The sequence below is a fragment of the Staurois parvus genome, unplaced genomic scaffold (assembly GCF_062004578.1).
Source record: "Staurois parvus isolate SC_StPar_1 unplaced genomic scaffold, SC_StPar_1.0 ptg000361l, whole genome shotgun sequence".
NCBI lineage: Eukaryota > Metazoa > Chordata > Amphibia > Anura > Ranidae > Staurois > Staurois parvus.
The window spans coordinates 383349-454638 of NW_028318157.1; the positions used below are offsets into that span (position 1 = coordinate 383349).

The window sequence follows — 71290 nt, forward strand, 5'->3', positions numbered from 1 at the left end:
AATCATTAAACAGATAAGTCAATAAACTGTGGGCCACATCACACTTTAGTAATCTGTTAATGTACATTAATGCATGTGTGTTAAAGTGATTGTAAACCTCTTCCTTTGTGGCTGCCTTTGATATACTGTACTGTAGTTTCTTACCACCTTCTCTGGTCTTTGTACTAAATGGGAAAAATCCCTTATTATGCATTGCCTGTAGACCTGGGTGCTGGGGGGGCTGCTCTGAATCTTCCTCTGCAGTGGATGGATCCTATAAAAAGGTTTGGCCTCCTTATCTCTCCAAATGTACATGACTTTTGCCAGCTTAATTTGGAACCCGCTGTGCAGACTTTCACGTAAAGGCTGAGAGAATGGGATAATCGCTCCCTATCCATTATTGAACATATTAATCTGGTAAAAATGAAGATACTTCCGGTTCTTCTTTATACCTTACAACATTCCCCTGTTTGGATTCCCAAGCGATTTTTCCTTCAATTTAGTTGTCAATTCATTTATATGGTATTCCCACCCTCCCCTATTTAGCAAGAAAATTCTTTGCCGACCCTGGGGTGGTCTGGTATGTCCGGACCTCCACACATATTTTATGGCAGCCCTCCATAGGGTTCTTTCACACGGGCATTCCGTACATGACACCTAAGTATTTCTATGGACTAGCGGATGTAAACAGATCTGTTTACATCCGTTAATGTCCACATCCGTTTTTTTTAAATAAAAAAACCCCCTATTTTTCTTCCTTAAAAAAACCCGGAATGGATGAAAAATGGATGTAAATGGGCATACAGTCCATTTTTGCATCTGTCTATGCATTGGTAAAGGATGTAAAAAACTGATGTAATAACTGACAAGAAAATGACGAGAAACTGATGTAAACTGATCAATATTTTCTTTGGGAAAATGTGACTGAACTGATCAAAAAAATGGAAAGCCTGTGTGAAAGGACCCTTAATAACGCACACAATTGGGTTATCTCTGATGACTCCAATGCGTCTGTGATCCTGGAGGCAGCATATTGGGGATCTTTTGAATCCCTGTGCAATCGGCTATATCGGCCCCTCGTATCTCTTGTTTCATCCCTTGTCTATGAAGGCTGTGATTAAAGCTTGGCAAACCACTATGCCCCCTGTGACTTAGGCCTTTGCTATATGGTCTCCGCACACTCCTCTCTGGTTTAACCCACGGCTCTCGGAGTTCATGAAAATGCCAGACCCCACTGTATGGAGCTCAAGAGGCATTAAATATTTGAAAGATATTTGTGCAGGGAATTCTTGTTTCACTTTTGATAGGTTGAAACAAAGCTATGATCTTCAAAATTCTCTATTCTTCAGGTTCCTACAACTCAGCCATGACTACCATTCATAATTTGTTACTTCAACTGCTGCAGGATGTCTTGGAATCCCTGTTGCATGATGTAGATTTGCAAAAGGCCCCATCAGTAATACACTGCTCAAAAAAATCAAATTAACACTTTTTAATCAGAGTATAGCATCAAGTCAATTCAACTCCTGGGATATTGATCTGGTCAGTTAAGTAGCAGAGGGGATTGTTAATCAGTTTCAGCTGCTTTGGTGTTAATGAAATGAACAACAGGTGCACTGGGCGGGCAACAATGAGACGACCCCCGTTTTTTGCGGATCTTCTCGCTTATTTTATCGGTCATGCTGGAAAATTCACGAAAAACGGCCGTTTTTCGTGGACATTGGTCCCCAAATGATTGCTGTATGTCTCCTGGGTTTAGTCAATCACTTAGCATTTACCAGAGCATTTAGAACCCTTCCAAGTTTTCTATGCCAGGAAGGCAATTGTATTAGCTTGGAAATCAGAAAGGCCTTCTTCATTGGACTGTTGGTAGAAACTGGTTAGCTCAGTGATACCGTTGTACAAAATGACATATTTTTCTTGTGCATGTCCCAAGAAATTTCACAAGGTTTGGGATATATGGCTCAAGTCCCCCTCTACTACTGAAGCTAGACCAAATACTGATAACTGTTACCTTGACCGGGCGTGTTTGTTATTTCTGGGAGGATGATGGTGTGTGGGTGGCCCTCCTTGTTCCTTTGTGCACCTCCATCACTCCTTCCTCTCCTCTATTTTCTCCCATATGGAAATAGATTTTGCACTTTACCAGTACCTGCCTGGTTTCTGATGCCGGTCTATTGTGCCAATGCACTTACTTGACCAGTTCTACTCTGATTACTGCTTGAGCTGCTATACGTGCACATTTCTATATGTATTATTGTTCTCCATGATCGTGAGGCATACCTGAGCCACTAATGTTGGGATATTTTGTTAACTGTTTGAGCGAGGGAATGCCCAGAGAATGTTTTGTAACTTTTCATACAAACTTTAATACACACAGAAAAAGTGTTCATATTTCATGTCGGAGGTTTACAACCAAAGTACATCCCCCTATAGTGTCTCAGTTAAAAGTACTAAGTGTTATTTTCTGCCTGCTGCTTCCTTCCTCTGTTATCACCAAGAATCACTTCTGATAAGCTTCCATGACACCAAGAGAAAATGGGGACTGGGGAGGGACATCTAGCAGATTGACAGCCTCAGCTGTGCTCCTGTGTGGAGGGTGTGTGTCTTTTCTCTCCAATCAGCTCTCAGAACTCTCTTCACTAAACTCTGCACTGTAATTTCAGCTCTCTGCACCCTTTCTTTCTGAACTCTCAGACAAGCTTTGACATTCAGCACTGGGAACAGCTATAGAGAAGACTGCAGATGGACAGGTACAACTTTTATAGGAAGATTGGTTTAATCTCTCGGTTTCACCTGACACCAGTCACTTCACTGGGTATATGTAAGGGTTTACAACCACTGTAGCCTCCCTAGCGGTCTGATTATGTCCATATTTCTGTGCTCAAAGCGGTACTTTTTTTGCATGAAAATGTTTTTTTTATTGTAGGCCTGTATTTTTTAGGAAAAACTCACTGAAATCTGTCCGAACAAGAATTTAGTAAACATCCCGGGTATGTTAAAATTTGAAACACAAAATCATAAATTATAATTTAATAAATAATCATAAAAAAATAATAATACATTTAAAAAATAATATAATCAAACCAAAAACACTGAAATTTGAAATATAGCGCCAAGTTCGCACATCACTGAGCAAAGTCGCAGAATCATTTTCAGTGTCTGATGACAAATTTCCCCACGAATCATTATCACTCAATTCTGCAAGTGGTTCTGATTTACTATCGCTGTTCTCTATCTGGTCTAAAATCGCTTTTGACCTAAAGGGACGCTTTTTGGACGCCATGGACATTTGCCGGGGACAATGCAGGAGGGACATTGCGGGAGCGCAGGACAAGGTAAGTGAAGAGTTCCCGGAGCAGCGCTGCAAGGTATTCCCGAGTGCATCTCAGGGTTACCGCTTATGGTACTGAAACTTTACCCCGAATTACACTCAGGAATACCGCCAGGGAGGTTAAAGATTAATTTCAGATTTTTTTTTTTATACATAGTTGCATTGGGCCAACTTTGGCATAACTGGTCGACACCATACTGGACACTCCATCAGAGGAGGTCTGAAGGGGGAACTGAGAGACTAGCTCCTCATCAGGTCCACTTCACTTTTGATTGACAGCACACCACAGTAGAAAGCTTAATAGCCTCTAACCAGTCCAACAGCATCTTTTAAATCTGCCCACTGCAGTATGATGTCACTCAAAAATAAAGTGGACATGATGGACTAGTCTCTTAGTTCCCCATCAGGCTCCGCCCACCCAGTGACAAGTCATTTCCTAAATATGGGCAGTGACATATTTGTGTAATGACATCATCAGTATCCCACAGTCCCCTTTGTGCACATTTAGCTTTCTGCCGGGAAATCTGAGTGTGGCTGGGGATAGAACCCTGTGTGGGAAGCTGTCACATATATATCAGCACAGGCACGGCCCACTCTGAATACTGGCATACCTCTGTACATCAACTTAGAGCTGGTATTATTACAACCAGTTTTCTAATCTGTCTCCTACAACAGGTTCTTAAAGTGGCAGCAGTAAGAAGTGCCTGAATGTGCCGCACATGCCAGGTATGGACACTGCCACAAATGCTTGCCTGAATTAGATGCAGGTAGTTCTTAAGGGAACTACCCCCAGAAAATTGTTGTTGCATTCTATACATGAAGGTAAAAAACCTTCAGTATGCAGCTTCCCCCCTCAGCCCCCCCCCCCCCAATACTTTCCTGAGTCGGATCTAGATCCAGCGATGTGCATGAGAGCAATGGCTCTCCCGGGTTTCTCCCTCCTCATTTGCTGAGACACAGCAACGTGAGACATTGGCACCCACTGCTGTCAATCACAGCCGCTGAGGATGGAGTGGGACTGAGCCACACCATGGAGGCAGCTCAGAGTGAGCAAACAAGGGTGCCTCCAGAGTAGGCTGCTTGTCCTGGGGGCCCTTGTGTGTGCTTGCTCCCGGGCTGCCTGTGAGTGTCTCCTCACTAGGAGGGAGGTGCCAGAAGCATCAGCGGAGCACCCGAGGAGGATTAGGGCTGGTCTGTACAAAACCACTGCACAGAGCAGGTAAGTATGACATGAACAAGTAGATGCTACGCCCAGAAATAATCCCCATGGAGGTGGAATGTCAGTGCTCTGTCTCTGTGGGTCTTCCCAACACAGATGCAACTGAATGATGAAGATTGATATAGCCTGCATTCATCTTCCCAAATAAACTTGATTGAACAAGTAAAATGTGCATATAAAATGGCTTACGCATTTTGGTAATAAGCCTTAGTCATGGCCATGGCTATGACTAAGTCTTATTGCCGAAACGCGCAAGCCATTTTATATGCTTGTTTTACTCGTTCAATAAAGATTATTATTCAGGAAACGAGTACTGGCTATACCACTCTTTATCATTCAGGTAAGTATGACAGGTTTGTTATAAAAAAAACAAAACAAAAAAAAACAAACAAACAAAAAAAAAAACTGAACCTTTAGTATCACTTTCATTTGTTTACATATGCATATAAGATGTAAAAACACTAGGTTTACACGTGTCTGCATTTTCATGCTTATGTGCTTTTGATGGGTTTTTCATGCACTCCCACTGAAGTCTATAGGGCTGCAAATATCATACCAAGTGTCTGCACCTTCTTCCAAGTCCCATAGATGCTCCATGCATAGGTGTGAAAAGGCCCAGTAGATTATAATGGGATTCCTTTTGTTCTGGCATGGCCAAAGAATGATAAATCACACAGGTGTGAACAGGAGTGTAGCCTCCATAGCGGTCTGATTATGTCAGTATTTCTGTGCTCAAAGCGGTACATTTTTTTGCATGGAAATATGTAGTTTTTTTTTTTATTGTAGGCCTGTAATTTTTACGAATAACTCACTGAAATCTGTCCGAACAAGAGCGTAATAAACATTCCAGGTGTGATAAAATTTGAAACACAAAATCATAAATTATAATATAATAGAGATTCATAAAAAATATTATAATACATTTAATTCAATAATATAATCAAACCAAAAACACTGAAATTTGAAATATAGCCCCAAGTTCGCACATCACTGAGCAAAGTCACAAAATCGTTTTCAGTGTCTGATGACGAATTTCCCCACAAATCATTATCACTCAATTCTGCAAGTGGTTCTGATTTACGGTCGCTGTTCTCTAGCTGGTCTAAAACCACTTTTGACCTAAAGGGACGCCATGGACGTTTCTCAGTTTCAAGGCAGAAAGAACAGTAAAAATGCAGGCAGGGCACAGGACAAAGCACTCGGGACACAATGTATGTGAAATGGTTTGATACAGTAATGTTTTACTATGTGATTTTAGTGTATTTAGTGAATTTTTAACATTTTTAAATTTCACACCAGTTCCGTCCCCCGTACCGCCGGGGAGGTTAAGAGTTCCCTTCAGTCTAAAAAAACAATGTACAGGGTCTAGCAGAGCATATTAGAACCTCAAAGTTAAAACAGTGCGGTTTACTAAAACTGGAGGGTGCAAAATCTGGTGCCGCTGTTAATCTTTCTCATGTGTATGGCTGATTAAATTGTCAGGAAATGTGTGATTTTTCAGTACAAACCTTGTTTTCATGAAACAGCACTGGATTATACAATTTAGTCTGCAGGTCATTCTTTGTGAGATGCATCTTTCATTTCACTAAATGCTTGTGTGCAGAAAAAAAATATCCTGTCACTGTGTCACTGCAGAGCTAGTAGCAGAGACTAATAACTGTCCTATGTTAACATTTCACAGTCAGATTTCAGCTGCTGAGATGCCTTTGACTTTTAGAACCTTAAGAAAGTGATCCATAGAGGAAAAACTGCATAACCGATTTCTTAGATCACAGTATATATTTATATATATATATGGAAAAAAATACACTCTTTTTAAAGTCTATACATCCGTTTAATATTGGTCAAGCACAATTATATTTAACAGTTGCCCATAAGATAGAGGATCTCTCAGTGGTCCACATTCAGTGAATATTTTCCAAACCCTGTAAGAATAAGAGAAAGACAAATGTTAGCACTGAATCCTGAAAGTTTTAATTTCACTCAGTTCATTTTTACTCAGTCTAAAGCTGAACTCCAGGTATGATTTTGCACAAGTACATTGGTTCAGCTTGTCACAATGTAAGTATGCATACCTAATACACGAGGGACCTTTGGGGAAGCGGATGATCACTGTCATAGTCGGCGCTTCTACCCGCTACATGTCGGGTCCTGTGCACAGTGGCTTTCCCACTGTACAATGATCACAGAGAGTCGCTTGCTTGACACTATTTCACCATTCACTGAACATCTTTTATTGTTTTAAGAATAGAAGGAGTTTTCTGTTTGGATGAGGTGGAGTTTCTCCTCTCCAAGTCATCCAATCAGAGAATGCCTTGTACTCAATATAAAAATAAAATACAAGTTGTTATGTGAATGGCAGCAGTGCCAGCTACCCCAAAGATCCCTCAGGTATACTTACATTGGTCCAAGCTGGACACAGCTGCTGATCTCAATTTGACAGCCCCACAGTCTGCATTTGGGAAACGGATGGAAAATTGGGAGCAGCATCTCTGTTCATGTAGCGGAATGGGACTGCCTGCACAGGGATGCACGGAACACCTGCGCATCCTTGTGCGGCAAAACACAGCCCTCTTTGCTGTAGTATAAATACATTTAAAAAAATATATATATAATAATAATAACACACACACAGCCCACTTTATTAGGTACACCTGTTCAATTGCTTGGTAACACAAATTGCTAATCAGCCAATCACATGGCAGCAACTCAATGCATTTAGGCATCTAGATGTGGTGAATATGACTTGCTGAAGTTCAAACAGAGCATCAGAATGGGGAAGAAAGGGGATTTAAGTGACTTTGAGCATAGCATGGTTGTTGGTGCCAGACAGGCTTGTCTGAGTATTTCAAAAACTGCTGATCTACTGGGATTTTCACGTACAAACATCTCTAGGGTTTACAGAGAATGGTCTGAAAAAGGGAAAAAAATCCAGCGAGTGGCAGTTGTGTGGATGAAAATGCCTTGTTGAGGTCAGAGGAGAAAGGGTAGACTGGTTTGAGATGATAGAAAGGCAACAATAACACAAATAACCCCTTGTTACATCCAAGGTATGCAGAATACTATCTCTGAATGCACAACATGTCGAACCTTGAAACAGATGGGCTACAGCAGCAGAAGACCACACCAAGTGCCACTCCTGTCAGCTAAGAGCAGGAAACGGAGGCTACAATTTGCACAGGCTCACCAAAATTGGACAATAGATTGGAAAAACATTGCCTGGTCTTTTCTTTGTACTGCTTCCTTTGTGTGAAATTGCTGGTGTTCTTGTCAGTCCCTCTGCTTGCCTCTTAAAAACTGACCACACTAGACAGAAGAGCACAGCATGGTCAGTTTTCTGGATGTGCTGGAACCCAGCCAGCTCTCCGCCAATGATCAGACTTTTGCTGACATGCACCCTGTGCCCCCCCCCCCTTTCTCAATGGGAAGATCAGTGTCCTGCTGTTGTTACTTCCTATGAGCTCCCTTTGCAGCTGAGAGCAGAAGGTATGTGATCACAAACATAAAAAGGGGAAAAAAGTATTTATAATGTTTTCATATGTATACATTAATGTTTTGCCTTTCCTTTCTATTTTAAACTGAAAGGGTTGTTTTACAAATTAAGGGTTTCTATATACACATTTCTCAAAAAAATTAAAGGAACACTTTGAAAACACATCAGATCTTAATGGGGAAAATATCATGCTGGATATCTATACTGATATGGACTGGGTAATGTGTTAGGAATGTAAAGATGCCCCATTGTTTGATGGGAATGAAATGATCAACATACAGGGGACTGAATTCAAAGACACCCCGAAAATCAAAGTGAAAAAATGATGCAGCAGACTAGTCCATGAAAATGGTACTCAGTAGTTTGTATGGCCCCCACGTGCTTGTAAGCATGCCTGACAATGTCGTGGCATGCTCCTAATGAGACAACGGAAGGTGTCCTGGGGTAGTTCCTCCCAGATCTGGACCAGGGCATCACTGAGCTCCTGGACAGTCTGAGGTGCAACCTGGCGGCGTCAGATGGACCAAAACACGATATCTCAAAGGTGTTCTATTGGATTTAGGTTAGATGAGTGTGGGGGCCATTCAATGGTATGAATTCCTTCTGTCCTTCAGGAACTGCCGGCATACTCTCACCACATGAGGCCGGGCATTGTAATGCACCAGAAGGAAGCCAGGACCCACTGCACTAGCGTTGGGTCTGACAATGGGTCCAAGGATTTCATCCCGATACCTAATGGCAGTCAGGGTGCAATTGTCTAACCTGTAGAGGTCTGTTTGTCCCCCCACGGATTACGCCTCCCCAGATCATCACTGACCCACCACCAAAAAGGTCATACTGAACGATGTTACAGGCAGCATAATGTTCTCCACGGCTTCTCCAGACCATTTCATGTCTGTCACATGTGCTCAGGCTGAGCCCGCTCTCATCTGTGAAAATCACAGGGCACTAGTGGCGGACCTGCCAATTCTGGTGTTCAATGGCAAATGCCAGTCGAGCTCTATGGTGCCGGGCAATAAGCACAGGACCCAGTAGAGGACGTCGGACCCTCAGGCCACCCTGATGAAGTCTGTTTCTGATTTTTTGATCAGACATTCACACCAGTTACCTGCTGGAGGTCATTTTCTAGGGCTCCGGCAATGCTCATTCTGTTCCTCTGTGTACAAAGGAGCAGATACTGGTCCTGCTGATAGGTTAAGGACTTTCTACAGCCCTGTCCAGCTCTCCTACAGTAACTGCCTGTCTCCTGGAATCTCCTCCATGCTCTTGAGACTGTGCTGGGAGACACAGCAAACCTTCTGGCAATGGTACGTATTGATGTGCCATCCTGGAGGAGTTGGACTGCCTGTGCAACCTCTGTAGGGTCCAAGTATCTCCTCATGCTAACAGTAGTAACACTGACCCTAGCCCAGGGGTGGACAAACTTTTTGACTTGAGGGCCGCAATGGGTTCATATATTGGACCCGGGGGCCGGACCAAGAGTAGATGAATGATGTGTATGTGTCATCCATAGTAAGTATGGTAATATTCCCCCATAGTAAGCATAGTAATTAATCACCCATATAGTAATTCATCCCCCATAGTAATTCATCCCCCATAGTAATTCGTCCCCCATATAGTAATTCGTCCCCCATATAGTAATTCGTCCCCCATATAGCAATTCATCCCCCATAGTAATTCATCCCCCATATAGTAATTCATCCCCCATAGTAATTCATCCCCCATATAGTAATTCATCCCCATATAGTAATTCATCCCCCATATAGTAATTCATCCCCCATAGTAATTCATCCCCCCTATAATAATTCCTCCCCCATATAGTAATTCATCCCACATAGTAATTCATCCCCCCATAGTAATTCATCCCCCATATAGTAATTCATCCCCCATAGTAATTCATCCCCCATATAGTAATTCATCCCCCATAGTAATTCATCCCCCATATAGTAATTCATCCCCATATAGTAATTCATCCCCCATATAGTAATTCATCCCCCATAGTAATTCATCCCCCCTATAATAATTCCTCCCCCATATAGTAATTCATCCCCCATAGTAATTCATCCCCCCTATAATAATTCCTCCCCCATATAGTAATTCATCCCACATAGTAATTCATCCCCCATATAGTAATTCATCCCCCATAGTAATTCATCCCCCATATAGTAATTCATCCCCCATAGTAATTCATCCCCCATATAGTAATTCATCCCCCATATAGTAATTCATCCCCCATATAGTAATTCATCCCCCATATAGTAATTCATCCCCCATATAGTAATTCATCCCCCATATAGTAATTCATCCCCCATATAGTAATTCATCCCCCATAGTAATTCATCCCCCATATAGTAATTCATCCCCCATATAGTAATTCATCCCCCATATAGTAATTCATCCCCCATATAGTAATTCATTCCCCCTATAGTAATTCATCCCCCATAGTAATTCATTCCCCATGTCCCCCCTGTGTCAATTCACTTACCTTTGCTCCGCGCGTTCCTCTTGTTCCCGCGCCGTTCGGTCTCCTATGAGGATCTGTCCCCCTCGACGTATCTGCGCATGTGCCAGTTTCAGGCATTAGCAGCCGATCGGCGATCTCCGGCACATGCGCAGATACGTCGAGGGGGGACAGATCCTCATAGGAAACAGGGCGGACTGTGAGAGGAGCCTAGCGGGAGCCTAGCTCCACGGGCCGGATTAAAAGGTCCGCCGGGCCGTATACGGCCCGCGGGCCGTAGTTTGCCCATTGCTGCCCTAGCCAAATGCAAAACTAGTGAAACAGTCAGAAAAGAGTAGGGGAAAAAAAATGTCAGTGGCTTCCACCTGTAAAACCATTCCTGCTTGGGGGTCGTCTCATCTAGTGCATCTGGTAATTTCATTAACACCAAAGCAGCTAAAACGGATTAACATCCTCCTCTGCTACTTAATTTACCAGATCAATATCCCAGAAGTTTAATTGCCTTGATGCTATACTTGGATTAAAAAAAGTGTTCCTTTAATTTTTTGGAGCAGTGTACTTTAATTTGTTATATACAGCACTGTAGGTATGTTGTGCTGCATACAGCAAGGATTACTTACCTTTGATCGGTAATAGAGCTGTTCTCCAGAAACTCGTATGTCCCTCTGCATGAGGTACCAATGGTATGGAAACCGAACAACTCTCTTGTCCTGCACAAGAAAACAGAAAACCTCAATATAAATGTATTAATGTCATGCCCTGATTAAAGAAAACTCAAAGTATCATACTTGGAAAAAAAACCCACAATCAATACTGTATATAGCTGTGCTTTTACTGGCCACAAAATCAACAGCATTTGTTTAAAGGGGGTATACAGTACATAGTACACATCTGTAAGAGGCCCATACAATGTACATGCGCCTGAGAGTCCCAGACTGAAAATTACCCCTGAATGAACATTATGTCCCTCTTGCCCGTGTCCATGCACCCGAAAACTTGCAACATGGAACTTGTGACTTCTCATTTAGGTTTCACACATTAGAGGTGATTGTAGCCATATTAGTGCACTTGCGACAAATAATTGAGTACTGTCTGTGATATTTTTTATTTGCACTAACATACAATTTTCAGGACAAGTTCTGGGGGTATGTCCCCTTCTTCATGGTTCAAGCAGTACTACTGCACAAAGTTTTAGCAGAATGTGAAAAGAAAATCTCTGGGTGGGGAACAAAACAAACAAAAACAAGAAAAAAAAACAAAAAAAACACAAAAAAAAAAAAAAGGTACACAGCAATGGTTATAAAACTAGGATTAGACTAGGGATAAGACAGAGCAGAAGCAAAGACTGGGGGGGGGGGGGGGGGGGGGGAGGTTGGGACAACAGTCACAGATTGGGTCGTAAAACTGTTGGATAACGAGCGAGGAATCCCATGTCCAAATTAAGGCCATTATCTTTTGTATTAAATAGAAATATATCATTCTTAGTTCAAAAGTTTCCTTTCCTAAATAGTTTTGAAATTTCCTTTAAGAACTAAGATATTGAGTGGAGAGAGTCGATCAGATCTGTAGGATGGAAAAAATTATCTGTATGCAAGAAGATCGAATGGGACCATATTACCTGAGATGGAGTAAGTGGGAGTTCAAGTTAAAGTTGAATAGAAGTGAATAGAACATATAGTAAGAATATCTCTCTTATTTCTAATTAGAAGGGGTGAAAGTATTGTAGGGTAGGTGACGGGGAAGGGGAAAAGGAGAATAGAAATGAATAAAAGTTATTTGTTGGTTTTATGTGATTATAAGCGTAATATGTATTTGTGAAAAATGTATTAAATATCTAAATAAAAAAAAAAAAAAAAAGAACTAAGATATTGAGGTCTTCCATATTGTGGCCTGGTTGTGGGAAATGGTGTCCCACAGGTGTGCAGAAGTCATCTTCATTATGTTCCTTGATGGTATGTCTGTGCAAATTCATCCTTGTTCGCAACTTCTGTCCTGTTTCGCCAACGTAAGGCCCCATGTACACGGGACACTTCTGAACGATGAAAACGGACTGCTGGAAAACGTAGATTAAAAAAAGGCTGTTTAGCCATGTTTGCATAACGCATTTATGAGCATTTGCGTTTAGAAACGTTTTTTTTAAGATAACCTCAGGAGACCTTCCAAAATGCCCAGAATGCACTGAAAAACAGTACAAAATGAACAATTTCAGACATTTTGAGAGAAATAGCGCAGAAGCAGAGAGGGCAGTATTTGTTGAGATTAGCTCTTTTCTTTTTGTGGTGTTTGGATGTGTTCCAGCTCATTTCTGTGCAGAAATTATTGCAGCAGTGTCTAACATTTTTTTTTTCATGCAAAAACTCAAAGTTTGGTGTGCTAGGTCCAATTGAGCACCGGGAAAACGCTTTGCATGCATTTTTCATTCTGAAAAAAAGGCTCTGGACAGCAACTGGAAATGGAAGAGTTAAAAAAAATGTTTCAAACGCAAACGCCTATAAACGCGGTTAGCCACGTTTACAAGCATATTGCGTTTGAAACGCTGATAAAATCTACTGCTGAATGCAAGTTTTCTGCATTCAAAAAAAGACTGTAAACTCAACTGCCTGTAAATGACGATGTGTACATGGACACATAGGAAAACATTAGGGCGAGTTCAGGGGCTGCTGAAAAAAAAAATGCTGAACAGTTTCTAAACTTGAGTTTATCAGCTGCAGTGTACATGAGCCCTGAGATCCTTTGCTACATTTTCTGCACAGGATAAGGTACACATCATTACTGGAGGTGCAGCTGTATGATCCTGTGACACTGAAGATCCCTTTTGAATGTCTGACACTTTTTGATGGATTAATTTAGTTGCACAGTTTGCAGCGTTTTTAATTGCAGGGTGTGCTTCCATTATTTGTGACATCATAATCAGAAGGAGCTTTCCGGATTAGTTTATTTCTGAGGTTGGGGGGTTGTCTAAAAGCCAGTATTGGGGGTTGCTGGAATATTTCTTTCAGAGTTCCATCCTCTGTTATGATGGGTGGTAAATCTTTGATTATTTTTCTTATCCCTTCTAGTGCTGAGTTGTATGTGGTTACTAGAGGTACACGGTTGTTTGTTTTTTTTTCTCCTTGTACTGAAGTAGATTTTCTCTTCCGGTTCTCAAGGCTGTGTTTATGCTGGTGTTGATAGTTTTGTCCTTGTAACCTTTCTTATGGAAGGCGTCTGCTAGTGTCTCGAGATGTTTATCTCTGTCTCTTGGGTGATATCTGATGGCCTGACTGCGTATGATGGCCCATTTCATGTGTTGGGGGTGAAAGCTGGAAATGTGGCGGTAGTTGCATCTGTCAGTGGGTTCCCTGTATATTGAGGTGTAAAGCTTGTCATCCCTGATGTATACTGTGGTGTCTAGGAAGTTGATATGTGTTTAAGTATTCCATTTTTAGTTTGATTGATGGATGAAAAGTGCTGATCGATGAGTACAATTGTTTTAGATTTTCTTGACCTTCTGTCCATATGATGAAAATATCATCGATATAGCGATAGTATCTGTATGGTCTTTGTTCCATGCTGTTCAGGAATTTTTCCTCCAGGTCAGCCATAAATAAATTGGCATATTGGAGTTCCATTTTACTTCTCATAGCAGTACCCATACATTGAAGATAGATGTCATTATTGAAAGAGAAGTAGTTGTGCGTAAGTATGAATTCAAAGAACCGTGTAACATCCTCAAGGCTCATGTACGCGGGCGTTTGGAAAACACTTCTGAACGATGGAAACTGCTGGAAAATGTAGGTTAAAAAGCGTCAGTTTAGCATTTGCATACTGAGTTTAGAAGCGTTTTTAAAAGATAACCTCAGGAGACCTTCTCAAATGCCCAGAATGTGCTGAAAAACAGTAAAAAATTAACTATTTCAGACATTTTGAGAGGAATGACAGAGCAGAAGCAGAGAGGGCAGAATGTGTTGAGATTAACTGTCTTTTCTGGTTGTATTCACTATGAATCCCATATCATGGGATTCCTAACTCATTAACCAACAGTTTTACGACCCCCCTCTGTGACTGTTGTCCCAACCCCCCAGTCTTTGCTTCTGCTCTGTCTTATCTCTAGTCTAATCCTAGTTTTAGAACCAATGCTGAGTACCTTTGTGTGTTTTTTTTTCTGGGGTCCCCCCCCCCCCAGGGGAAGGGGGGGGGGTTTGTTCCCCCCAGAGATTTAACATTCTGCTAAAACTTTGCAAAGTACTCCTGATTGGACCCTGAAGAAGGGGACATTCCCCGAAAGCTTGTCCTGAAAATTGTATGTTAGTGCAAATAAAAAAAGTATCACGGGCAGTTCTCAAAGGTTTCACACATTAAACTTGCCTTCAAGTATAACTAAATGCAAAACTTTATTTTTAGTTCTGGATGGAGAGGAGATGGATTAGACCCCCTGTCAGGTTTTATTGTGGCCTTTGCCCCCATTAGGGAGATTCCCCCTATTTGTCCTGTTTACCATTATCATAAAAAGTGAAAGTAAATCCCACGTTTTGGGTTGTCCCCAGAAAAGTAATAGAGGGGAAATCTTCTATTGGGAACAATAGTTCTGGTGACCTGGGGGGGACCCTAAAATTTGCAGGGATTTTCTCTCACTTCCTGTTTGGCTACGGGACCGGAATGAAAGGGAAATCTCCCCAATGGGACACAGATGGCAAAAAATAAACCCTACAAGGGTTATAACTCTACTCTATCCAAAATGAAAACACAAATGCTTTGCCTATAGTTCTACTTTAAGAGTTCATTCACACAAGCAGCTGCTGAACAGTGCAGTCCAGCGGGATCACAACAGTGCAGATCTTAGTGTATCGCACTGTTCATCACACACTGTCCGCAACACAGTGGTGTGAACCAGGTGCACACAGGAGACAAGTCATTTTGTCTTGTCATGCGGGGGGGGGGGGGGGGGGCTGTACTGGAATAACCACCCAATTCAGTCCCACCACCTCTGGGGTGCATCTAACCTAACACTGATCTCCAGCCTTGCCTTCAGTCTTTCACAGTTGGACAGACTCCCATCCTGCACCAAAATTGCTTACTCTAATTTCATCGACATCCTACATCATTCCTACAGTATGCATTAGAACAAGGCTTGAAATTTCCACTCACCTGCTCGCCAACGGCGAGTGGAAATTATGGTGGGGGCGAGTGTGTCCCCCAGGGCCGTCTTGCTGAGCAGGCTCGGAGCTCAGGCCGGATCTGTCATTGGCACTGGGAGCTGTCAGACTGCTCAATAGCTGAGTGCAGTGAAAGCAAAGCAAGTAGTGTGTGCTGTGCTCTTTGCCTCCCCCTAGAGTGCAGTACCCGCTCTGTGAGTGAACAACGAAGTAATGCAACTTTTTATGGGTGTGTGTGTACGTGTACATGTGTGTGTCTGTGTATTCATGTACAATTGTACATGTGCCTGCGTGTATGTACATGTATGTGTGTGTGTGTATGTACGTACATGTGTCTGTGTATGTATGTACATGTGTCTGTGTGTGTGTATTTCTGTGTATGTACATGCATCTGTGTGTATGTGTGTCTGTACTTGCCTGTGTGTGTATACATGTGTCTGTATGTGTGTGTGTGTACATGTGTCTCTGTGCGTGTGTACATGTTTGTTTGTGTGTGTGTGTGTGTGTGTACATGTTTCTGTGCGTGTGTACAGGTGTCTCTGTTTGTGTGTGTTTGTTGGTGGCGAGTAACTCTAAGGCCTGGCTAGTAGCTCAGGACTTGAAATTGTAAGCCCTGCATTAGAAACTGCAGCATGTCAGATAGAGCCCGACTCATTTCCTGGCTTGAGAACATCCAGTGTCATCTAGTTCTTTTCTCCCCGGCCTTACTGCCCCTTCCCACCCCTTTCATTCATTGAATTTCAGTTCTTTCAATCAAAACCAAAGAAGCTCATCATCACACATAGGACTTATCTAGGACAGCCTGCTTAAAGTGGTAGTAAAGTGTAATTTCTATTTGTACCGATATGTAAGCGTATAATAAAGTTTACCTGTAGGTGAAATGAATATCTGCTAAACGTTCATGGCTTAGGAAATATTCTACAGAGCAGCAGCCAGCGACATTACTGGCGCATGAGCTCTGAAGGAACGGCACATAAGGAGGATCAATGTATGAACTGCCTAAAACAGCTAAACAATTCCTCTTACCGCTCCTCTTTAGAGGAGTACTGAGGCAAGGTGCTGTGATAGTTTGCAGGAAGCCATGTACAGAATCCTGGGGGGACCCTACCACCCCCACCAGCTATGATCTGCCTGCATTGCACAAAGAAGACCCAGATGATCAGGTGAGGAGGAGGACGGCGGGTAGAACGATCCGGGGAGGAGGGTGACAACGGGTAGAACGGTCCGGGGAGGAGGGTGACGGCGGGTAGAACGGTCCGGGAAGGAGGACGACATGTAGAACGGTCCGGGGAGGAGGAGGACGACGACATGTAGAACGGTCCGAGGAGGAGGAGGACGACGACATGTAGAACGGTCCGGGGAGGAGGAGGACGACGACATGTAGAGCGGTCCGAGGAGGAGGAGGACGACGACATGTAGAACGGTCCAGGGAGGAGGGTGACGGTGGGTAGAACGGTCCGGGGAGGAGGAGGAGGACATGTAGAACGGTCCGAGGAGGAGGACGACGGGTAGAATGGTCTGGGGGGGAGGAGGAGGAGGACGACGGGTAGAATGGTCTGGGGGGGAGGAGGAGGAGGACGACGGGTAGAATGGTCTGGGGGGGAGGAGGACGACGACGGGTAGAATGGTCTGGGGGGGAGGAGGACGACGACGGGTAGAATGGTCTGGGGGGAGGAGGACGACGACGGGTAGAATGGTCTGGGGGGGAGGAGGACGACGACGGGTAGAATGGTCTGGGGGGGAGGAGGAGGAGGACGACGGGTAGAACGGTCCGGGGAGGAGGACGACGGGTAGAACGGTCCGGGGAGGAGGACGACGGGTAGAACGGTCCGGGGAGGAGGACGACGGGTAGAACGGTCCGGGGAGGAGGACGACGGGTAGAATGGTCCGGGGAGGATGACAGGTAGAACGGTCCGGGGAGGAGGAGGACGACAGGTAGAACGGTCCGGGGAGGAGGAGGACGACATGTAGAACGGTCCGGGGAGGAGGAGGACGACATGTAGAACGGTCCGGGGAGGAGGAGGACGACATGTAGAACGGTCCGGGGAGGAGGAGGACGACATGTAGAACGGTCCGGGGAGGAGGAGGACGACATGTAGAACGGTCCGGGGAGGAGGAGGACGACATGTAGAACGGTCCGGGGAGGAGGAGGACGACAGGTAGAACGGTCCGGGGAGGAGGAGGACGACAGGTAGAACGGTCCGGGGAGGAGGACGACAGGTAGAACGGTCCGGGGAGGAGGACGACAGGTAGAACGGTCCGGGGAGGAGGACGACAGGTAGAACGGTCCGGGGAGGAGGACGACAGGTAGAACGGTCCGGGGAGGAGGACGACAGGTAGAACGGTCCGGGGAGGAGGACGACACGTAGAACGGTCCGGGGAGGAGGAGGACGACAGGTAGAACGGTCCGGGGAGGAGGAGGACGACATGTAGAACGGTCCGGGGAGGAGGAGGACGACATGTAGAACGGTCCGGGGAGGAGGAGGACGACATGTAGAACGGTCCGGGGAGGAGGAGGACGACATGTAGAACGGTCCGGGGAGGAGGAGGACGACATGTAGAACGGTCCGGGGAGGAGGAGGACGACATGTAGAACGGTCCGGGGAGGAGGAGGACGACAGGTAGAACGGTCCGGGGAGGAGGAGGACGACAGGTAGAACGGTCCGGGGAGGAGGACGACAGGTAGAACGGTCCGGGGAGGAGGACGACAGGTAGAACGGTCCGGGGAGGAGGACGACAGGTAGAACGGTCCGGGGAGGAGGACGACAGGTAGAACGGTCCGGGGAGGAGGACGACAGGTAGAACGGTCCGGGGAGGAGGACGACACGTAGAACGGTCCGGGGAGGAGGACGACACGTAGAACGGTCCGGGGAGGAGGACGACAGGTAGAACGGTCCGGGGAGGAGGACGACAGGTAGAACGGTCCGGGGAGGAGGACGACACGTAGAACGGTCCGGGGAGGAGGACGACATGTAGAACGGTCCGGGGAGGAGGATGACGGGTAGAACGGTCCGGGGAGGAGGACGACGGGTAGACCGGTCCGGGGAGGAGGATGACATGTAGAATGGTCCAGGGAGGAGGATGACAATCATACAGTAATGACAATATTTTCCAGACAAGAAGCACAGAGATATCCCCCGGCTCCCATAGACGGGCCTGCAGTGTCCCCGGCTCACCTTGCCCCCATTAGTAAGTCGATGAATATATAGGGTGGACAGTCCCGGGATCATCATGCAGCCGGTCATGATGGCAAGGCCTGGTAGGATTTCAAACCACATGATAGCACCGTGCACCGCTCTCTCCAAGACCCTCTCTATACACCAGCAGACGGGCCTCAGCTCAGGGTCACTCTCCCGGGCCAGCATGCACCGCGCGGCTAAGCATGTCGGACAAGGCGGCCATTTTTGAACTGGGCAAACCCTAAGATACAAATTACAAAGCGGAGAGACCCTGCGCTGCTGCTTAGCCGACGTTCCTACGTCTTTACCCACAACAATCATGGCGACCTATTATACCATACGGCTGAGCTTTCAGTTCGGTAGGACATTGCTAATCATTATCGCCTCATAAATCAGAATTATTTAATGTCACCGACGTTCTAAAGTTGTAATTTTTAACGGAATAGAATTTAGAATCTAATAACGAGACAGTTCTCGCGAGACGCATTCTACGGAGAATTTCGCAGCAGGCAACGTCAGGGCGGCCATGTTACGAAGGGAAAAGTTCTCGTGAGGAACAGTTGTGTGTATAAAGACGACGTATTCTACAGACACCCGACAATAGTAGTCCCTGACCTAGTGATCTCAGGGGACCTATATGTCCACAGGGAAGGAGTCGATTTATCGTTTGCCCGATGCTCAATAGATGCCACATCCAAGATGGAGGCCATTCATGACAGTCGTGGTCACGTGGCGATTGTGCCGACCAATCAGTGAGCCGGGCTGGAGATTGCTGGGGAGAAGTAGTCGGCTGGAGTCAGTTTAGTTTGGGCCATCGAGTATCTGTGTGTCCGCCTCCTCTCAGGAAGCCATGAAGGAAGACAAGGAGAACACAAAGCCCAAGGAGAGGAGAGGGGAGCTGGCCGGGGTGGAGGATGGGGACAGGCCGGAGAAGGCGAAGGAGAAGAAGGAAGTCATGAGCAAGGTGAGGAGGAGGCGGCTCAGGCCTTGCCATTCACATGGGGGGAATGACAGGACTCCTGACCTGGGCCGGTGATGTGATAGGAGGGGGTGTGGGCCGTATACAGGACCTCCAATACTCCATGAAGACCGGTCCCAGTCATTTCCACACACAGCCCGGCTTCCCTCATAACATGGATTGGGGACTTCCATGGATACAACTGCAACTCCTTTTCTGTGTTTACACCCTCTCCCTGAAATCTCCCCAGCTTCATTCTCATCTCATATGTAGTGATCCTGCCATAAAGACTGTTCTTCAGGCACTTTCTGTTCTGAAGTGACAACTGCCTCCCAGTTGAGCTTCTGCGTTGTCACCCTGTCACATGCGCCCCCTGGTTGGAAGTATCAGCTGTTCGCATGGCACACCATCATTGTCCACACTGTCAGATCCCCAAACAAGGCATAGTTCACCTTTTCAGTTGTCGGACTCTTCTCCGCAGCATGTGAGCAGCCCCATCCAGCTGGTATTTTACAGTTCAGGTGGGTGGTTTTTACTATCCTCCAGAAAAACATATTTCATGAGCAGGTGGACCTGTTATTCCTGGTGCCAGGTTTTTATTTTACTATATGTTTGGGTACTTATAGACCTCCTTGGTTTTAAAGGCTCAAGGCATTTTACCTTTGTCCATTCTATGCATGAAGGTAAAAAACCTTATGTGTGCAACCCCCCCCCCCCCCCAATACTTAACCTGAGCCCCAGCTCAATCCAGCGATGTGCACGAGAGCCTTGGCTGTCCCGGGTTTCTCTTTCCTCATTGGCTGAGACAGCAGTGGGTCCCATTGGCTCCTACTATTGTCAATCACAGCCAGCTAGGCAAGGAAGAGAGAGCAGGGGTGGGGCCAAGCCATGTATGTGTGTGTGAATGAACAGACAGAGCAGCAGCTTGGGAGTGAGCCTCCTTGGGTGCCCCCATAGCAAGCTGCTATGGCTGGTCCACCAGGTGAGAAGAGAATGTTACGGAAGAAGGGGGTCCCCCCCTCCCATCACCACTGCCTTTACCAGACTCTCCTGTTCAATTGGGGAGCTGGCACGGATGCGAAGTGCAATATCCGGCTCAGGGTACACAGTGAGAGGAATGGATGTTTTTCCTCATTGTGTGACATCAGAAAGAGGAAGCTGCAAGGATTCGGTCATTTCCGGCTTCGGTCCTGTGTTTGCTGGCTGCTTATTGGCCAGTGATGCAGCCAATTAGACCAGTTTGTGTGTGATCGGCTGCACTGGAGGCCAGAGGACAGGTCTCTGTATAGCCAGCTTAACTTGCTCACTTACCATGAAAATTTAAAGTGATTGGAAATTATCACCTTCTAAAACAACCCATTCAGTTTAAAATAGAAATGAAAGGCAGAACATTTGTGTATAGATTTATAAACTATATAAAAAATGTATTCCCCCCCCCCCCCCAACCCCTCTTTTTGTAGAAGTGATCATATTCCCTCTAACAGCTGGAAGAGAAGGAACAGTACGCTGAGCTTCCCAGTGAATGGCTGTGGGGGTGGGGTGTCAGGACAAGTCTGATCTGGAGGAGAGTGCACTGAGTTTTTAATAGGAAAGCAGAGGGACTGGTAGGGACACCAGGAATTTCACACAAATGAAGCAAAACAAAGAGAACAGGATACCTTTTCATAGTACATGGTACAGTAGGCACATATCAGGGATATGAAATGTTGGGTTTGCATATTCTTTAACTTTTTTGATGTGATAAAGTATCCCGGGCAGTACTCAACGTTGTCACTACTTCCCCAGTGTTACAGCAGCACAGAATCACCTCGAAGCAGCTTCCAAGCTAATAAAGAGTCAAAATTCGGTTAGAGAAGCCAAACTCATACAGTGCTCAACTTGCTTCTGAATTTGATTCCTTTTAATAGAATCCCCGAGGATTCAATTTTGTGTTTGCAGCGCGTTCATGCATAATAGTTCACGTGCTAACGTGCCTTGTGTTGGAGCAGGCCATTGAATTGAATGAACGCACTTAAAAGAGCCAAAAAGCTGGCATGATCCTTTTTTAATGTAATACACTATAGCGGGTGTCTGCAACCTGCGGCTCCAGAGCCGCATGCGGCTCTTTTTCACCTTGGCTGCGGCTCCGGAGCACACTGCCCACCAGGTGACAGGCAATAGGGCAGCAATGGGCAAACTACGGCCCGGCGGACCTTTTAATCCGGCCCGCGGAGCTAGGCTCCTCTCACAGTCCGCCCTGAAGACCGGTGTAGCATGAAAATCTGTCTCCTATGAGGATCTGTCCCCCTCTACGTATCTGCGCATGTGCCGGAGATCGCCGATCGGCTGCTAATGCCTGAAACTGGCACATGCGCAGATACGTCGAGGGGGACAGATCCTCATAGGAGACAGATTTCCATGCTACACCGGAATGGCGCGGGAACGCGCGGAGCAAAGGTAAGTGAATTGACACAGGGGGGACTTGGGGACTTAATATGGGGGATGAATTAATATCGGGGATGAATTACTATAGGGGGGATGAATTACTATATGGGGGATGAATTACTATATGGGGGATGAATTACTATATGGGGGATGTATTTTCAGTTTTAAAAATGTGGCTCTCAAAATAAATTTCAATCGTGGTTTTGGCGAGATTTGGCTCAGTTGAAAAAAAAGGTTGCCCGCCACTGACCTAAGGCTATGATTGTGATTATGACGATACACTGTGGCCCTGATTAACCCTTTGCTTACTGGGCCCTTAAACCCCCTTCATGACCAGAGCGCTTTTTGCAATATATGCAGTGTCGGATTTGTTTTAAATGTTGCAATGGTTTTGCGGCTCCCAGTCTTTTTTTCCCTCTCGGAAACGGGTCCAAGTGGCTCTTTATGTCTTAAAGGTTGCAGACCCCTGCACTATAGTGTGTTTTGGCAGATTGCAATGCAGATGTCACCTTGGTGTAAATTGATTAACACCACAACACAGTAATGCATGTTAGATGTGCTACCGTGCATTACTGTAAATGGGCACCTAAAGAAGTACTCCAGACTAGGCAAGAAAATCAACCATTAATACACCCCCGTGCACAAAACACTAAACCGTTAATAGCATTTTGAAAGTCCTTACCCTTTAGTAGTAATGTCTAATTAAATTTTCATGACCTCCTCTGTTCAAAAGATAACAGCATCTGCTCTGCCAAGGAGGAGGTGTAACAGTAGGGATTACACCATATCCTCTCCTCTCTTGCTGCAATAAAAGGAAACTACAGTTCCCATCAACCACAGGGAATTGTAGTCAATGTGGGTGGGTGTATTTGATCTGCCCACCACTGCAAGTGGGGCTGCATTAACCACTTACCCAGGTCTCACAGGTCTCTGCCCTGTCAGCTCCGCCGACGACCACTGAGTCCTGGCTGAGACCAGGTGATTGACATGTCCAGCAGCAAATAGCGGCACAGGTAGAGCAGCGCACGTGCGCCCCCTACCCAGGAGTGCAAATCACATATATATATATATATATATATATATATATATATATATATATATATATATATATATATATTAGTGTGTGTGACTTTGAGCAGACCTGCAGCAGTACTTCTGATGTAGGGCGGCGGGTAAGTGGTTAAATCACTGCTTCCTGGAAAAAGAACTACAGAAGGGATGTGCCAAGACCAGTGGCTGAAGGAATATGGGGCATATGAGCCATCAGTCTTATAAACAGGAAACCAAAGAAAATTAACGATTTGATTTGAAAATAATAGGCTATTTCAGAGCAACTACCAAGTGAACCAGAAGATGGATGGCATTCAGTGAAGGTGGGAAATCGTCAACAAGGACCTGTAAAGAAGTTTTTGCCCGGAGTTCTGCTTTAAGGAATACTGTCCTTTGTCCATTGTTTAATGTCCAAGCTGTTAGGACTTTGTTACCTTTTTTATTTGTAATAACCATTTAAACAATATATTCCCAGCACTTGGAGACCCACTCCCCTAACAGCTGCAAATTGTCCATGTCAGTAAACAAAGATCTTCAAGCTTTCTTCCATACAGTGGTTCATATAGAATTTTATTAAACACTGACCAGAAGGTTAGACCCCAAATATCAATGGGTCATATTAAGCTTGTGCAATAATTATTATTATACAGGATTTATAAAGCGCCAACAGTTTGCTCAGCGCTTTACAATATAATGGGAGACAATACAGCAACAATACAGTTCAATACAAGAGGGAAAGGAGGGCCCTGCTCCTTGGAGCTTACAATCTAAGAGGAAGGGGCTAGTGGTACAAAAGGTAATAACTGTGGGGGATGGACTGATAGGAGGAATAGAAGATTCCATTTTTAGCTGAGGGCAGGATAGGCTTCCCTGAAGAGAGAATTGACTGTCGCCTAAAAGTGAGCAGTGTAGGCGATAGTCTGATAAATTGGTGTAGAGAGTTCCAGAGGATGGGGGAAGCTCTGGAGAAGTCCTGGAGACGAGCATGGGAGGAGGAGACAAGGGAGCTAGAGAGCAGGAGGTTATGGGAGGAGCGGAGAGGACGGTTTGGGTGATATTTGGAGACAAGATAGGTGATGTAATTTGGGGCAGAGTTATAAATGGTTTATAATGAAAACACTAGGTGTTGCATTCCTCCCACAAAGACCAAAGTTTCCAGGATTGTTCCCCTCTCACTTCCACTAAAAAGTGCATAACACAAACAAAACAATTATTAAAAGTGTAGTATTATATAGCTAAACCAAACCAAAAACACTCTTGATGGTGCTCACATAAATATGCAGGTGGAGTCTCAAAATCACGTATGTGATGCTTATTCTTCCAATCAACCACTGTGTGTGCCCCCATGCAACAGATTGTCACCAGATAAAACAACTTATTTGGTTAGATACTGCAAGCCCATATAATCTTTCTCGGTCCTCAGATCCACATCCTTTAGACCTCCTATGTACCCCCCATAACCATTGCCTTATTAAATATCTCTAGTGGAATGTGCGGCTTGTTGAAATCCGAAGTCGTAAATGCCAGTGTCATGACTGAACAGAGACTGATCAGTGATTTCTCCAGTCCTTTTACATCTGTTTTGGAGGTTTATTCTCTGTTTCATCACCAGGAACTTTCTTTATTTTGCAGGTAGTAATTCGTCGCCTGCCACCAAGTCTTACCAAAGAGCAACTGGAAGAGCATCTACAACCTCTGCCAGACCACGATTATTTTGAGTTTTTTGCAAATGACTCCAGGTAACACATTGTATAAGGATTTGCATTTGTTAGCAAAGTTGTTGGGTAAACAAAAGTGTCTAAAAACTTCAAAAACTGATTTAATAGTTCAAATTATCAAACGGCTAATAAAACCTAATTATATCTGTGTGGAAGAACCACTTGCCCTCCAGAGGGTTTACACCCCCCCCCCTTCCTGACCAGGCCATTGTCCGCAATATGGCGCTGCGTTACTTTAACTGACAATTGCTCGCTCATGCTACGCTGCACTCAAATTAAATTTACGTCCTTTTTTCCCCACAAATAGAGCTTTCTTTCGGTGGTATTTGATCACCTGTGCGTTTTTTTTTTTTGTGCTATTAAAAAGAAAAAAAGACCACCAATTTTGAGAAAAAAACAATATTTTTCACTTTTTGCTATTGACCACTTCCCGCTCGGCCAATAGGAAAATGGCGGCCTAGCGGGACTCTCGTCGATCCGGGTGGGCGTCATATGACTTCCTTCCCTGATCGCACTTTTGCACGTGACCGCAGGGCCACGCTCTGGCGAGGTCTGGCACCGGCTGTGTACTTCGGACAGAGCCGATGACAGATCTGTGTAACGGCCCGTTGCCAGTACCATGTGAGCTGCTGTGACCAATCACAGCAGATCTAATTACAGTTGTAAACAATGGATGCCATCCATTGTATACAATTGTCACTAGCTGTGATTGGTCACTGTGATCACATGCGCACACTGGGCCAATCACAGCCCATCTGTGTCATGTGATTAGCCATGGCCAATCAGAGATAATCACAACAAAAAAAACCTGAATGAATTGATTTCATTCAGTTAAATGCTTGCTTATAGCAAATACATTCTTTGTTATAAGCAATCATGTTGTGTAGAACAAAAAAAATTACTGATCACTCCCCCAAAGTAGTACAATGTTACTAATCTGAAAAGAAAATCATAAAAAAGAGGAAAAAATTTAATAAAAATGAATAATAAAATAAAAAAAATTATACTTTTTTTTTTTTCGTACTGTCATCAGTCAGTGTTCCTGATCACCGCCACACCAGTTATATGGTTATATGATGACGTACTGTACTGGTGACAGTATGTAGAAAAAAAAAATTGTGAAAATAGTTTTTTTAATTTAATAGTTTTCCAAAAAATTACAACTGCAAAAAACTCGCCATGCCTCTTATGAAATACGTTGGACTGCCTACTTTGAAAAAGGTGTCATTTGGGGGATATCTATACTGTTCTAACATTTTTGGGCCTCAAGAATTTAGATTGGCTGTCAGTACTTCAGGATTGATCAATTTTCAGATCTATACCATGGTTTGTGAACTCTATAACTTTCCTAAATAATAAATACTGATTTGGGTTATTTTCACCAAAGAAATGTAGTAGAATACATCTTGGCCTAAATTTATGAAGAACAATTATTTCTTTGCAAATTTTTATAACAGAAACAAACTTTTTTTTTTTTTTTTCAAAATTTTCAGTCTTCTTTTTGTTAGGCAAAAAATAAAGACCCCAGTGGTGATTAAATACCGCCAAAAGAAAGCTCTAGTTGTGTGAACAAAATGGTAAAAATGTAGTTTGGGTACAGTGTTGCATGACCGCGCAATTGTCATTCAAAGTGTGAGAGCGCTGAAAACTGGCCTGGGCAGGAAGGGGGTAAAAGTGTTCAGTATTGAAGTGGTTAAACATGTCCAGTAAAAAAAATTTAAAAATAAATCTAATTTCTTCATAAATGTATGCCAAAATGTATTCTGCTACATCTTTGCTAAAAAAAAAAAAAATCCCAATACGTGTAAATTAATTGGTTTACTTAAGAGTTATAGCGTCTACAAATGGCAGTGTATATATACTGTAATTTATTTTTTTTTTATACTAGTAATGGCGGCGATCAGTGACTTATAGCGGGACTGTGGCGGGCATTCTGACACTCGGGGGGGGGGAACTGACTTAACTGTCACTGATATCCCCAGTAACATCAATACAGTGATCAGTGCTAATAAAAAGCACCGACACTGTACTAATGACACTGGGCAGGAAGGGGTTAATATCTGGGGCGATTAAAGGGTGAACTGTGTGCGGTTTCACTGTGTGCGTGCTTTACACTGTAAGCACACTGCTTTGTATGGCTCTGCCCCCCCCCCCCAAGCAGTCTTCTAGGACACGCGACAGGTCCCAGAAGACTGCAGGACCATTCACAATGCGCAGTGGGACCTGGCTGTGAAGGCACAAGCTGTCACAGCTGGGTGCCCACACTTAAGATGCCAGCTGGGGTGCGGACACTGGATCGAGGGACAGGTGAGTGACTTTTTTAAAACTTTTACATTTTTTTTACAGGAGACTGGAGCTCCACTTTATGTTCTCAAATACAAACCGAGAACAAATGTACAGTAAATATACTAACTTCCAAGTTTGTTATTAAAATGTATAGACACAGCCAGGCATCTATCACATTTAGGAGGCCAGCAGTTTCTGGCTATGTTTAATCACAAATGTACTTTAACCGCTTGCCTAACGGGCACTTATACCCCCTTCCTGCCCAGGCCAATTTTCAGCTTTCAGTGCTATCGCTTTTTGAATAACAATTGCGCAGTCATATACTGTACTCATATGAAATTTTTATCATTTTCTTGAGACATAGTTTTCTTTCTATGTAATCATCTCTGAGTTTTTTATTTTTTGCTAAACAAACTAAAAACAGCTGAAAATTTTGAAAAAAAACCTATTTTTTCTTTTCTGTTATAAAATTTTGTAAATAAGTTATTTTTCTCCTGCACTGATGGGTGGCACTGATGGGCCAGCACTGGTAGGTGACACTGATGGGCATTGACAGGCATCACTGGGCACTGATAGGCAGCACTGACTGGCACTGATAGGCGGCACTGAAAGGCAGCTCAGATGGGCACTGATATGTGGCATTGATGTGCACTGGTAGGCACTGATATGTGGCATTGATGGGCACTGGCAGGTGGCACTGATGGGGCTACACTGATCATCAGGGAACACTGACCATCAGTGCCCTCTGAGTAATGCAGATTACCGTCTCTCCTCTCCTCACGAGCTGTCAGCATGACAGCTCGTGAAGAGAAGAATGCCAATAACTGGCATTTCCTTATTTACATGCAATCAGCTGTGATTGGACACAGCTGATCACATGACAGAGCCGACGTGATCGGCTCTTTTCATTGATCGGTGATCTGCTATGTCCCAGGGACACAGCGCACCACCTATTGGTGCGCTGCATGCCCCTGGGGGCGCGCACGTGCGGTTAGAGTGGGAGGACATCATATGACGTCCTCCCAGAACGAGAGAACCGCCTTACGCCCGTCATTTCCTTATATAGCAGGCGGGAGGCGGTTAAACACAGAAGCTGGATGAGTGACCATTTTCGTTCATTGCATAACAAAAAGGTGAAGGCTGTCAACAGAGGACCAAACACCTTATTGCAGTTGGCTAGCATTCAGCTCTAGCCATTCAACTCTAGCAAATGTATTCACACTGGGACAAGAACAGAGACACCGATGGGTAAAAAATCCAACCCATCCTCACTCAGAATATTGTTGTGATTGTGTGTTGTTGTCAAATTTGGGTATTTTAAATGTCTCTTATAGATGAAAATATTTTATTTGTTTCCAGCTTATTTCCTCATATGTACTCAAGGGCATACATTAATTTTAAAAGTCAAGAGGACATCATGTTGTTTAGAGATCGTTTTGATGGCTACGTGTTCATTGATCACAGAGGTAAGATTATTTGATTTGTTTTTGCATTATATGCTTATAATTTTGTTCCTACACTGGGGTTGTGTAATGGATTTTGTTTTCTGTTACAGGTCAGGAATATCCAGCGATTGTGGAGTTTGCACCTTTTCAAAAAGTGGCTAAAAAGAAAAGCAAGAAAAAAGATTCCAAGACTGGGACTATAGAGGAAGGTATGAATATGCTTGGTTATAGTGGTTCAGTACAGCAACCCGTTTCTTATTGTTTTCTCTCTCAACAATCAATAAATGGTGCTAAAATATAATGTAAGTGTCCAAATTAATGTAAACAAATGATTTAGCTAAAGAGTTCAGTTTTTGTAAGTCCAAAATTCACATATTTCAAACAAACAGTGCATTGATACAACCTCACTAAAATCTCCAGCGGCTAGCATACTGGTGCTTAAACACAGGTTTCTGAAGCCTCATCGATACTTGTTCCATAATGAAAGCCGGCACCACGGTGCAGTTAAACAGGAGATGGGCTTTACTGTACAACATTGGGATAACAGCCAGCAAAGGTCAACACATTTCAGTCAGTTCCAATAAGCTGCGAAGAAGCTAGGGATTGTCATTCTTGCCTATGCAAAAGAGAAATATGGAGCAGCTTAGCAAAAAAGGTTATTTACAAAAAATAAGCTGTAAATATGTGTTAAAAAGGGAGGGGGGAGTAATTTACTGTAGTGGATGAAGATCTGCTTTATGTGCTTGCTAAATGAGTATAGAACCTAATGTGTAAATGTGAGGCAGTGCTTCCTCAATATATATGGAGGCTCTGCATTGCTTTATAGTGGTTGTGCTTTATTGCTCCTTTTCATCATTCTGGTCTATGGGTGGGCCAACTCATTGAAAACAATGCACTCTCTATGGTTAATAACATGAATAGTTTTTGAGAGAGGAAGTAATTTCACTGTATCATTGTGGGCTCTCTAGTCGTTAATCTACAAATCTCTGTAGTTAACGTAGAAGAAAAGCCTAACTATATCTGTTCTTAAAAATGTTCCCTCCCTCCTTCTCCTACCTATCCTGCCTAACATATATGAAAAAGATCTAAATATTTATCTGTTTTTAATCCACTTTGGTCATTTCATGTGATTCAGCAGCTGAAGCTCCCCTGTGTCAGTGACACAGCGGCTGCTGCAGGCAGGGGAGAGGAGGGAGCGGAGACAATGTCTGGACTATGGGAACTTATGGCTGACGTCACAGCTCCCGGAATTCATGGCTGTTGTTGAGCGCTCTCTCACACAATGCTGATAGATCACGTGATCAGACCAGAGCGAATTAAAAATAGGTAAGTATTCATACAGGTTAAGTAGGAGGTGGGGAAGGGACCATTTTTAAGAATAGATATATCTATGTTTTTCTTCAGCTTTAATGCAATGAAAAAACTGTGAAAGAACAAGCTTGTATAAATGGAAGTCACATTAAAAAAGTACTTTAAAGTGACCCTACTGCCAATTTAAAAATGCTAATAAAACTTCTTCCTGTAAAAATAACGTTCATACGTAACTCTCCAGCTCCCTGTGCTGTCGAACATTGTTCTACTTATGAGGAATCGTTCCCTGAAGTCTGTTGAAAAACAAACCCGTATCTCCTGTACCTGCTATTGTACTCTATGGATCCTCCCAACGACCTTCACATTTATTACGTTTAGACAAACACTTTAACCACTTCCTTACTGTGCTATAGCTGAAAGATTGCTACAGCGCAGCTCTGTTGTTACGGGAGGGTGACTATGGACATCCTTCTGGAACTGCGTCCCCCGGTGACATGCTCCCGACACACTCTGTGATTGCTGCGTCCTTCAGATGCAGCTGATCACATGTCACGGTAAAGGGCCAATCACAGCTGCTACTGTGATTGGACACACACTGATCACAATGTAAATACATTTGCCGGTTATCTGTAGTCACAGCGTGAGCAGAGGAGAGACAGGAACCGGCTACAATGACAGGGGCATGTACACAGATAAGCAGGGTACTGGTTATCAGTGCTGTCCATTAGTGCAGTTTATCAGCGCACATCAGTGAAGGAGAAAAATTACTTCTTTGCAAAATTATAACAGAGACAAAGAAAGGTTGTCGTTTTTTTTTATTTTCTTTTGTTTAGCAAAAAATAACAAAACCTAGTGGTGATTAAATACCGCCAAAATACTGTCTCAAAAAATTATAAAAATGTCCTATGGGTACAGTGGTTCATGACCATGCAATTGGCATTCAAAGTGTGACAGCAATGAAAGCTGAAAATTGGCCTGATCAGGAAAGGGGTGAAAGTGCCCAGTAGGCAATTGGTTAAATGTGACTATGTATGATCTCCTAGAGTGAAAGTTTTTCCTGAATATATTGGGGGAAATTTACTAAAACGGCAGAGTGCAAAGTCTGGTGCAGCTCTACATAGAAACCAATCAGCTTCCAGGTTTTTTTCAAAGCTTAATTGAACAAGCTGAAGTTAGAAGCTGATTGGTTCCAATGCACAGCTTCACCAGATTCTGTGTGCTCAAGTTTTAGTAAATCTTCCCCATAGAGTTTCTGTTGGAAGGCAGTTGCTGCCATGTTGATAAGTTCACACAATTCTAGTTTATTTATAAACTTAAAGTATTCATGCTAATGTGTAAAGAGAGAATCCTACATTTTCATGTGTTTTATTTTATTTACAAGATCCAGAATACAAAAAATTTTTAGATTCATACAATCTGGATGAAGAGAAGCTGACTTCTACCCCAGAAACTTTGCTGGAAGAAATAGAGGCAAAGAATAAAGAAATGATAGGTAAAATACATGTCTATGTCTAGTCATTTGTGTTTCAGATTACACCTCTATGCAAAGACTATTTAATAAATTATGATTTTACTACCAGTATGTTGTATCCAAGCAAAAATGGCAATAATCACATATGTAGATTTTCTGCTAATAAGCAGTGAAGTCTTGAAGATCACTTAGATTGGTCATAAGGGTCACAGTGTGATTCAGAGGCACTGGAAATGTGTTTAAAAGTGTTCGCAAAATAACATATTTGGTAAGAATTGTTTGAGATTAAGCCTACTGTAAGTGTCTTTCTCGGTTGTGGGGGACATTGGGCATCTAAAACTTCAGTAAAACTTGTGTGGAAGTCTACACTCAGAATTCTTGTTTTCTCATGTTCTTTTTTTGCTTGGCTTTAGCCCCTAAGTTATGTAGACATTTCCACACATTGAATGTGAACCCAGAATGTGTTGAGCTTTGGTGCAGTTTATTTTTTCTGCATTCACATGAATTCTTAAAGTATCCATGCAATAAAAGTGTGATCTGAAAGTGGTGACAAGACTTGCAACCAGAATGTGACAGATATGTTACCTCTCACTTGAATGCATGTCTGAGCTTTTAGTATAACAAAAGTAATTCATGTGAAACATTGGGCTCTTTTTCCTGTATGTGGAATAACATTTCACTAATAGATACCTGAATGAATTTGTTCTGATTTTAGCTGTGCTGTTAGACTGCTTTTCATATCCCCTCGATGATCATAAATGTCTTTATTTTATTAAGCCTCTAAAAAGCATTTAATCTTTACCTTCCAGCCAAGAAGACAACTCCCTTGCTGAGCTTTTTAAAAAATAGACAGGTATGTTTTTTTTTTTTCTGACCCCTTTTACATTGATACATTTTTGTTCATATTTGTACCTCTTTTAGAAAGTGGTTTCACTTGTGATTTGAGTGATGCCAATGGAATTAGTCACACTTAGCCCATAGTGGAGTCAGTTTTTCTTTCAACCAGAAACAAAAAAAAAAAAACCAAAAACTTGATTCCCCCGTCCATACACTTCACCTAGATGGGGAAATCCTTTGCGCTGAGCTGCGGGAAAACTATAGCCTGCAGCGCTGATCAAGCAGGGAAAATCCGACAGAACAATTGTAGAGAAGTCAGTCGCTAGATCAACTTTTGTATAACCTCTCTGCTCATACATAGATCAAAATTCATCTGGTCCCTGCTGAAGTGGCTGAATTTCGACCCATGTAAGGCAGGCTTTTAGACTTTTCTTTACATGAGTAAATGTGGAGGGGGCACATCTTTCGCTCCATCCTCTCCTCCTGGCTGGCCACCTGAATTCTAACAAGACAGACAGAGCTGTACACATAGGCACAAAGCTGTGTTTCAAGGCCACAGAATTTTTAACGCAGTCTGTAGAATTTGGCAAACAGCCCAGCCTGTCAATCTCGCCCATTGAGTTCAATTTACAACTTACAATGCCTGGGTAGTGCACCATTACAGGATTAAATGAAGTGGTGAAGAGGAGGTATGACACAAATCACTCTTCAGAAGGCACCTCAAGTTTAAAAAGAGCCCTTGGCCTGTACTGAACAAATGTCTGTATGCTGTTAAAGCAGACTTATAACAAACAATGACTTTAGGTTTGCAGGTTCTCCATGCTGCTGCTATTTAACAAGCATCTAGACCTCACAGATGCTTGCCTAAGTTCTGTAGAAGGGTCCTCCCAGAGTCTAGCAGACCATCTACTATATTCACTTCACCTCTCGTGAAGGCGAGGTGCCTATGGATAGCTACAGCAGACACTGCCAGTTGGTGCCATTTTGACCTCACAGTTGCCCAGTATTACAAAACCCAATTCCAATAACATTTTGCTCACATTGTTTCAGAGAATAAGAGATGAAAAGCGTGAAGAAAGGAGGAGGAGAGAGTTAGAGCGAAAAAGACAACGTGAAGAAGAAAGAAGGAAGTGGAAAGAGGATGAACGAAGGAAAAGAAAAGATGCAGAAAAACAAAAGAAATATGAAAAAACTCCAGATAAAGAATCGGAAAGATCAAAAGATGAACCTAAAATTAAGGTATTGCAAAGACTTTCAAGGGAAATTTGGATACATATTTAATCTTTGTTGCTGTTATTAGTTGTAAAGTATCTCTCAAATATCTTCTTATTATTGTTCGTATTCAGATTTATTTATTTAAATATTTTTTTTAAAGGGGAGACACCTCTGTGCAGTTCACCTTTATACAGTCTCACTACATTTTTGAATTGCAAGATAACTCTTAAAAGAAATATCAGTGTACTTAGTAAAAGGTATTTGCTTGTCTTGTATTAAAGTGCACCTCAAAGAAAGCATTGAATTCTAAGCTCTCAGTTCTATCCAGGAAACATTGGGCTTCTTGTTTGCCTGCTGTTACTTCTCTCATGATTTTGTGCTGAGCTAAGCTTTGCAAACCCCCATGTTGCAGTTGGTGTACAGAGTTGCAAGTTGGTGGTCAGAAGCAAGGTAGACTCGTTGTAGCAGCCTGATATTTAGGGTCCTACCAGCAGTCAAAAGGATCTAGCAAACAAGATTGCTAGATGAACAAAGATAATGCTAGAATAAAAATTAAAACAATTCTGCCTGCCATCCCCCCATTAATAAGTTTAGTTGCAGTGCTTTCTTGAATTAACTGTATACCTTTTTTAAGCTGTCATTTTGCTTGGAAATGAATGTAATTTCCAGGCCTCATGCACACTTTTTTTTTTTTTTTTTTAACACCCCCCCCCTTCCCTAGAAGCCTCCTCCTCCTAACAGCAATGTTTTTAACAAAATAAAAAAACGCCTGACATTTGTAAGAGCCCCTGCTACTAAAAGCTTCTGAAGTCGTAGTGTGCATGGATACATAGGAAACACGGAGGGACATTTGGTAGCAATAAAAAAAAAAAAAAAAAAAAAGCCCGGCACTCTTAAAAGCGTCAGGAAAGGCGCCCTGTGTGCACGAAGCCTTAAAATGTGTAATAGGAAAAAATTTTCATATTTGGATTTAGGCCTTGTTCACAAAGTCAGTAAAAACCAACAGCTGAGCCACATTTTTACTGACCACCGAAAACCTAATATGGTTGCTAAAGGTTACATATTTAAAGTGGTTGTAAACCCTTACATATACCCAGTGAAGTGATTGGCCTCAGGTGATGCACATAGATGAAACAATCGCCTACATAATTTGTACCTATCTATCTGCAGTCTTCCCTTCTCTACATCCATTCAAAGTCCATCATTTATAAAGCTTGACTGAGAGTTCAGAAAAAGGGACTGGAGAGCTGAAATTACACTCTGCAGAGTTCAGTGAGGAGAGCTCTGAGAGCTGATTGGAGGGAAGCGAAGCACCTCCCTTCACACAACTTACATAAAGAGAGCTGAGGCTGTCAGTCTGCTGAAGGTCACTCCCCATAACCATTTTCCTCTTGGTGTCAGGAAAACGTGTCAGAAAAGATTCATTCTGATAGCAGAACGAAGCAGCAGACAGAAATTAAACTTAGAGGCTCTTAATTGAGGCAAGTGCACATTATAGAGGGATGTGCTTTGTTGTTTGCATTTCATGTCTGAGATTTATAACCAAGAAACCTAAGAATGTCCTGGCTGTCCTACTGCTTGAAATTTTCATATGACTTGACCGTGTGTTTTGTTTTGTGTATGGTTCCTGTTCTTGACTTTAGTACTAGATTATTTTTGATATTAAGTAGATGTTTCTTGTTTTTAAAGCTGCTTAGGAAACCTGAAAAAGATGATGAGCAAGATACTGAGAAGAAATTTAAGGCCAAAAAAACAGAGAAAGAGACTGGGCGAGAAGATCGCAGCTCAGCAGGAAAAAGACTGGATGGTGACCATGGAGAGGAGAAGACTAAAAGGTATGGTGGTTTGTTTGTTTTTTTATTACAGGTAAAGACTGAAAATTCTCTCTGGATACGTTACAGCTTTACCTACTTCCTAATAAAAAAAAAAAAAGAAACACGTGCTTTATATATTCATAAATAGCTTGGTCAGATGTCAGAACATGTTATTTATACATTAGGAACTTATTAGTTGGTGTTCAGAGAGATCTCCTAAGTCCGTTTTGACAGCCTTTTCTGTGTATGGTAAGGTATTCACACGAGTCTGTCCACATATGTCATATTCCTGTCCTACCATTTCTAGATAACCGGAATGTTACTTAAATGCAGTCAATCTAAATTGTGTCTGACTTTTGGCTACACAACTACTAGGTATACAAAACCCTAAACCTTTAGTCCAGCCAGAAGATGGGACCTTGTTCTTAGAAATGTTACTCCTCTTCCGCTCTTTAGTCGAGTTGTTTTCTGTATTCCCAATCTGTGTGATTGTTCGACTCTTACAGTGGTGTCTAATATTTTCAAATGCACATACACAGCATAGATGTAGCAGGAAATGTAAGTTCGTCCGTTTCTCTACATATCCTTCCAGTGAGCTCCGGGGGAACCCCTGTGTTGTCCTGCCTGTGGCTTTCGGAGAAGCCTGATGTGCACTGGAAAATTGTGCAAAACAACAAAACTGAATCTCCAAATAAAATCTGTAGCATGTTTCAAAACGTTAAAAATTATTCTTTTGCAAAAACTAGGCCAAGTTTACCTTGACTGACTGAATGGCACTGCAAAATATGTGTTGTGAAGGCAAAATATAATTTCTCCAAAATAGATTTATGAGAAGCGATGAGAATCCTCTACAGTGCCTTGATTGTATTTTTCTTTTGAAAATTTAGATGTGAAGATGAATATGTAAAAGATTACAGAGAAAAGGATTACAGAGACAAAGATTATGAGCAGGAGCGTCGTGCAAGAAGGGAGAAGGAGAAGCACCAGTATGAAGAAGAGCGCAGAAAGCAAAGGGATCGTTATGAAAAAGATAGAAGTTTCCGGAGAAGAGAGGATGACTACAGGAAAGAGCGAGAAGCCGCCAGAGAGAGGGCAAGGAAGGAGGCTAGTGAAAGTCAGCAAGCAACTGACAAATCTGAGCGCCAGTCCCGAGAAGAGAAGAAAGAAGATGCTGCCAAGAGAGATCGGATAAGGAACAAGGTTAGAGAGAGAGTAAAACTTCCACTTTAAAAAAAAAAAAAAAAAAAAAAATTAAATTTTACACTTGCCTGCTCTGTATAATGATTTTGCACAGAGCAGCCCTGATCCTCTTCTCCTTGGTGCTCCTGGCTTCTCCTCCTTGACCAGTGACCCTAATAGCAAGCCACTTGCTATGGGGACACTGCTGCATGCTCTCTCCCGAGCCCTGCTATATATGTCCATAAGACACATAGAGCTGTGGCTTGGCCCCACCCCCTGCCCTCACCTCATTGACTCACCGGCTGTGGTTGACAGCAGTGGGAGCCATTGGTTCCTGCTTCTGTGTCATCCATTGAGAATAGAGATACCTGGGACAGCCTAAGGTCCTGTGCACATCTCTGGATCGAGAGGGGGCCCAGGTGAGTATTAGGGGGGCTGTGGGGGGAGAAACACACACAGGTTTTTTGTTTTTTTTTGTACCTTCATGCATAGAATGCATGAAAGTAAAAAAACTTTAGCCTTTTACAAGCAGTTTAAAGGATAAGTTCACCTTCAGGAACATGTTACATGTTTCACTTGTTTTTAGGGTGGAACGTGTAACATGTTCCCTCTCATGCAGCCACTAGGTAATCCGCTGCCTCTGTGTGACAGCAAGTAAATGCACTTTTTTTTGCCCGAAAAAAATTGTGTTGTTATGTTCTTATTAACCACTTACCCAAATGAAATTTACAATCCAATTTCCTTGCTGCTTAATATTCCACGGTCAACTGTTAGTGGTATTATAACAAAGTGGAAGCAACTGGGAGCAACAGCAATTCAGCCATGAAGTGGTAGGCTACGTAAAATGACAGAGCGGGGTCAGCGCATGCTGAAGCGCTCAGTGCGTAGAAGTCGCCAACTGTCTGCAGAGTCAATAGATAAAGTTAGTGATTGGAACACCTGAATCCAATGATTGTAAGGGGTGACCCAATACTTTGGCAAGTGTGTGTGTGTAAGTATAATTTCCATGTTCTAATGTATTTAACATTACAGGATCGCCCAGCAATGCAGCTGTACCAACCTGGAGCAAGGAGCAGGAGCCGACTAACACAGTGTGACAAGAGTCCAGGAAAATCCAGTGATCTGTCTGAGAAAAAACATGAGGGTGAGAGCAGTGATCAGTGCAAAGGCGAGTAAGGAGCTGAAAGATGTGGAGTGTCCTGCCCGTCATGACAACCAAAGAAATCAAACTCTGCAATCCAGAAGTGCCTTCACAGAGAAGGAGTCGGGAGCAGGCAGGAGAGGTGTCCAGAGGCAGAGGGGCCTCTTTGAGGGGGTTGCAAACAGAGTTTGGCTAAGAATCCACCATGGATTTTCATAGCAACAAGACTGCTGACAGAATGTTTAGTTCTTAGTGCTGTAGTGGTCATGGTAAGAGAGAGAGCATGGTGGAAATCTTCAGTTTACAATATCTTGTCTCGTGGCCTTAATGAAACATGAGTCCTCCATTCCTGTACTGGCAGAAGGTTATAACAGAAGAGTATTTTTGAATGTTATTTCAGCCCAGTATTATATAGGCTGTTTCCATAGAGCTTGCCCTGTATTTCAGTTTTGCAGTGTAGGTGTTGAAGATTTTTGCTTTGTATTCCTTTCTGGAGTCCAGAACAATCGCTGCTGTACAATGCTGTAAAGACTCAGAGCAAGGCTGTAATTTTTGGTTTTCCTAATTATTTTCTTACAGATCTTTATTATAACAGATATCTAAGTTGGCAGATTCTCAGACATATGACAGCTTATTTTATCACATATGGAGCATATAAAGAGTTGGTTATCTTCTTAAGGAAATGTAACCTAAATGTTTTCTTAACTTTTTTTCTATCGAAAATAAAAAATACTTTCACTCGAAACTGGAATGTGTGTGCTTTCTCTGATGTGAACTGAACAGACATTTTGCCTTTTCAAAATTGATTAAAAAAACAAAGCTCACAGTCTGTAAGGCGAGAACTATGTGGATGACCTTAATAGCACTATGAGATTCAGCCTTTTTTGACAGTTTACTGGTAGCACATTAATTTAAATGCTAATTCACACTATATGAAGTGACAGGCATTTTATTACATTGTAAACCACAAGGACACACACAATTATTTCCTGTGTCCTGTTCCCACTGCAATACAGCATATGGATGCCTTTTTTGCATGCTGTGATAAAATGTTGCATTTTATTGCAGCGCACCGTGCTGAATCGTGGAGCAACGCAGCGCATCACACTGCTGTACATTGCCATAAATGAGCGTTTGTATAAAACGAAAAAGGGAGCTGTGTGATGTGCTGAATTGTGCACCCCACTGCCCCCTACCTCTGCCAGGTATAGTAAAGCGTTCTGGCAGCTCTTGTAGTGTGAGTTCACTCTTAGTGCGTAGCACAATTAAAGTGGTTGTAAACCCTTACCTATACCCAGTGAAGTGACTTTCCTCAGGTGACAGAGGTGAAACAAATCCTACATGAGTTGTACCTGTTTATCAGAAGCCAATTGTCCTGTGTAGCCATGTAAAAATCCTTTTAATCTAAGTCGCAAAGCAGGGGGTGGGGCACTGCAGTTACAGTGTTCAAGAGCTCTGAGACCTGATTGGAGGGAAGAGACACCCTGCTGGAGATTCCTCCCCTGTCACCTTTTTATTTATTGGTGTCAGGAAAACCTGTCAGAAGTGACTCCTGCAGATAAGAGGCAATGACACTTAGGGGTAGATTTGCTAAAAATGAAGAGTGCAAAATCTGGTGCAGCTGTGCATGGTAGCCTAATGGCTTCTAATTTCGGCTTGTTCACGTAAGCTTTGCCAAACAAAAACATGGCAGCTGATTGGTTTCTATGCAGAGCTGCACCAGATTTTGCACTCTCCAGTTTTAGTAAATCGACCCTTACGTGTTCTGGAATGAGGCAAGTAAACATAATAGAAATAAGTGCTTTGCTCCAATTTTTATACCTGAGGTTTACAATCACTTTAAGTGAGCAAGTAATGTTTATCAAAAATGTGTCTTCATTAGGGAGGGAGATTCGCCTTCTCTAATTGTCCTGGTGACTACTGAAAATACATTTTTAGTTCTCGCCAGAAAAGGAAAAGAAGGAAAGTCTTCCACTGTGGACTCCTGTTCCAGTAGCAATGGTCTGTGAGGGGATTTCCTTCACTTTGGAAAGATTTACTTTTTAGGACAAGAAGTGAAAGGAAATCTCCCCAATGGGACACTGATGGTAAAAAAGATTTGGGTTTCCCTCCCTCCTCTATCCAGAATGAATAAACCTGGGTGTTTCTAATTCCTGTCATGCCTCCCTCTCCTTGAGTGTCGGACCTGCTTAGGGTTCTTTGGTTTAAACACAATTGCTAGAATGGCCATTGGTCTAAGGAAGTGGTCTCCAAACTGCGGCCCAGGGGCCAGATGTTTGCTTGTCTCTGTCCTGCCCTTGGGATACTATTGTTCCAACTGACACCATTGATGAGGCACCATTCTTCCCACTTTCACCATTAATGGGACATTCTTCTTCACACCGAGACCATCAATGGGGCACTATTCTTCCTGCTAAGACCAATGATGAGGCACCATTTCTTCTACTGACACCATTGATAGGGCATTGTATTTGCAATTGATACCAACCATGGTTCACTATTCCTCCTGCTAAAGCCAACAACGGGGCACTCTTCCTTCTGTTAAAACCAATGGTGGAACAGTTTTTACTCGCACTGATTTTGGGACATTTTCTACTTCCACTGGCCACAGTTCAGCCCCCCTAAAGCCTTAAGGACAGTCAATTGGCCCTTTGTTTAAAAAGTTTGGAGACCCCCTGGTCTAAGGGCTAGTTTACACAAGCTGGAGTTCAGTGCACTTTTTTTCTGCATCAAAAATACATACACAGTGTTTTCCAAGTATTCCAATGGCCCTGGTTCACACTAGTGCAGTCGGTTCCAATTGGTTTCCGGTGCAGAAAAAAAAAAAAGATGCTGCATTTTTTCTGCACAGAACGATACTGGAACATGGCAAACTGCATCAAAACTGCACTGGAATTGCATGTTGTGTGAACAGTAAGCAAAAACATATCCGGGATGCATCTGGAGTGCACTTTTGTAGTGTGAACTGGCCCTAAAAGCCCTTTCATATATGTAGGATTACTCAACTTTCTTTTTTTTTTTTTTTATTTTCCTTTCCCCCACATTAAAGGCTACAATCAAACTATTGTACGTGCATGTTTTGTTGCACTGCCTTTGATTTTTAATAGTATATCAATGTGCAAACACAAGTAAACCAACACTCCTGGGCTCAGTGTAGTGCAAGTGATAAACAACAAATGAGTTACCTATGAGCGCATTGGAAAAGAAGTATGTAGTGGTATGGTTTTTTTTTTTTTTTGTTTTTTTGGGGTTTTTTTCAGATGTGCTGTGGGCCCATTAAATATTTGAGGGAAACATAGGCAACTCAATACATGAGAATGGACCTTACAGTGTATGTTAGGGCAAAAAAAAGTAACCTATTCAGTATCTCTGCAATTGCTGCATATTTCCCCATGCTTTGTCTCTTTAAATAATCTGCAAGTATAGAAAAATGTGTTGATCCTGCCAGAAATCCATCAAGCTTGTGATGAAGTAAAATCAAAATACAGTATTCTTATCATCCCTGCCTAGCAACAAATACCAAATACTGCTTCCAGGTCATCAGAGAATATTGAAAAACAATGGATGACTGCACTTAAGTAAAATCAACTTCTTGATTGATGAAACTTCATACAACAGGAGTACAGCAGGAGGAGTGAGACTTTTAATCTCTTTACTGCTAAAAAGCTTTTAATCATATATTAAGCACTTTTTAGGATGAAATACGTTATGAGTGCATTCCCTGTGTCTGAACTTCTACCGAATACATGGTTGACTGTTACTGGTTGCACTGTTCATTGCATCAAATATTACTACAATCAGCACCAAGGCTGATGGCATGTGAGTGCTCATTGCTCCTAATGTTCAGCTGCCTCTTTGCTGCCTTGTAGCAGTGACACTCTACATAGAATCTTTAAGCACTACAAACGTATGCCTAGAATTCAGCTATGCAGAAGAGCTAGAAAATATAAGTAAAGTAAGTTATATAAGACCAAAGGTCATGGCATTAGACACGTAAAAAAAGATTTCTCCACATAGTGTAAAATCCTCAAATACGAAATGTATTATATGGTAAAATTGCAGTAAAATGATAATGGACATCAGCGTGTACAAACACTAAAATCGAGTCTTCAAGATGGCCTCCAGCTGGTCGCGCATGCATTGTAGCGTGTGAGCATGGCTCCACCTTACGTGTTTCATCACAAATGACTTCATCAGGGGCACTTCGTATTTGAGGATTTTACACTGTGTGGAGAAATCTTTTTTTACATGTCTAATACCATGAGCAGTGGTCTTGTATAACTTACTTGGAGTCATCATATACAGGTGAAACTCGAAAAATTAGAATATCGTGCAAAAGTTCATTTATTTCAGTAATGCAACTTCAAAGGTGAAACTTATATATGAGATAGACTCAATACATGCAAAGCAAGATAGTTCAAGCCGTGATTTGTCATAATTGTGATGATTATGGCTTACAGCTCATGAAAACCCCAAATCCACAATCTCAGAAAATTAGAATATTGTGAAAAGGTGCGATATTCTCGGCTCAAAGTGTCCCACTCTAATCAGTTAATTAAGCCATAACACCTGCAAAGGGTTCCTGAGCCTTTAAATGGTCTCTCAGTCTGGTTCAGTAGGAATCACAATCATGGGAAAGACTGCTGACCTGACAGTTGTGCAGAAAACCATCATTGACACCCTCCATAAGGAGGGAAAGCCTCAAAAGGTAATTGCAAAAGAAGTTGGATGTTCCCAAAGTGCTGTATCAAAGCTCATTAATAGAAAGTTATGTGGAAGGGAAAAGTGTGAAAGAAAAAGGTGCACAAGCAGCAGAGATGACCGCAGCCTGGAGAGGATTGTCAGAAAAAGGCCATTCAAAAGTGTTGGGGACTTTCACAAGGAGTGGACTGAGGCTGGAGTCAGTGCATCAAGAGCCACCACACACAGACGGATCCTGGACATGGGCTTCAAATGTCGTATTCCTCTTGTCAAGCCGCTCCTGAACAACAGACAACGTCAGAAGCATCTTACCTGGGCTAAAGAAAAACAGACCTGGTCTGTTGCTCAGTGGTCCAAACTCCTCTTTTCTGATGAGAGCAACCTTTGCATCTCATTTGGAAACCAACGACCCAGAGTATGGAGGAAGAATGGAGAGGCACACACTGCAAGATGGTTGAAGTCCAGTGTGAAGTTTCCACAGTCTGTGTTGATTTGGGGAGTCATGTCATCTGCTGGTGTTGGTCCACTGTGCTTCATTAAGTCCAGGGTCAGCGCAGCCATCTACCAGGAGATTTTGGAGCACTTCATGCTTCCTTCCGCAGACGAGCTTTATTTTAATGCAATGGATGTAAGCGGATGTCAACACAATGCACAGGATATCCTGTGAAAATGCAGCATGCTTCAACACATGCTAAAATGCATGTCAATGGATGTCAAAAATGCATGTCAATAGATGTCAGCGTGCAACTAAAATGGATAAAATTTACATCCATTTTCTATACATTTTAGTGTAAGTTAGTGTGAATTAGCCCTCACGGTTTTTTGCCTTCATCAATTGTATGCATCAGGCTAGGTTCACATGGCATGTGATTTGCACAGGAACCACACCGCATGCGATTTATGTGCGGTGCGATTGGAGCCATACAAGGTGCGGGACCCTTTTTGGGTCCGCACTAGAATCAGATTGCATGGGTATTAACACCTATTCGATCCAATTCTGCACATCACACTGCATTTTGCGGAGCTATTTCAGGGTGTTGTTATTACACACTCGCAGCAGTTCGCATGAATGGGGTGCGATTCTAATGCGGTGCTGAATTCGCACAAACGTTGCAAATTCTGCACTGCATCAGTGCACCCATGCTCGTCTCCAGGACTTCTCCAGAGCTTCCTCTATTCTCTGGAACTCTCTACCCCAATTTATCAGACTATCGCCTACTCTGCTCACTTTTAGGTGATCTCTGAAAACCTATCTCTTCAGGGAAGCCTAACCTGCCCTCATCAAATATTGGAATCTTCTATTACTCCTACCAGTCCATCCCCCACAGTTATAACCTTTTGTAACACTAGCCCCTCCCTGTTAGATCGTAAGCTCTTGTCACTAGGCAGATTTAAAACGTGGCAAAAATGCACTACATACTTTTCTGTAGCGTTTCCATTGAAGTCTATAAAAACAAGAACTCAACTTTTTGCGTTTAAAAAAGTCCCTGACCCTTTCCAAAAAATGCACCGGGTGAAAATGTGGGGATGTGAACCTGCCCCATAGAAAATCATGTTAAATGGACTGTAGTGCGTTTCTACAAAATGCTCCGGAAGACGTTTAGGTGCAGGGGCGGACTGACCATTTGGAAACTCGGGCACTGCCCGAGGGCCCGGGGTCAGTAGGGGGCACCATGAGATGCCCCTGGTACCTTTTTCATAGGCTTTTTTGAGTTTGGGCAAGGACACAGGGGCCCCATGATCCCCTATTGCCCGGGCCCCATGAGTTGTCAGTCCACCCCTGCTTAGGTGTGAACCTGGGGTTAGGAAGTTTGGAGACCTTTGATTTACAGATTTGATAACACAGTATGTGATGCACAGTACCAGGAGCAATTCCTTCCGCGGCCATTGGGTGGCGCAATTATTTTTCTCGGTCTCCCTATAGAGCGCCTCCTCTGCTCTCTATGGTTCCGCATCCCTAACCTCTGCCCCGCACCTTCCGGTTTCCTCTTTCTCAGCCGCCATAGTGGTGATAGGGTCTGTTGGTTCGCTATGGTGAGTGAATCCGGTGTAATCCTCGGTAGAGGAGCAGAGTGTTGATATGGACGGCGTGTGTTAGGAAGGAGGAGACAGTCAGCGGCCGGGTGATGTGTATATTGGGTGCAGTACGGTGGTGGTCTCCTGTGTGTAGCCCAGCTCAAGGAGGGGGTACAGGGCTGCGGTGTTGTCAGGAATCCCCCTGTGTCAGGAGCTCTCACAATGGAGTCTTCATTGATAGTGTGGCAGGCCTATTGTGGGGTGCAGGCCTCAGGGATGGCGGTATAGATGATGGAGCTCCATATAACAGAGTGTCATGGTTTTCCAGCAGCTTCTGAACCCATGTAGGCCTCCTCTTCACCTGTAGTGTGCTCAGTGACTGCATTGTATATCCACTTCAACAGCAGGCTCTTTCTGACCTTTTCTATTTACATGGAAAAATCTGTATTTTTTTTTTTTGCTTCTACCCCAATTCCCCCCTCCCCCACGCTCACACACAAACATGTATATTTTAACCTCCCTGGCGGTAATGCCTCGAGGGTAATAGTACCAAAAGTGGTAACCTCAAGCCACACTCGGGATTACACTGTAGTGCTTGTCCTGCGATCCCCCCCGATCCTTACCTTGTCCTGCGATCCCCCCCGATCCTTACCTTGTCCTGCGATCCCCCCCGATCCTTACCTTGTCCTGCGATCCCCCCCGATCCTTACCTTGTCCTGCGATCCCCCCCGATCCTTACCTTGTCCTGCGACCCCCCCCCGATCCTTACCTTGTCCTGCGACCCCCCCCCCCGATCCTTACCTTGTCCTGCGATCCCCCCCCGATCCTTACCTTGTCCTGCGATCCCCCCCCCGATCCTTACCTTGTCCTGCGATCCCCCCCCCGATCCTTACCTTGTCCTGCGATCCCCCCCGATCCTTACCTTGTCCTGCGATCCCCCCCGATCCTTACCTTGTCCTGCGATCCCCCCCCGATCCTTACCTTGTCCTGCGATCCCCCCCCGATCCTTACCTTGTCCTGCGATCCCCCCCCGATCCTTACCTTGTCCTGCGATCCCCCCCCGATCCTTACCTTGTCCTGCGATCCCCCCCCGATCCTTACCTTGTCCTGCGATCCCCCCCCGATCCTTACCTTGTCCTGCGATCCCCCCCCGATCCTTACCTTGTCCTGCGATCCCCCCCCGATCCTTACCTTGTCCTGCGATCCCCCCCCGATCCTTACCTTGTCCTGCGATCCCCCCCGATCCTTACCTTGTCCTGCGATCCCCCCCCGATCCTTACCTTGTCCTGCGATCCCCCCCCGATCCTTACCTTGTCCTGCGATCCCCCCCGATCCTTACCTTGTCCTGCGATCCCCCCCCGATCCTTACCTTGTCCTGCGATCCCCCCCCCGATCCTTACCTTGTCCTGCGATCCCCCCCCGATCCTTACCTTGTCCTGCGATTTCCCCCCCCCCCCCGATCCTTACCTTGTCCTGCGATTTCCCCCCCCCCCCGATCCTTACCTTGTCCTGCGATTTCCCCCCCCCCCCCCCGATCCTTACCTTGTCCTGCGATTTCCCCCCCCCCCCCCGATCCTTACCTTGTCCTGCGATTTCCCCCCCCCCCGATCCTTACCTTGTCCTGCGATTCCCCCCCCCCCGATCCTTACCTTGTCCTGCGATCCCCCCCCCGATCCTTACCTTGTCCTGCGATTCCCCCCCTCCCCCGATCCTTACCTTGTCCTGCGATTTCCCCCCCCCGATCCTTACCTTGTCCTGCGATTTCCCCCCCCCCCGATCCTTACCTTGTCCTGCGATTCCCCCCCCCGATCCTTACCTTGTCCTGCGATTCCCCCCCCCCCGATCCTTACCTTGTCCTGCGATTCCCCCCCCCCCGATCCTTACCTTGTCCTGCGATTTCCCCCCCCCGATCCTTACCTTGTCCTGCGATTCCCCCCCCCCGATCCTTACCTTGTCCTGCGATTTCCCCCCCCCCGATCCTTACCTTGTCCTGCGATTTTCCCCCCCCCGATCCTTACCTTGTCCTGCGATCCCCCCCCCGATCCTTACCTTGTCCTGCGATCCCCCCCCCGATCCTTACCTTGTCCTGCGATTTCCCCCCCCCGATCCTTACCTTGTCCTGCGATTTTCCCCCCCCCGATCCTTACCTTGTCCTGCGATTCCCCCCCCCCCGATCCTTACCTTGTCCTGCGATTCCCCCCCCCCCGATCCTTACCTTGTCCTGCGATTTCCCCCCCCCCCCCCCGATCCTTACCTTGTCCTGCGATTCCCCCCCCCGATCCTTACCTTGTCCTGCGATTCCCCCCCCCCCCGATCCTTACCTTGTCCTGCGATTCCCCCCCCCCCGATCCTTACCTTGTCCTGCGATTTTTTCCCCCCCCCGATCCTTACCTTGTCCTGCGATTTCCCCCCCCGATCCTTACCTTGTCCTGCGATTTCCCCCCCCCGATCCTTACCTTGTCCTGCGATTCCCCCCCCCCCGATCCTTACCTTGTCCTGCGATTCCCCCCCCGATCCTTACCTTGTCCTGCGATTATCCCCCCCCCCCCCCCGATCCTTGCCTTGTCCTGCGATTTCCCCCCCCCCCCCCCCCCCGATCCTTGCCTTGTCCTGCGATTTTCCCCCCCCCCCCCCCCCGATCCTTGCCTTGTCCTGCGATTTCCCCCCCCCCCGATCCTTGCCTTGTCCTGCGATTTCCCCCCCCCCCCCGATCCTTGCCTTGTCCTGCGATTTCCCCCCCCCCCGATCCTTGCCTTGTCCTGCGATTTCCCCCCCCCCGATCCTTGCCTTGTCCTGCGATTTTCCCCCCCCCCGATCCTTGCCTTGTCCTGCGATTTCCCCCCCCCCCCCCCCGATCCTTGCCTTGTCCTGCGATTTCCCCCCCCCCCCCCGATCCTTGCCTTGTCCTGCGATTCCCCCCCCCCCCCCCGATCCTTGCCTTGTCCTGCGATTTCCCCCCCCCCCCCGATCCTTGCCTTGTCCTGCGATTTTCCCCCCCCCCCGAGCCTTGCCTTGTCCTGGGATCCCCCCCCCCCCGAGCCTTGCCTTGTCCTGGGATCCCCCCCCCCCCCGAGCCTTGCCTTGTCCTAGGATCCCCCCCCCCGATCCTTGCCTTGGCCTGGGATCCCCCCCCCCCCCGAGCCTTGCCTTGTCCTGGGATCTCCCCCCCCCCCCCCGAGCCTTGCCTTGTCCTGGGATCTCCCCCCCCCCCGAGCCTTGCCTTGTCCTGGGATCTCCCCCCCCCCCCCCCGAGCCTTGCCTTGTCCTGGGATCTCCCCCCCCCCCCGAGCCTTGCCTTGTCCTGGGATCTCCCCCCCCCCCGAGCCTTGCCTTGTCCTGGGATCTCCCCCCCCCCGAGCCTTGCCTTGTCCTGGGATCCCCCCCCCCCCCCGAGCCTTGCCTTGTCCTGGGATCCCCCCCCCCCCCCCCGAGCCTTGCCTTGTCCTGGGATCCCCCCCCCCCCCCCGAGCCTTGCCTTGTCCTGGGATCCCCCCCCCCCCCGATCCTTGCCTTGGCCTGGGAACCCCCCCCCCCCCCCGAGCCTTGCCTTGTCCTGGGATCCCCCCCCCCCCCCCGATCCTTGCCTTGGCCTGCGATTTCCCCCCCCCCCGATCCTTGCCTTGTCCTGCGATTTTCCCCCCCCCCCCCGATCCTTGCCTTGTCCTGGGATCCCCCCCCCCCCCCCCCGAGCCTTGCCTTGTCCTGGGATCCCCCCCCCCCCCCCCGAGCCTTGCCTTGTCCTGGGATCTCCCCCGAGCCTTGCCTTGTCCTGGGATGCCCCCCGATCCTTCAGTAGTCCAACAGTTAGCCTCTAGGATTGCTTTTACAACAAAGCCCACCGCTGGCTGTAGCTGCAGGCATCATCCTGGTATAACCACTGAAAGTCCAGTGTTATGGGGTACGGGTACGTCTTTGATCTGCAAATGTATATGGAGGGCCCCCAGTCATGTTCCTGGAGGTCTCCACAAAGAAATTCCGGGGTTGAAGTGTCACTAATAGCAAAACCTTTCTTTTTTTATTTTTGGATAGGGTGGAGATGGATTAGAACCCCTGTCAGCCTTTTATTGCTCTCTTTAATAGAGGAGAAATCTTCCAATGACCCTGGTGAAAACCATGACTTATCTCACTGTGGAGGGATTTTCTCTCACTTTCTGTTTTAGCTGTAGGACAGGAAGGAAGTTCCACAAAGGAACCCTTATGACAGAAAGAACCTCTATCCAAAGATTAAAAAAAAAAGTTTACCATTTTTCCTGAAGTCTGTAGAACGTTTCCTCTTCTTTTTTTATAGGGGTTCTTTATAACACCCGCTGGTGTGTGCACTGCAAGGGCAATGTGACGCATTACAATGCATGGTTTATCCTTTTTGTTTTAACTTTATTGAAATGCTATAAAATGTAATTTCATTTAAAGTGGTTGTAAAGGTTAAAGGTTTTTTCTGTTACCTTCATGCATTTGATGCTTATGTGCAGCTACCCTCTTAGCCCCCCTAATACTTTCTCAAGCTCCATCTTGATCCAGCGATGTAAATGGCAGCAGCAGCTCTTGTGGGTCTCTCCCTCCTCATTGGCTAAGACACAGCCATTGGCTCCCCCTGCAGTTAGTCACAGCTAGTGAGGAGGGGGCCGGGTCAAACCACACTCTGTGTTTCATAGTCACACAGAGGTGGCTCAGGAGCAAGCAAGCATGAGTGCCCCCAGAGCAAGCAGCTTGCCCTGGGGTCACTCAGTGGCGGGGAATGGGTCAGGAGCAACGTCAGGGCACCCAAGAAGAGGATGATCTGGGTTGCTCTGTGCAAAACCAATACACAGAGCAGGCAAGTATGACATGTTAGAAGAAAAAAAAAAAAATTCACCCTTTAGTAGCACTTTACCTTTATGCACTGCAGCACTTTGCAGTGTGTTGCATTATGTTAAAAAAGCAACATGTCTTACTTTATGGTGAGTGTTTTTATTTATTTCAGGTATTTATATAGCGCCGTCAATTTATGCAGCACTTTACATATATAATATGCATTCACATCAGTCCCCAACCCTCAAGGGGTGAACAATCTAAGGTCCCTAACTTACAATAATACATACACATACTAGGGCCAATTTAGACAGGATCCAATTAACCTACCAGCATGTCTTTGGAGTGTGGGAGGAAACCAGAGTACCCAGAGGAAACCCACACAGGGAGAACATTCAAACTCCAGGCAGGAGGTGCCATGGCTGGGATTCGAAACAAGTGACCCTAGTACTGCCAGGCGGAAGTGCTAACTATTTAGCCACTGTGCTGCCCCGTGTTGAATCCAATGGGGTATTAATCACTGCAGGATCACATGGACGGTGGATCATTTTATCTTAAAGAGACACTTACCACTGGAATGCGTTTGAACTTTTCACATAATTTTATTTTTTTTGGTGGAAGTTTTTTTCTTTTATCCTTTTTTATCAATTGGACATTGTGTTTCGACATAGCGCTGTTTGTGTACTTTTTTTAGTCACTGTTTATAGATTTCTTTGTTATTTAAAACAGCAGCTTGGTTTAAATATTTAATTACTGGTTTAATCATTTTTATTTTATTTTCATATACCAATATTTTCACCATTTCTTGAGCGCAGGGATATAGGCTAGTTTCATCCTATATATTTTTAATATGTCTTACTTTAGTCTGCACTCCCCCACATATCACGATGATGTGAATTAAAAACAGTAGCACATTGGGCAAATTGCCTTGTGAGTGTGGAGACTAGGGGTCCAACAGGCCATAGGAGAGGTTTCCTTTTATTTCCTGACCTGTAGACACAACGGGACCATTATGGTGACCACCAGTTCAGTGACATGTGAAAGTTAGATTTTTTCTTTTTCCCATCACTTTCTGTCTCATGACAAGTCCCCAGAAGAAGAGAGGGGGAATCCCCCTAGTTTAGACACTGAAAGCAATACAAACCTGAAGGATTCTAACCCTTTTAAAAATCTGTCAAAAACAGGATGTCTTGGCTTTAAGTGCACATAAGTGTTCTATAAAAGGCTCCCTGTGCTCTGCTAAATGGAACAATGTCTGTGTAACCTTCTTTAGAGAGATTTATCCAAAGCTGACCATATATTCCATTCTTAGATCTCCCATAAACTCAAGTAGATAATTAGATATACATTGATTTATTTTCCTAATATTTTATTCTAGGAATTCTAAAGACTGTTCAGTCAGATTGTAATGTGCATGGTCACACTAGTTTGAGCAATTTTTCATTCGAGTGTTTATTAACCAGCAGTTTTTCTGTGTATAATATACTTGTGTGCGCTCAGGCATTCTTTTTGAGTTTTCTGATGTCCCTGATGATTGAGAACAATTGGTTCTCATTTACTAATATCTAGAAGCCATACAACTCATCTCTATTTACTTCAAACTTGCCTCAGGATTTCAGTGGGTTGGTCTGTTGATAATATTTTAAAGCCTGTGGCTTTATAAAGCTTTTGCATCATTGCCATTACACTAACATTTTTGTTTTTGTGTCTTGATAGTCGTCCCACAAGACCTTCAGAATTAAGAGGTTTCTCGCCAAGAAGCAGAAACAGAATAGACCAATCCCACAGTGGATCAGAATGAAAACTGGCAATAAGATCAGGTACGTGTGAATAGTTTCAGATATTTCTGATCCTTGTGCTGCTTTACCCTGTTGACTCCAGTCGCATCCATATATGCGGCCCTGTTAAAACGACTTACCTTGCGGAGAGCACGCTCCCGATGCATATTTGTGATTGGCAACTTTCTGGTCATGTAACCACTGTGACAGTCAGTCACAGTGGTCACATGATCTGAAGGCCTGCCTTTGCCTTCCGGCTTTTAGAACCCTTAAAGGGCCTGGAGGTGGTCGGTGCTAAAGGGTAAGTTCACCTTAAGCTCCTGCTACCTCTTACCCTGATACCCTCTGTGACAGCTGGCAGTGAATCTTCTCCCCTGCAGCTGCTGTCACTTTTAAAATCCGCATGGCTGGGCAGGGCTGCGCTCGCACAGCAGCGTCATTCATTCACAGGGATCTGTGAATGTGTAAGCTACAAGTCCTGTCCTGTTGTAGTTCTCAATGGACTCCAAGTGCAATGATCAACATGCTTGTAGTCCATTCACTTTTCTTCCTCTAACTGAAAGCTTGTAAGGAGGTTTGACTAGCAAGCCAAAAGAAGAGTATGTAGGAGCCTGACATTGCACCCATGATCCACTAATTGCGGTTGCAGTGCTTTGAAGGTTCCTGTAGTATAAAATTTTACATTTTGTCCTGCAAAAATATGTGCATAGATTATTATTTTCCTAAGAGGTGAACTTCCACAAACCTGACAGCTTCAGACCTGTCTCCACTCCTTTAAAAAATTGTTTGAGTTGATTGTCCCTTCTGCAAATTTCCCATCATAGGTAAGGAACTGTCAGAGTGCAGAAGTGTTATCTTCTCCAAAATGGACATGGTAAAAGGATCTGACCGATGTCCTAACCCTTCCCTACTTTATTAAAAAAATGTAAAGGACTTTAATTCTTTTAACAAGGACTTTCTGTCAAATGGAAATTCCATTTTACAAAATAAAAATTTTAAATTGCCTTATACGTTTTTTAAATTAAAGCCCCAAAAATTCAAATTGTGTATGAGATCACACAAAACCACCATCAATCAGCAAATAGTCAACAGGGCAGAAAGTCCAAACTGTGAAGTGTCTATTCGGATAATCGGGGATCAGGTGCATTCAGGACAGGCTCTAGAAAAATGGACGTCTCAGAGAAATAAAAAGAAGGAACGGGACAGCTAAATGCAGTATCATGAAGCTTTTATTCTGTAAATATACTTAAAAAAAATGGCCACTCGCATGTCCAAGACAAACCAAAAGTGCATAAAGGTAATCAATGCACAAGTGCCAAGCTTCTCAATCAACCTGAAACTGGCGAACATGTTGGCAGGAGGATCACTGCTGTCAGCAGGGCCCTCTCGCTGATGGAACCCAACAAGAACAGATCTGGTGAAGCTTTGTGATGTCATCCAAACCAGGGAAACACTTGTGGGTGTTTCAGGGGTTCAACCCTTTATCAAGCCTACATAGCTGCAGGTTTGATAAAGGTGGAGGACCTCTAAAATGCATAGCCACGCCCACAGATGTTTCCTTGGTTTGGATGACGTGACCAGGCTTCCCCAGAACCATTCTCATTAGGTTCCATCAGTGGCAGAGTCCTACTGTTAGCATGTTGAGCAGTTTTAGGCTGGATGAGAAAAAAAAATGGCACTTGGATACTGGAATACCTTTATGCGCTTTTGCCTTGCATTGGACGTATGAGTAGCCTTTTTTTAAAGTATATTTACAGAATAGAAGTTTCATAATACTGCGCTTGGCTGCGGCATGCTGTTTCTTTTTAACATTAAAGCTACTGAGAAGAAACGAAAGAAAATATTTATGCTCGTCCCGACTTTCCGTGCTCTTCTCTTGCAATAGTTTCATTTTTGATACACCTTTTTGAGGTAACTTTTTGAGGCCTTTTAATAAAATGAACCTTCAGTTTTTATGAAGGGTTGGCTTTGTGTCTGAAAAATTAGTAGTTTATAGAAAATTATCTTTGTATTCCCCTGTGTATTTCGGGAATGAGAGGAATTTTGTTGCTATAAGGAGCAAGAACAATTCTGAAAGTGTTTTGTTGAATGTTTTTAGCATTTTGTTTGATATATATCCTTGGAACCTATTGTGTGTTTTTTGCATTGTCTGTAGAGCAAAAATCAGGAAGGATATTGGTATTTGTCTTGAGTACAAAGCATTCCCCGCAAATATTTTTTCAGTGCCGTTCATACAGATGCTAATAATAAGAAAAGCAAGTTATGTTGTGTAGAACAACCTATCGGATTCCAGCTGTCATTTTATAGCGCTATATAAAAGTCTTTATTTGCTGTGAATGGTTCCCCTTTTTCAATTTTATATATACAATGTGTAGTATTCTCTATATTGTATGGTGTGCTCCATATGGGTTAAGTTGCAATAGTAGTGCCTTAGTCATGTGACCACTTTGGCTGTTGCGCGATTAGGGATTGGTACAGACCAAGAGCTGTGAGCAGACTCGGCACGGAAACATCTGTTGCCCGTGCTGCATGTATGTTAAAGGTCCACCCTTTCTGCGGCTGCATATATGTGTTATGTGGGCAACAAGGGGTTAACAAACAGCAATCCTTTAAAAAAAATTAAATTGATGGGGTAGTTAAGTGTCTGTGAAAAGTTCTATCTCAACTAGTGTGGTTTCCTTTAGCAACCGGTGTACTTCTGTCTTTCATTTTCTTTCCCCACATGGCACAGAAAATTAAATTTTAAAGTGATTGGCTATGCTGAAGTTGTAGCAATGTGTGTCGACACTTAAACTCCCCCAGTGTTGTGGTTTGTTATGAGAGTCTAGATCTTTTAAACCATTAATGCAGGGACTGGCTTTCCATCGATCATGGTCTACTGTCGACCAAGGCTAGCCAACGGGTAGATTGCAAACACTGCCCTACTTTGCCAGTCTTCCGAGAGAGTGGGAGTTAACCAGCAGTTGATTGATTGCTAGGATGCCGGGCCATCCTAGCAACCAATAAAAGGGTAGGTTCACTCTGTGGGGGGGAATGTAAAAGTCAGCAGCTACAAATCCTGTAGCTGCTGACTTTTAACAAAAGGACACTTACATTTCCAGGGATCCCATTGCCAACATCCCAACTGTGGGCAGCTGGCTATGCTGCTTTCAGCTTCACAGCTGGCTGCCCACTGCATATGCACGAGCCACGCTGTGCTTTGTGTTGTGTCCCAGTGGACTGCAGGGAGGGAGGGGGAGAGGAGACCTTCCAATTGGATCACCTAGGCCAGGGGTTTCAAACTGGCCTTCCAGCTGTTGCAGAACTACAAGGCCCATGAGGCGTGGCACGGCTGACAGTTACAAACATGACTTCTAAAGGCAGAGGCATGATGGGACTTGTAGTTTTGCAACAGGTGGAGGGCCGCAGTTTGACAGCCCTGGCCTTGGTGATCTGAGCAGGTGCAGATACCTGTCAATACTAGGTGGGTGCCCAAAAAAAAAAAAGACATGTCAAATGTGGCAGAGAAGGCGGGGGGGGGGGGGAATTTGGGTGGAGTTTTATTTTAATAGGAAAAGTTAACTCCAGCAGTGTGTGGCTCTTGCAGAGTGCCGCAGGTCCCCCATGTAAACACTCCTGTAGTAACTCTATGGGTATTCCATGAGGCCAATAACTTCAAATGTGCCTAAAACAGCAAGTAACATATAAGGATCAGCCCCTTAGAGAGGGGATAACCCATGAAGGGAAAGGGGAGAAAGAAGAAGAAAAAAAAAAAGGGGGGGGGGGAATGAAAGTGTGCTCTCATTTCACCTTGTGGTTTACCAGTTTAAAAGCAGGTTGCAATTACAGGTCTTTCTCTTAATGGAAGTGCTGTCATTATCCTGCTGATATTAAAGATGTCAGCTTGTCTGTTTTCAGCTTCACTTGTGTGAAAACATTCAGCACTGACAACTACAGTTATGTATTTTTTGCCTCCAGTATAAATCTGCTGTGAGAACCATTTACTTACACTTCTCCATCTTTTTATAGGTATAACTCCAAGAGGAGACACTGGAGAAGGACCAAGCTTGGCCTGTGAGAAGCTATGTTCATGGAAGTTGGGCATCCTGCAGGTTACTTGCCAAGACCTGATGAACACCTTATTATATAATTATTTTGTAGCAGTATCTGCTGTTTCCAGTGCAAATAAACATAAGATCTACACTTTTTTGTGTTTTTGTTTTTTTTTCTATTCTAAATATCCAAAATAATAATATTGTAAAGCTCTTCAGAAGATCATATTGGTTAGTTGTTTATGAATTATATAATGAAAATGGGTGTTTTCTGCACTTCCTCAAAATGTTCTTGGCCTGAAAAATGAAAACGAATGCAGCCACCACATCTTGCAAGGGCTGGCAAGCCATGGTTTGAATTTAGCATGGCTCTGCCCACACAGCTGTATCATTCATTTGCAGGGATCTGTTACTGCGAAGATGTCCCATCTGCCTCAACAGACAAGTGCAGCGATGTTACCACACTTCCTTCCAGCCCCATAACAAATCTTGGGGCTGGAATGTGAACATAACAGGAGCCTATGCATTGCACCAGTGACGCACTGAATGCAGTTGCACTGCTCTGCAGATATAAATGCAATACATTTTTTTTAAAATGCACTTTTAAACATTTTATGAATGTGGATGCCTTTTTATAACTTTTTTGCAAAGGTGCTTTTAAATAATTGGTTGCCTTTTGCTGGACCATTTGCCACTAATGTGTTTTACTAGGTTGGATTTCGTTCTCCATACATCTGGATCTGTCACTCTTCAAAGGGAAATCCTGAGTTTTGGTGGCATCTGCTGTATTGATGTGATAACAGCTATTCACAGGTCCCAATCTGTTGTGGATGAAAAATTGCTGATTCCTACGACAGACCCACGGCTGATTTGGTGTCATTCAGTTACATATTTTTTTTAGTAAATTTACATTAACCCTTTCCACCAGGGACAGTTATATTAGGAATGTGAATGCTTCAGGTCTTCGAACAGTAAATGAGGGGAAATTACCTCAAAGGAGACACAAAAACTGGTTGTAATTGTACTTTCAATTTTTAACTATTTATGTGAGGGAAATTTAAAGTTCTATTGCAGTGGGTTGGTGAAATTTGGTGGGGTCCCACAGAAAATGAAATCTGTTTCATTGTCACTGGAACAAGTATCCCCTTTGGAAGATTTACCCTTATCTCCTGTTGTGCTGACAACTGTAACATTTTGAATTCTTATTGCTTTACAGTGAACGTGATGAGCAGGACAAACCGAGAGGGTGAATCTCCCCGATAGGAATACAGCAGCAATTAAACATGGCAGGGGTTATAACCCTTTCCCACTATATCCAAACCTAGAAAATGTTTCATGTCCAGTGCTGAAGGGACAGTTGAATGGCTCTGTGCTCCAGAATGTTTTTGGGAGGTTTGAATTCCTCCACTGACCAGGTTCCCTGAAATGTCATCATCCTGAGGACTAACAGATCAACAGACTGGTATCTGTTGGGAGACTCTTGTAATTGTAAGAAACCAATCTCTTGACTCCCAACATTTGATTGGAAATCCACTATGGCAAGGAGAGGCAGGCTAAGGGAGACATGCATGTCTGTTGCAGACAGGATGCGGAGTTGCTGTGGAGACGTGTTCTCTGCAGTGACCAATCACAGCTTCTCTGGCAATCCAATGGCCATGTCTGGGTATGGCGGTTGCTTTCCTGACTGCATTGTGCTAAGTGTAAAGTTTGGTGGAGGGGGGATTATGGTGTGGGGCTGTTTTTCAGGGGTTGGGCTTGGCCCCTTACGTCCTGACCTGCAACCACTAGAACACCTTTGGGATGAATTAGAGCAGAGACTAATGCAGGCCATAGATGGGTCTAAAATCGGCCGATTTTCGGATCGTTAGTGGGCGATTTGGTCGGCCGATTTTCAGTATTTTGGCCGGTTTTTTTTTTCGGTAAAGTTGGAAAAAAATCGGCCGATTTTGCCGATCGGCCGATTTTCGCGGCAATTAGTGGGCGAATCGGCCGATTTTTTACTGATAAAAAAACTGCGCATGAGCAGTGACCTGCAAGAGGAAGACAAAAAGAAGAAGAAGATGAGGATGAAGAAGAAGAGGATGAGGATGAAGAAGAGGAGGAGGAGGATGATGAAGAGGATGAAGAAGATGAGGATGAAGAAGAAGAAAAGGATGAAGAAGAGGATGAGGATGAAGAAGAGGATGAGGATGAAGAAGAGGATGAGGATGAATAAGAAGAGGATGAAGATGAGGATGAAGAAGAGGATGAGGAAGAAGAAGAAGAGGATGAGGAAGAAGAGGAAGAAGAGGATGAGGAAGAAGAGGATGAGGAAGAAGAAGAAGAGGATGAGGAAGAAGAAGAAGAGGATGAGGAAGAAGAAGAAGAGGATGAGGAAGAAGAAGAAGAGGATGAGGAAGAAGAAGAAGAGGATGAGGAAGAAGAAGAAGAAGAAGTAGGATGAAAATAAGAATAATTCCAGTCCAGCAAAAAGTGTCTCTGCAGAGAGCTTCGCTATTTCTGACAGTTCTCTGACAGTTCCTTGACATTTACAGCGGTTGAAACATTGTATCTATTTGTTTCCGAATAAAAACAGAGCTCTCTTCAGGGACACTTTTTGCTGGCTGTAGAAGGGATGAAAATCGGCCGATTTTTTTTTTTTTACCATTGATGGCAACGTCGGCCGCTTGAACGACCGAATTTTCATTTTTTAAAAGAAAAATCTGCCGTTTTTCTCCCCATCTATGGCCTGCATAAGAGCCAGGCCTTCTCCGACATCAGTGCCTGACCTCACAAATGCACTTCTGGAAGAATGGTCAAACCTTCACACAGGCACACTCCTAAACCTTGTGGACAGCCTTCCCAGAAGAGTTGAAGCTGTTATAGCTGCAAAGGGTGGGCCAACTCCATATTGAACCCTACGGACTAAGACTGGGATGCTGTTAAAGTTCATCTGTGTGTAAAGGCAGGGCGACCAATACTTTTGGCAATATAGTGTATACACAACCTCACTGAAGTGGGTCTTTATCTATGAGGACGCATATATCTTTGTGCTGGGAGCGCACCACACAGCATGCTCCCAGCATAGAGACCGGCCTCTCACCGACAATCAGTATCCGGGACACCTGATTGCTGTGATAGCTTCTGATCAGTCACTGTGAGCCTGCCCGTTTACTTCCTCTTCTGAATGAAGAGAAATTTACATTGTATCTTTCTCTTCTTGCAGGCGAAGAAAATATAAACAAAGTGCATAAAATAATTACAAAAATAGATCAAGGTTTGATCTAGGTCAGTGCCAGGGTTAGGGTCAAAGGTCACGGTCAGTATAGTTTGGGTAGCATTTTTTAAAGTAGTGTCTGTGGGTTTTAGATAGAATAAAAAAAAAAACAAATGCTCACCATTTCTGGGCCCTCCTACGGGTACAAACAACTCACAAACACATTTGTGGTATCATTGCGATCGTCAGGAACAGGGGCATTTATTTAGGGTTGTTTTAGATTGGTAAATTTAGGTAATAGCATGAAATATATAGCTTATTTAAAAAAAAAAAAAAAAAACTCAGGAGATATCCAATACCATTTACCACCAAAAGAAAGCCCAATTTGTCCTGAAAGAAACAAGGTATAATCCATCTGGATACACAAAGTAGTTGCGGTGATGTGTACAGTTTTACTAACACATGTCAAAGTTGCAAAATTGTGCTTAGGCATAAACATTTGTTTCCCCCAATGACTGCAATACCAGCCTTGGGTTTATGTTTATATGCAAGTATAAGATTTGCACAATTTGACAATAAAATGTTTATAGTGAATGCTTCTGTATGTAGGAAAGAGATACTCGCTTACAAATTAGACATTTCCCCTTACTAAACCGATTCTGTCTGACAAGCTGTATGGGCCTGTTTTAATGCTGACTCCACAATATCATTCACAGGACTCATCCCTTCCATTACATATTCAGCTCATGCATTCTAATCTAAACCTCAAAGCATAGTATTTGCAGTAGCACATTCAGTAAAATTGAAATAAACAAGGAAGTCTTCAACATTTCCTGGTCAGGATGTGCCAACACCCTAGTATCACAGAGGAAGTAATGTTTTACATGATAAACAGTCTCTTCTGCAGACTACTACACCCTTTCCATTAGTTTAAATTAGGACTGCGTTTGTAATATGCATGTCACAGCTGTGCCAGAAAGAGGACATCTCATTGCATGATAGACCCAATGCAGACACGCTGATGTACCTTTACTGTTTGCTTGTGTTTAGTAAAGTGTACCTGTCATTCATCCAGAGCAACAGGTGCATTGTAAGTTCCACTTGTATTCAAATGGCTTATCAGTTTCCTGGGACTTTCCTTTTAAATCAGACATTTGACAGAAGTTAGTTACGTCATGGAAAGAGTACTTGATCTCTGAGCCTTGGATGGGACAGGCCAGTACTTGCCGTCTCCTTACATACAGCTAAAGGCTGATGTCTAGTGGGAACCCTGCTATGTTCATTAATAACATTCTAATGAAAGTCACATTAATGTCACCTCTGATCAGTGCTGTACTGAAAGACACCCAAGACTTGTATACAACCACCCAGCCGCTCACAACTACTCCCTCCCTTTCTGGGGGTTGGAAGACAGTCAGTCTGGGCCTGTCTGTGATTCTGTATATAGATCATGAAAACATGACCTGTGAGGGCAACGCTTGCTAGACTTGGGAAAGCTCTTTCTGTAAACATTGACAATCTTATCTTTCAAAACCAATTATATATACAATGCAGATGAGATGGTCCAAGAAGATATAGACATAATCTTCCAGCTGTAGGAAATGACACTCATCTAGTGCAATCATTTGATTATCTTAAGATGTAAAAACAGATGTGAAAGTTTGGTGGAAAATGGGCTAATAACCCATCACAGATCAGTTTTTCTGGCCATGCTTCTCTATGAAAGATACAGTGGGGAAAATAATTATTTGATCCTCTGCAGTTTTCCCACTTACAAAGAAATGAAGGGTCTATTTTTTATCATAGTGTCTTTTAAATGCTAGACAGAATATCAACCAAAAAAAAAAAAACATAATACAAATGTTGTAAGTGGAGTTGCAGTTCAGTGAGTAAAATAAGTATTTGGTTCCATAATTCTGGCTCCCACAGACTGGCTATGTGCTCATGTGTTACACAGATTGGTTCTGTCAATTTAAGAAAGTGTTCCTAATGACAACTCGTTATGTGTATAAAAGACACCTGTCCACAGAATCTCTTTCTTGGGCACCACCATGGGCAAGACTAAAGAGCTGTCAAAGTATGTCAGGGATAAGATTGTAGACCTGCACAAGGCTGGAATGGGCTACAAGACCATCAGCAAGAAGCTTGGTGAGAAGGAGACAACTGTTGAAGCAATTATTTGCAAATGGACGAAATGCAAATAACCATCAAATTGCCCTCGTTCTTTAGCTCCATGCAAGATTTGCACGAAAAGTGAGGGATCAGCCCTGAACTACACAGGAGGAGCTTGTCAATGATCTCAAGGCAGTTGGGACCACAGTCACCAAACAAACCATTGGTAACACAATACGCCGCCGTGAATTGAAATCCTGCAGCACCCGCAATGTTCTCCTCAAGAAGGTACATGTAAAGGCCCATCTGAAGTTTGCCAATGAACATCTATAGGTGAAACTCGAAAAATTAGAATATCGTGCAAAAGTTCATTTATTTCAGTAATGCAACTTAAAAGGTGAAACTAATATATGAGATAGACTCAATACATGCAAAGCAAGATAGTTCAAGCCGTGATTTGTCATAATTGTAATGATTATGGCTTACAGCTCATGAAAACCCCAAATCCACAATCTTAGAAAATTTGAATATTGTGAAAAGGTGCAATATCCTCGGCTCAAAGTGTCCCACTCTAATCAGCCATAACACCTGCAAAGGGTTCCTGAGCCTTTAAATGGTCTCTCAGTCTGGTTCAGTAGGAATCACAATCATGGGAAAGACTGCTGACCTGACAGTTGTGCAGAAAACCGTCTTTGACACCCTCCATAAGGAGGGAAAGCCTCAAAAGGTAATTGCAAAAGAAGTTGGATGTTCCCAAAGTGCTGTATCAAAGCACATTAATAGAAAGTTATGTGGAAGGGAAAAGTGTGAAAGAAAAAGGTGCACAAGCAGCAGAGATGACCGCAGCCTGGAGAGGATTGTCAGGAAAAGACCATTCAAAAGTGTTGGGGACTTTCACAAGGAGTGGACTGAGGCTGGAGTCAGTGCATCAAGAGCCACCACACACAGACGGATCCTGGACATGGGCTTCAAATGTCGTATTCCTCTTGTCAAGCCGCTCCTGAACAACAAACAACATCAGAAGCGTCTTACCTGGGCTAAAGAAAAACAGACCTGGTCCAAAGTCCCCTTTCTGATGAGAGCAACTTTTGCATCTCATTTGGAAACCAAGGACCCAGAGTATGGAGGAAGAATGGAGAGGCACACACTGCAAGATGCTTGAAGTCCAGTGTGAAGTTTCCACAGTCTGTGTTTATTTGGGGAGCCATGTCATCTGCTGGTGTTGGTCCACTGTGCTTTATTAAGTCCAGGGTCAGTGCTGTACTGAAAGACACCCAAGACTTGTATACAACCACCCAGCCGCTCACAACTACTCCCTCCCTTTCTGGGGGTTGGAAGACAGTCAGTCTGGGCCTGTCTGTGATTCTGTATATAGATCTTGAAAACAACGCAGCCGTCTACCAGGAGATTTTGGAGCACTTCATGCTTCCTTCTGCAGACAAGCTTTATGGAGATGCTGACTTCATTTTCCAGCGGGACTTGGCACCTGCCCACACTGCCAAAAGCACCAAAACCTGGTTCAATGACCGTGGGATTACTGTGCTTGATTGGCCAGCAAACTCGCCTGACCTTAACCCCATAGAGAATCTATGGGGCATTGCCAAGAGAAGGATGAGAGACATGGGAACGAACAATGCAGAAGAGCTGAAGGCCGTTATTGAAGCATCCTGGTCTTCCATAACACCTCAGCAGTGCCACAGGCTGATAGCTTCCATGTCTTGCCGCATTGAGGCAGTAATTGCTGCGAAAGGGGCCCAAACCAAGTACTGAGTACATATGCATGCTTATACTTTTCAGAGGTCCGATATTGTTCTATGTACAATCCTTGTTTTATTGATTGCATGTCATATTCTAATTTTCTGAGATTGTGGATTTGGGGTTTTCATGAGCTGTAAGCCATAATCATCACAATTATGACAAATCACGGCTTGAACTATCTTGCTTTGCATGTAATGAGTCTATCTCATATATTAGTTTCACCTTTTAAGTTGCATTACTGAAATAAATGAACTTTTGCACGATATTCTAATTTTTCAAGTTTCACCTGTAAATGATTCATATAAGGATTGGGAGAAAGTGCTATGGTCAGATGAGACCAAAATTTACCTCTTTGGATTTAACTCGACTCGCCATGTTTGGAGGAAAAAAAATGCTGTCTATGACCTTAAGAACACCATCCCTACAGTCAAGGACAGAGGTGGAAACATTATGCTTTTAGCTATTTCTCTGCTAAAGGTACACGTCAACTTTGCTGCATTGAGGGGCCAATGGACGGGGAAATGTATTGTAAAATCTTGGATGAGAACCTTCTTCCCTTAGCCAGAACACTGAAGATGGGTCATGGATGGGTCTTCCAGCATGACAATGACCCAAAACATACCGCCATGGCAATAAAGGAGTGACTCAAGAAGAAGCACATTAAGGTCATGGAGTGGCCTAGCCAGTCTCCAGACCTTAATCCTAGAGAAAATTTATGGAGGGAGCTGAAACTTCGAGTTGCCAAGCGACAGTCAAAAAACCTTAAGGATTCAGAGAAGATCTGTAAAGAAGAGTGGACCAAAATCACTCCTGAGATGTGTGCAAACCTGGTAACCACCTACAAGAAATGTCTTACCTCTGTGCTTGCCAACAAGGGTTTCTCCACCAAGTACTAAGTCATGTATTGCTTGGGGATCAAGTACTTATTTTACTCACTGAGCTGCAACGCAATTTATAACATTGGGATCATGTGTTTTTTCTGGATTTTTGGTTGATATTCTTTCTCTATCATTTAAGACACCTATGATATAGAATTATAAACTTACAAAATCTGCAGGGGATCAAAAAATTATTTTCCCCACTGTATTTCACATAGCAATCTGAGACCCGCTTTGGACTCTTGTCTGAACGTTAGGCCTCATGCACTCAGGATGTTTTGCAAACTCTCCAAGAAGCCTCTCCTTCTGGCAGTTAGGGCAGAAAAAAAGCTTGACGCTTGTAAAAGTGTGTACTGCGTTTAGGTGTGTCAAGCACTTGGGCATTAATTAATTGCGTTGACCATAATAATAATTTATTCTGGCCACTGAAATGAATTAACAATCAAGAGCTAAAGACGCCTAGCGTTATTGCGCATTTGCAGGTATCAATCACTTTTTCTGCCAAAATGCTTCTGCTCCTGGGCGCACTGGCAGAGGGGTTTTTTTCTGCCTCTAAACTCTTCTGCCATTAAACTCCTCTAAAAGCCTATGGGGGTTATTTACTAAAACTGCCTGGTGCAAATTCTGGTGCAGCTCTTCAAAGTAACCAATCAGCTTCCAGGTTTTATTGGAGAGCTTAATTTAACAAGCTGAAGTTAGAAGCTGATTGGCTACCAAGCAAAGCTGCACCAGATTCTGAGTGCTCCAATATTAGTACATCCCCCCAATGTGTGAATGGACACGTAGGCTAACATACACAGAGGTTTAGAGACAGGAAGAAAAATGCCTAGGCAAATAATGTCATACATCCCAGAAGTCTTCAGGAGGGGAGGAGAGGTTTTCTCAGCTAAGCACACCCTCCTGCCTGCAAGTCTGAGCTGAGGGCAGATGGACTTCAGGAAGTAAATGCTACATGAATCATCTGCCCTTACTCAAGATGGCAACGGCCAGAAATACTAGGGGAGTGTTTTTCAAAGTTGTTTCTCAGCAAAATAAAGCATGGTGACATGAATGGATGGGGGAGTTTGCTTTGAAAATTGTGGTGCTCCTCTTTAAGTATGACTATCAGAGACTGATTACAGGGCCCTTTCACATGGGCTTTCTGATCATGTCCATCTGTCAGTTTTTCAGGTACACTCAATTGAAGCTCCAAGCAGCTCTGTGGGCAGACTGATATACATGGAATTGTGTCCATGTAAACCAACCTACCTCTGAGTCCTCATGCACACTGGACGTTTTTACAGCTGCTGTTTTTGGCTTTTGATGTTTTTTTCTACAGCTAGTAAACTCCCCAGCATGTTATGTCCATGCACACATAGACTGTAACCAACATTTTTTTGGCAGGGACGTTTTTTGGCTGGAAAAAAACCCAGGACTAGTGGGTTTCTAGAGGAGTTTTTTAGCTGTGAAAATGCTCTAACTCTGAAAAACGCTGAAAAACAGCAAAATGCTGTTTTTGGACTTTTTTTTTACCCCCAATTTTTTTACTTGATTAAAAAAAATGCTAAAAAATGCAAACACGGCAAAATGCAGCTAAATGCTAATGCAAAAACGCTAAAAAAAGCTAAAAACCTCACGTTTTTAACCTGCCTTTACACAGCTAACATTACCAGCGTTATCAATGTGTGCATGAGTCTTTCCAGATCTGAAAAAAAAACAAAAAGAAAACAGAAAAAGACTGTCCATTTCCATTTTTCAGGATCTAAATGTGAAAGATCAGAGGCAGCCTAAAGTAAACACACACACACCCATTTACATTCTGCTGCCCATATTGCTCTCACAGTTCTGCCCATGTCCACTCGACACAAACTGAATGGGCATGGATGTAAAAAAATCTGATATTCATCTTTTTCAGCTCCGATTCAACAAGGGATCCGCTCACTGATTCCCTGCTGAACAAAGCAAAGATGCTTCATGTGAAAGAGCCCTTGGAGGTCACATTTGGCAGATAGCATCCTTTTTCATCTGTAAACACAATTGAATATAAAGAAAAAACACTGTATTAGGGTTTGTTTGTTTTTTTCATTTATGAAAATAATAACATCTCATGTAAACTTGCCCTGTGATTTAAAACAAAAATTCTGCTTCATAAAGCATGTCTTATACAGTAAACATACATGGAGTTACATAATGTTTAGGCTGAATGTAAAAAATGCAGACTTTTAAAACGTATTCATTGCATATCTTATGATGTTTTAGCATGAGTTTTGATGCAAGGTAAAAAAAAAACAATCAGCACTAGAACACAGTAGAACCCATGTTAAAAGTGCAGGCATAAACACAGCATTTTATAAAGCTGCAGTATTCATCCAGCTTTAAAGACACATTGATAGTATTCAGTATTTGAATTCCTTTTTTTTTTATTGCATATGTCGTTATTTATATTGTCTCTTCATTTACATGTTTATGAAGCTATCCGGCAAAAGTGACAAAGATTGGCATAAGATGTAGAAATGGTTACATCAATCACTTTTTATTCTTCTGGTTTGAAAAAGAAGCTGTTGCTGCAACTGTTTTAAGTGGTTCTACAGGCACTAGACTTTTTTAATCACTTCAAGTCCAGACACTTTCACCCCCTTCCTGTCCAAGAGAATTTTCAGCTTTCAGTGCTATGATTTGAATGATAATTGCGCGGTCATGCAACACTGTACCCATATGAATTTTTTAGCATTTTTTGAGACAGATAAAACTTTATTTTGGTGGTATTTATTCATCACTGAGATTTTTATTTTTTTGCTATATAAATGAAAAAGTCCAAACATTTTGAAAAAAAGTGTTTTTCTTATAAAATTTTGCAAATAATCTTTCCTCATAAATCTTGGCCAAAATTTATTCAGCTATCTTTTTAGTAAAAAAAAAAATAACCCAAATTAGTTTAGAACCAAAAATTATAATTTTTAAAATATTTTTTTACAATTTTATTTTTTTTATATTATTATTTATGTTTTTTTTAACATACTGTCAATCAACAGTTCAATATCACCATAGTAACACTGTACTACTTGTGGGGGTGATGAAGATTTTTTTTTTTTTTTTTTACACTGATTGCTTTTACACCCATAAAGGCTGTAAAAGCAATCATTTCCCCTCTCTGGCTGCATTCTTGCAGCCATTGAGAAATACTGTGAGAGCTGTGATTGGTCACATTTTGTCACATGGTACGAGGCTTTTGTGAATAGCCTTGTACCATGTGACCTCTGTGATCATTCACAGATTTCACAAGTAGTAAGCAATGATGTCAGGAAGTGACATCTTGCTTACTACTATTCATGTGATCACTGTTTGGCCAATCAGTGATCACATGATTGGGACCTCACACAGAGTGAGGTACAGTGATCGGTGGGAGGACACAGCGGGCACCGTATCGCAGTGCCACGTACTCCCAGGGAGCGTGCACAGGCGGGAAGCAGGAGGACGTTTATAAACGGCCACCCGCTCCTGCACTGATCCTGTCTGGCCGTTTATGTACATAGGGGAACACAGGAAGTGGTTAAATAATAAACAAATCATACTTACCTGCTCAGTGTAATGGTTTTGCAATGACAGCCCCGATCCTTCTGTTCTTGGGTCCCCCGCTGATGCTTCTTGCCCATCTCTCTTACTGAGTGGCCCCAGAGCAAGCTGCTTTCTCTGGGGGCACTCATGTGCACTCGCTCCTGAGCCACCTCTGTGTGCCTATATCCTGCTGTGATTGACAGCAGTGGGAGCCAATGGTTTTCAATGCTGTGTCTCAGCTGCTGCTCTCATGCACATTGCTGGATCAAGATGGGGCTCAGGTAAGTATTGGGGGGGCTGCGGGGGGACTGCACACTGAAGGATTTTTACTTTCATGCATAGAATGCATGAAAGTAAACCTTCAGCCTTGGTTCACTTATATGTGATTGTGGATGCATTTTGAATTGCACAGATTCGCATGACTGGCTAGATGTAATGCTTTCCTATCACCGTGGTTCACACAGATGCCATCGACAGGCATTGCGATTTGAAGCTGATTGCAAAAAGAGTCCTGTGAGAGTTTTGAACGGTGCATTCCAAACTCGTAAGTGATAAAGTTTAGTGGCATTAGGACAGAAGTGTTCACATATGATTGCGAATGACATCTGTTTCTGCCTTGAAATGAATGGAAGGTATTTCTGTATTGAAATAAATGGGAGCAAAATGCTACGTGGCACGTTGAAGACACAATCGCACCTGAAATTGCCCTGAAAATGGAATCCTATTCTCACAAAATTGCATGTTTAAATCATATTGTGATTTTGGCGCGCATATATGTGACCCCAGACTTAGCCTTTAGAACCACTTTAAGTACCCCTGACAATGTTCTGATTTGTACAATACTGTCATTTTTGCTAAAGAGCTTCTTATGTAAATGTAGAGAAAAAAATAAAAGGAAATTATATAACGATTACTATAATATGTATTAAATGCAGTTCTCAAAATACAGTATATTTCATGACCATGGTCCTTTAGCCCTGGTTCACACTGATGTGGTGCGGAATTCGCTGTGTTTTAACTGCGAATTCCGCACCGCATCAGAATAGCACCCTGTTCATGCGAACCGCTGCGGGTGTGTATGCTACGTTAACAACACACGAAAACGGTATACCAGAACGCGGTGTGATGTGCAGAATCGGATCGCATAGGTGTGAATACCCATGCGATCCGATTCTAGTGCGGACCCAAAAAAGGGTCCTGCACGTTTTTGGTGCAGGTGCGGGATGAATAGAGCCATACAAAATGTATGGCGCCAATTGCACCATGCACAAATTGCAGGTGATTTGCACAGGGATGCGGTGCGGTTCCTGTGCGAACCACATGCGATATACTGAGCCGCACGTATGTGAACCCAGGCTTAAAGTGAACCATTCAACACAGAAACATTCCAATACTTGCCCCCCTGTCTTTGGCACCCTCTTCTATTGTATTTACCTGTACTAATCACCCAATGCGTTTTCTTAAAATCTGGCATTGCAACAGGTTACTCCCCCCTCCTCCACTTTGGCTGAGAGGCAGAACTTGGGATGGAGTAGCAGTTGACAGGCCCCAGTGCTATTACGTGGGGGGGGGGGGGGGGCACAGGTTGTGCTCCTATTTATTGTAATTGCCATTGATTTAAGAGGATGTTGCCAAGAATCTAAAAGGCAGGGGTAGGTATAGGCACCAAAGAGTGTCTAGCTCATGGTGGTGGGGGGGGGGAGGTTGGACAGATAAGGAATTATTTTGTTCTGACAAGTTTACTTTATGGTTAGGACCTGAGAAAAGTCTATTAATGTTCACAGAGATCATGTGAGTACCTTAGTCTGAGTTGACTGTATCACCTGAATTTGTTTTGCTTTCTATTTCCTTTTTAACACCAAAAAGTGCAAATCCAGCTGTGAGAACGAAGATGTCCATACAGCACAGATGCCTATCAACTGATTTGGACAGCTGGAACAAGTAACCTGCTATATATCTGTGCATATATCCTAAATACAACCCTGTAATGACCAAAACATGGCAAAGCAAAAGGTTTACTTCAACTCCCTGTCCCTGGCAGCACCTTATCCCCCCCCCTTCCCCCGTCCCTATCACACAGCAGTATTGAGTAATGGAAGCCCTGTGTTAGTCTAGGTTCACACCTAAGCGTTTTTCGAAGCGTTTTGCAGAAACCTCAGTCCATTTAACATGATTTCCTATGAGACACGTTCACATCTCCGCATTTTCACCCGATGCGTTTTTTTGGAAAGGGTCAGGGACTTTTTTAAACGCGAAAAATTGCATTTTCGGTTCTATAGACTTCAATGGAGATGCTGCATGTAGTGTGTTTTTTATGAGTTTTGCGGTTTAATCTGCCTAGCAACAAGAAAAAAATGCATCAAAGACGTGTCAAAAAGGTATGTGCAAAAATGCAAAATGCACCGCAAAAAGCACTGCAGAAACGGATCAAACGTAAACTGCACAGCTGTGAACCTAGCCTAAGCTCCAAGTCTCCTAACTCCCAGGTGCTAGGACCAGGGGTGCCTGAGGAGATTAAAGCAGGCCATACATGGGTCGAATTACAAATGATTTTTCGATCAAAAACATCGTTTGTTCTGTAATATGATGGTGCCACCAATGATTTTGAAAATCGGTAATTTTTTAGGAAATTTCCAGCATGCCCGATAAACGAAATGGGGAGGAACCACGAAAGTGGTGCCATTGCCCCACTAACAAAGCGAAACTCAGCCGATTATTTTTAGGTCCGATTTTCAAATGAAATCGACCCATGTATGGCCGGCCTCAGGGACGTGAGTGACATGTTCCTCCCTTACTTGTGAGTACCTGTAATTTTCTGCACCTTCAGAAGAGAGCATTGGGGGGGGCAAAATAATATGAGTATAAGCTGTTGGGGACGGGGACATTAAAGCAAACCTATAAACAGAAGTGCAGGTGCCTCAATATAAAAACAAGCTGCTATGCACAAAAAAAAGTTACCAATATCACCCTGGAAAGTCAATGATAAGTAGGAAAGTGCAGCGCTAAAATATATATATATTATCCAAGCAGATACAAATAAGATTAAACATAAGTATCCCATCTCTGGTAAAGTAATAATAAATAAATAAAGTTCCGATATGCAGAAAATATAAACAAGATAAAGTGACTCTTTTGCTTCGGTGACTCTGGACCCGGTATCAGTGCAATAATGATAAGGTAATGCGCACTCACCGGACGTCACGGCGTGGTGTGGCTCCTCCTGACACATATCGCGCACAAACACGTCCTCAGAGGGGGGTCGCCATGAATGCATCGCAATAAAGTAATTTTTTACCTACTACACTATGGAAGTATCTCTGTTCCTACCCCCTGGGGGAGTTCTTTAAACCACAGACCCATCACCCCAGGACGGATCATTACTTCCTAGTGGAGATCTGCACACCTAGAGAGATACAACAGGTCTTGGAAAGGGAGACCCCTAGAGGACAAGGAACATCTACACCAACCTCTTAGTATCCAGTTTGATGACCCACCATCCCTTAGAAAAAGGACCACCCATCTCCTGACCTTCTCTTTATCTGATGATATCTGGATTATTTACACAAGGCACAATTATTATGCGCGTCCGGTGAGTGCGCATTACCTTATCATTATTGCACTGATACCGGGTCCAGAGTCACCAAAGCACAAGAGTCACTTTATCTTGTTTATATTGTCTGCATATCGGAACGTTATTTATTATTACTTTACCAGAGATGGGATACTTATATGCTTAATCTTATTTGTATCTGCTTGGATAATATATATATATATATATATATATATATATAGAGAGAGATATATTTTAGCACTGCACCTTCCTACTTATTAGAGCAAACCTGTTTCCTAGCCCGATGTGGGCAAAGTATGAGTTTGCTTTAGGGCAACTCTGTCACTAGATAAAAAATAAAAAAACATTTAAAGAAGAGAACGTAAAACTTACCTATCACACCACCAGCAACACTAATCCTGGCTCTGTTGTAGAGCTTAACTTATTGAAGAGGTAGTGATGTAGGGTCAAGTGGAGGGAACTCAAAAGGTGCATCAGGGGACCAGGTATCTGGCACACCAGGAAATGTCCAAAGGATTTTTCAACCACCGTAGCTCTGCAGCAGAGCAAAGGGCAGCAAGACAGGTGCAGGTAAGTATAAGTCCTTTTCTTCACAGACTGTTTTTTTTTTGTTTTAAACTTATGTTTATCTATCTAGCGACAGAGTTGCTTTAAGAAGCCAGTAGACATTAGGTCACTACAAATTTCCTAACCAAGCCAATATTGTATCTTAAACCCTCAGCTGTAACAACCTAACCATATCCATTTTAGACTAAGGCATCTTTCAAAAATGGTTATCTGATCCTCCTAAATTGGAAGTATATGACATCTAGTATCTATGAGTAATTTTAAGCAGCTTTAACATCATGAAGGAAATCCTGAATAAATGATCTATGTACCTATAGCTTGCAGATACTTTCATATTAATGTCTTTTTACATTGTGTATATTTTATACATTTTTAAACAGAGTATCCAAAGGTAAAGAAATTACACTCAAAACGAAGGTCAGACTCGTCCCTGCACCCATCTTCTCAGTTGTCAATTATGGCTGTGAAAGCTGGTCACAACGAAAACGGGGCAGAAAGAAGATTGACTCCTTTGAGCTTTGGTGCTGGAGAAGCATTTTATGTGTGCCCGTACAGCCCATAGAATTATTAATTCACTTCTGAAAAAGATCAAACCAGCTACGTGACCAGAAGCCCAAATGATGAGTTACGACTGTTTTATTTTGGTCACACTGTTAGAAGAGAGAGATCACTGCAGAACAAAAGAATCTTTTGGAAGATCGAAGGAACTTG

At 43.6% G+C, this 71290-nt stretch overlaps 5 protein-coding genes and 1 non-coding gene across 6 annotated transcripts in view; 4 read left to right on the forward strand and 2 right to left on the reverse strand.

Moving 5' to 3' along the window:
- Positions 1-41, forward strand: part of LOC149456463 (putative defense protein 3) — a 10629-nt gene extending 10588 nt beyond the window's left edge. Inside the window, exon 5 of the mRNA XM_089684895.1 lies at positions 1-41. This exon is cut by the window's left edge and continues 341 nt beyond it. The gene's annotated coding sequence lies outside the window, so the exon portion shown is untranslated.
- Positions 42-6344: 6303 nt separating this feature from the next.
- Positions 6345-19016, reverse strand: NDUFA1 (NADH:ubiquinone oxidoreductase subunit A1). Its single transcript, XM_089684897.1, has 3 exons — positions 18798-19016; positions 11107-11196; positions 6345-6457 (listed from the first exon to the last, which is right to left on the reverse strand). The coding sequence occupies exons 1-3, from the start codon at positions 18984-18986 to the stop codon at positions 6437-6439; spliced, it is 300 nt and encodes a 99-aa protein (XP_089541023.1). The 5' UTR covers positions 18987-19016; the 3' UTR covers positions 6345-6436.
- A 168-nt stretch (positions 19017-19184) lies between these two features.
- On the forward strand, positions 19185-38394 carry UPF3B (UPF3B regulator of nonsense mediated mRNA decay). Its single transcript, XM_089684896.1, has 10 exons — positions 19185-19764; positions 24865-24971; positions 28596-28702; positions 28792-28890; positions 31374-31484; positions 32273-32316; positions 33351-33539; positions 35205-35350; positions 36217-36529; positions 37541-38394. The coding sequence occupies exons 1-10, from the start codon at positions 19651-19653 to the stop codon at positions 37682-37684; spliced, it is 1374 nt and encodes a 457-aa protein (XP_089541022.1). The 5' UTR covers positions 19185-19650; the 3' UTR covers positions 37685-38394.
- A 5863-nt stretch (positions 38395-44257) lies between these two features.
- Positions 44258-55114, forward strand: RPL39 (ribosomal protein L39). The gene is made up of 3 exons (XM_089684898.1): positions 44258-44384; positions 50871-50974; positions 54941-55114. The coding sequence occupies exons 1-3, from the start codon at positions 44382-44384 to the stop codon at positions 54987-54989; spliced, it is 156 nt and encodes a 51-aa protein (XP_089541024.1). The 5' UTR covers positions 44258-44381; the 3' UTR covers positions 54990-55114.
- LOC149456467 (small nucleolar RNA SNORA69) lies at positions 54741-54870 on the forward strand. The gene has a single exon (XR_016313877.1). It is a non-coding gene; the product is annotated as a small nucleolar RNA SNORA69 (small nucleolar RNA).
- Positions 55115-71200: 16086 nt separating the features above from the next.
- Positions 71201-71290, reverse strand: part of SOWAHD (sosondowah ankyrin repeat domain family member D) — a 2743-nt gene continuing 2653 nt past the window's right edge. The window contains exon 1 of the mRNA XM_089684871.1: positions 71201-71290. This exon is cut by the window's right edge and continues 2653 nt beyond it. The gene's annotated coding sequence lies outside the window, so the exon portion shown is untranslated.

What these genes read in the sequence shown, in the direction of transcription:
- RPL39 (XM_089684898.1), top strand. An exon ending in AAAACTGGCAATAAGATCAG is followed by an intron (nt 50,975 to 54,940) that starts GTACGTGTGAAT and finishes ATCTTTTTATAG; the next exon opens with GTATAACTCCAAGAGGAGAC.
- NDUFA1 (XM_089684897.1), bottom strand. Translation starts at nt 18,986, where the DNA reads ATGCTGGCCCGGGAGAGTGACCCTGAGCTGAGGCCCGTCTGCTGGTGT. An exon ending in GACTTACTAATGGGGGCAAG is followed by an intron (nt 11,197 to 18,797) that starts GTGAGCCGGGGA and finishes TTTCTTGTGCAG; the next exon opens with GACAAGAGAGTTGTTCGGTT. An exon ending in AGCTCTATTACCGATCAAAG is followed by an intron (nt 6,458 to 11,106) that starts GTAAGTAATCCT and finishes TTATTCTTACAG; the next exon opens with GGTTTGGAAAATATTCACTG.
- UPF3B (XM_089684896.1), top strand. Translation starts at nt 19,651, where the DNA reads ATGAAGGAAGACAAGGAGAACACAAAGCCCAAGGAGAGGAGAGGGGAG. An exon ending in AGAAGGAAGTCATGAGCAAG is followed by an intron (nt 19,765 to 24,864) that starts GTGAGGAGGAGG and finishes TTTATTTTGCAG; the next exon opens with GTAGTAATTCGTCGCCTGCC. An exon ending in AAGATGAACCTAAAATTAAG is followed by an intron (nt 33,540 to 35,204) that starts GTATTGCAAAGA and finishes TTGTTTTTAAAG; the next exon opens with CTGCTTAGGAAACCTGAAAA.